The sequence below is a fragment of the Silene latifolia genome, chromosome 8 (assembly GCF_048544455.1).
Source record: "Silene latifolia isolate original U9 population chromosome 8, ASM4854445v1, whole genome shotgun sequence".
Lineage (NCBI taxonomy): Eukaryota > Viridiplantae > Streptophyta > Magnoliopsida > Caryophyllales > Caryophyllaceae > Silene > Silene latifolia.
In genome coordinates this window covers 15,994,055-16,045,863 of record NC_133533.1, presented here as the reverse complement: position 1 = coordinate 16,045,863, position 51,809 = coordinate 15,994,055, and the positions used below count along the sequence as shown (strand labels likewise).

At 39.9% G+C, this 51,809-nt stretch overlaps 3 protein-coding genes across 3 annotated transcripts; 2 read left to right on the top strand and 1 right to left on the bottom strand.

Moving 5' to 3' along the window:
* Positions 1-15,857: 15,857 nt before the first annotated feature.
* Positions 15,858-19,399, top strand: LOC141596479 (mannan endo-1,4-beta-mannosidase 4-like). Its single transcript, XM_074416656.1, has 5 exons — positions 15,858-16,313; positions 17,221-17,400; positions 17,614-17,736; positions 18,286-18,494; positions 18,814-19,399. The coding sequence occupies exons 1-5, from the start codon at positions 15,996-15,998 to the stop codon at positions 19,163-19,165; spliced, it is 1,182 nt and encodes a 393-aa protein (XP_074272757.1). The 5' UTR covers positions 15,858-15,995; the 3' UTR covers positions 19,166-19,399.
* A 4,723-nt stretch (positions 19,400-24,122) lies between these two features.
* LOC141596477 (mannan endo-1,4-beta-mannosidase 7-like) lies at positions 24,123-29,081 on the top strand. The gene is made up of 5 exons (XM_074416654.1): positions 24,123-24,717; positions 27,012-27,191; positions 27,532-27,654; positions 28,165-28,370; positions 28,539-29,081. The coding sequence occupies exons 1-5, from the start codon at positions 24,400-24,402 to the stop codon at positions 28,894-28,896; spliced, it is 1,185 nt and encodes a 394-aa protein (XP_074272755.1). The 5' UTR covers positions 24,123-24,399; the 3' UTR covers positions 28,897-29,081.
* Positions 28,894-38,228, bottom strand: LOC141596476 (glucose-1-phosphate adenylyltransferase large subunit, chloroplastic/amyloplastic). Its single transcript, XM_074416652.1, has 16 exons — positions 38,139-38,228; positions 37,277-37,480; positions 33,061-33,110; positions 32,705-32,827; positions 32,378-32,551; positions 31,790-31,882; positions 31,580-31,663; positions 31,436-31,491; positions 30,899-30,992; positions 30,584-30,769; positions 30,394-30,474; positions 30,090-30,176; positions 29,869-29,973; positions 29,679-29,785; positions 29,373-29,433; positions 28,894-29,256 (listed from the first exon to the last, which is right to left on the bottom strand). The coding sequence occupies exons 2-16, from the start codon at positions 37,452-37,454 to the stop codon at positions 29,155-29,157; spliced, it is 1,581 nt and encodes a 526-aa protein (XP_074272753.1). The 5' UTR covers positions 37,455-37,480; positions 38,139-38,228; the 3' UTR covers positions 28,894-29,154.
* Positions 38,229-51,809: the final 13,581 nt, after the last annotated feature.

The window sequence follows — 51,809 nt, the reverse complement described above, 5'->3', positions numbered from 1 at the left end:
TCTTTAAATGTAAACTAGCATCAAAAGGTGTTCTTGGAGGCTCGTTATCAAAATAACCAAATTTCTTTAAAATTTTCTCAATATAATGAGTCTGACTAAGACAATAACCTTTAATAGTTTTTATAACTCTTAAACCAAGAATAACATCGACTTCACCCATGTCTTTCATTTCAAGAGAATTTTTAAGCATGCTTTCAGTGGAATCAATAACATCCAATGAAGTGCCAAAGATAAGTAAATCAACATATACCGAAATACTATCAATTTTGTATATCTATAAAATTTATTTTGAGATATGTTAAAGTAAAATCGATGAATTGTATATCAAAGAAATCTTGATAAGTTAAACATTCCACATAAAAAGAAGCATTTGATTCACAAATCAAATTTAAATAGGCGAGAGATATTAAATTTTGATCAAAAGAATGACTCAAAAAAATCACTTGTAAGGCGATAAGTCACCTTAGAAGATACTAGTTTTAAACCCGTGCAAAATTGCACGGGTATGTATTTGGGCCGGTATTAATGTTTTTGGATGTATTTTTTTTTTTCTCATTTCTATTGTATTTATCTAGTTAGTCTAAATCAGCGATCTACATAATTAATGTTTAAACTTGTTACGAATACGTGTTCACATGCAAGGTTTTAGAGGAAATAACGTAATCTACTATTATAAATAAAATTTGCATACATAAAAAACTTTATATCTCGATAAACGAAATATAATTTAATAATAAATTTTAACATATGCAAATTATTCTAAAAATTGAAAATTTTCATACTCTGGATATGTGCCATTTTTGTGTGAGATAATCTCGTTGTTTGCACTCCTATTTATAAGCCAACATAACCTCTTATGTAGCCCTAACTTCCCCACTACTGTCATTAGGCCACAACTCCACTCCTTGCAAACTGCTGCCATCACATAATTAACTGCATATCTGCCATTATGTCAAAATAAACTGATTCTTTGATTTTTATGAAGTTTCTGATTTGAAGTTTGGACGGTCCAAGTGTATTTAACCTGACTATATTAATGTTGCCTATAAAACGTACTTGTCGAAATAGAAATTACTCGGTAGCCTATCATTGTCATCTTCCGAGTTCGGAGTGCGCGACTGATAGTAAAGTTGCCATAATTTTTGCTCCAAGTAAATAAATCCTCGGTGATGAACGACTTTCTTTACAGATCTGAGAGGATTTTTTTTATAAAAAAAACATATGTTAAAGTTTTACAATTGTTTAATTATCGTGTTATATTTTAAAAAAAATATTTATTAAAACAATTGTTAATCATTTGTGTTATAATTTTTAAAATTTTTAAAATTTAAATATTTCAATAAATGTCAACATTTATTTGTTTTTTTAGAGAAATAAAAAGATCAATTTTGCTTGAAACGCTTGTTGAAGAATAAATTTACTCGGTAGCCTATCATTGTCACCTGTCATTTTCGGTGTGTGCGGCTGGTAGTTAAGTTGCCGAGTTTTTTTATTGTAAGTAAATACTCCGTCATGATTTTTTTTAAATATATCGTACTATCTATTTTTAAAAAATTATGCATGTAATTTATTCGCATTATATGTAATTCAATCCTGTAATTAAATATAAATCCTTCTCGTAATTATGTAATTTTATTGTTATTTTTTTAAAAAAAATTATGTAAATTCTATAATTGTAATTCATACCGCTTATATGCCATTAATTTCATTTATTCAGAATGTATAAAATTATTTCATACTATTATTTCATAGTATTTGTTCTAAGACGAAATTTGTCGCATGTTTGTATTGACGGAATTCTGAAGAAATAAATATTTTGCACACTAATGGGTCCTACCATAACATGAATTTTCAAAAATAAAAAAATAAAAAAAGGTTGTATTAATGACATGGCACGTCCTGGATTAAGTATTGTCTTCTGAATTAATAAAGATAAGATTGTAAAATATTTTTAGTTATCAACCAAGAATATAAAATAGTTTTTTCAGTTTTCACTTCTATTCTTGATTAATTGGCATAATAACAAATTTTGTTATTTATGACGTTGGATAATGAACGATTTACTTTCAGCATAAGGCCTTGTTTGGTAGTCATCAGATTATTATAAAATAAAAGCAGATTGGTTAAGAAAATTATAAATGACATATTGGATTGACATGTTTGGCTAGTATATTTTAATTAGCAGATTTAGTAAAAGTGTTTGGTAATTAGCAGGTTTAAGTTAATAGATTATTGTATTTATAGGTAAATGATTGATATATTCATTTTTTCAATCTACTAAAGTGAATATGCTCGGGGAGCAGCATATTGGAAAACAGTAAATTCAAGTTAAATGTACTGTTTCAATATGACATTTACCAAACACATAAATTAGTAGATTGATGAGTCAAACATGCCAATAGCCTTGAATATGCTGAAATTTTACCAATCCACTGTTTACCAAACACCCCCTAAATGTATTATAATTAAATGACATACTTTATTTGAAAGTTTAACCTACATATTTTATTTAACAGAATTAGTTGAAGTCTTTGGTAAATAGTAGATTAAGATTAAAAGATTGTTATTTTCTTTGTAAAATAAAGTAATCTTTTTTTTAAGTATAGCAATCAAATATATGGCCCTGTTTGGTAAACCGTATATTGAATGAAATTTAGGAGTCGTTTGGTTCAACAAGTCGAAATGGAATGGAGTTTGATAGTATGGTGGTATGAGGTTCTAAATCCATAATTGCCTATTCTTGTTTGGTTCAACACAAGTTATAGAATGGGGGATTGAGTTTGAATCCAAGGGGAGATGGTAGGTATGGGATTTCAAGGGGTTGAGGTGTAGTTAGAATCCATTGGGTATCTAACTCCATTCCTAAATTACCCAACCAAACACTTGAATGGACTCAATTAATTCCATTTCATTCCAAAGTAGCCAACCAAGCACCCTTAAGTAGATTCCGGCCTAATCAGTAGATTGACCAAGCAATCTACTATTTTGATGTGTTTGGTAAACGACGTATTTTGACAATATATTGGCCGAAATCTATTGTTTTTTAATATGCTCCTAATAGTAGCATATTGTATTAGCATATTCAATTTATACATGAAACCATTTTAATTATCCTATAATCTGCTAATTACCAAACACCCTTTTCTAATCCTGCTAATTTAATTTGATAGTCAAACCTGCTACTAAAAATTTACTAACGTTGTCCGCTATCATGAATCTGCTTATGCTGTTTACCAAACAGGACCATACATATGTTAAGGTAAACAACATTTTGTAAAACAAGGTAATATGCTGTTTTAATATGTTATTATGTTGTTTACCAAATACCAAAGTTGACATAAGAGTGGCAAAAAAAACTTTGAATATGCTAAAAGTCTTCCAAAATGATTTTTATTACCAAACATCTTCTATGTCATTGTACAATTGTACCAAATGTCTAATTATCTTTTTAGCTTATTTATCCGATAATTTAAGTTGATTAGCTATTTACATGTTTTTGCTATCTTTTGAATTTCAGTTTCTTTGCCTTTTTCAGTTAACTTTTTAATTGATCTCACCAAACATATAAACATTGAGAAAGATAACCCTATATCTTTACATGAAATCATCTCACAAAAAACAATATTATGGAAAAATATCACTATCTCTACAAGTCCACAAGTTGCCCATTAACATTAGAGCTAACAATATTATGATCAGTGGCGGAGTCAGAATTTTAAGTCAGCGTGACGAAAATTTTCAGCGGAGGCGAAAGGGTAATATTATAAGGGGATCTCGAAAAAAAATCGTAAAGTTGAACTAAAAAATTCAAAATTTTCCAATGCCAGTAGGGGCGGCCACCCTTGCTAGCGCCCCGCTCCACCACTGATTATGATGCATTAGAATTAAAATTGCAAAGCAATCCCCTATTTACTAAAAGAATAGGTGATTTCTATCATTTTTCCGCCAAAATGCATATTCTCAAAAAAGGAAACTAATGATAATTATGTTCATTCATTAAATAAGGAAACTAATAATTACAATTTAAGTCTGATGGGGCATATTCTGCACCGCTGACCAAGTCAAACATACTGAGCAAGGTCAAAGATGTCCACAGCAAGTCAACGACTTAGACAACCTAGCCGATGCCGCCCATCGGCCTGTCAACCTGGGTCCCGGCGTGACAACCTGCCAGCCGGGACACATATCCGCGTACTCATATCCAAGACCCCTCGGCGGTGAGTCAACAGGGCCCGCCGGCCTGCCATAGGTCCCTCGGCCGAGGGGTAGATCAGTCTTTCCACCTGCTAGCCACTTGGCCACTTGGCCACTACGTGACAAAAGGTGAAGTCTATAAATACTCCTCAACCTTCATTGAGGAAAGGATCCAATCCAGAAATACACAACTTGACCTAAATACACTATTCATCTGGTATAATCTTCCTTATCTCTCTACAATATATTCCTAGCCAATTAGCATACAACTTATACATCTAAGTTTACTGACTTGGGCGTCGGAGTGGGTACGCTTGGCACAAAGCCAAGCCCTCAGTTCGTTCATTGTTGCAGGAGAGGCCGAGAGGAACGATTAAGACCAAGGGAGAATCCAACTCAAGACATCATTCAACAAGCCACGGGTGGTAACTATACTTGCTCGAATTACACCCGAACAATTGGCGCCGTCTCGTGGGAGAGACACTAGAAGCTAGTCACATTCATTCCCAAACAAAAAAAAAAAAACAAAAACCCACCCAAAAAGCTAAGAAGATGTCAAAAGAACAAGAGGTGTTCGAACGACGAGCCCCTCCACCCAGATGATACCTTCAACAATTCTGGAGTCATACAGCCCTCCGCCGGCGGAGTAATCCAACCGGAGTTCGGGATGCCAATAACACCAGACGCGACGCTGCCCGCCAACCAAGTCACCCTCATGGGACATGTGGTCGACGTGGCATTGCTAAAGCAAATCCTGGACCTCATCGGTAGGACGTCGGCTCACACCGTCACACCGACAAGAGCGGCGGGACCCGTCCGGAGACCGGGGCCCGAACGTGACTCCAAGAGACTTGAACGGAGCACTGGAAGAGGTTGGCCCTGTTGAAACACCGGAGGAGCCCAGAATGCTAGTGATGGACATAAGTCCCGACCGCACTCGCGGGGAAAGCGTCACCGCAGCGACCCACGAGGCCCACTCCGGAGGAATGAAAGAAGTCCGACCCATCGAGTCGGAGAAGAAGAAGCCCGACTCGCCGCAGTCGGGGAAGAAGTCCCTACCGCTACGAGGAGAGGAGTCGGGCTAGGAATGCGAGGAGCCGATCGCCACGTGTCGTCCGTGTGATCGACAGCCCCTCGCGCCTCGTCCTAGAAGTCCAGGTGCCAACTAAGCTCAAGTTGCCGCCCATATCATACAAAGGGGAGGGTGATCCAGCCGACCACGCTGAGGCTTTCGAGTCTCACATGTCAGTATGGGAGCAGCCCGATGAAGTATGGTGCCGAGTTTTCCCAACAACATTGCATGGGATGGCTCAAAGTTGGTACAAGGGGCTCCCCGACGGCTCGGTGTACTACTACGCCGACCTAAGGGACGCCTTTCTAGCCCAGTACTCTTGCAACAAGAGAAGGGCCGTGGAGACATCGGACCTCCTAACTATCAAACAGGAAGGGGGCGAGTCTCTACGAAGCTACATGAAGAGGTTCGACGGAAAGGTCCAACAGATTCGGGAGATTAATCCCGAACTGGCGGCCTTCGCGCTGATGAAAGGCCTCCCAAGGGGAGATTTGAAAAATGAGCTCATCAAGTGCGGAGGCCTGGGCTTGGAGGCCGCCAGAAGAAGGCGACCAAGCCATCAAGGTAGAAGACTATCACAAGACGTGGCTAGGCCCGAGCGAGGCCGAGCACTCGAAAAGAAGAGCGCCAGAGGACAACCCGCATGAAAGACGCCGTGACAACAACGGGTCACGGTCCGAAGAAAGACGCCGTGACAATAATAGGTCACGGCCGACAAATCTGCCAGAAAGGGACTCGGCGGGCGCCGGTGGAGTTCGGGAACGTACCACCGGGCGGTATAACGATAAAACCCCTCTCGTCGTATCGCCGCCGAAGTCTTCGCCCGAGCAAAAGCGAGGGCCGAGGAAGTGGGAGAGACCCCCAAAACCAAAAAGTGACGGTGACACGAGCGATCTTGTGAGTACCACGGCCACACCGCCATCTAACCAACGATCGCCGCATCGAAGAATGCCATTGAAGAGCTGATCCGGAAGGGGAGCCTCGGCAAGTACGTTGCCAAAAGCCAAAAGACCGACGCCGGCAGTTCGGAGAAGAAATCCGTCTTCGAACGGATAGGAGTGATCCACGTTGTCATCGGGGGCCACGAGAACGGAGGGTCCGCTCATGGGTACAAACGACACCCGAACGAGCTCTATCGGGCCATCAACTTTGTGCCCAACACACCACCCCTTTCCAACATCCCCGACATAACTATCGGAAAAAGGACTACGAAGGAGTCATCGCTCCTCACAACGACCCACTTGTAGTCAATTTGGACATATCCAACCACCTGGTCAAAAGGTGCCGATTGACACAGGCGCGCATACACGAATGTCATGTTCAGGGAGTGCTTCCTCGGCCTCGGCCGAAGGTCAAGGACTTAAGCCCCCGCACCAACCCGCTATACGATTTCTGCGGGGCCGGACCGGTACCACTGGATCAATCGGACTCCGTGCGTTCGGCGAGAGGAATGCGGCCAAGAATGTCCTAGCTGAGTTCGTGGTCATCGACGGCTCATCCGCCTACAACGTTCTCATAGGCCGCGTCACTCTGAGCGAGGCTGACGCAGTGATGTCCATCCGGGCCCTAACATTGATGTACGTCTCGGACCGGGGGGAAGCGCATAAGCTCGTCTCCAAAGACGAGAATGACGAGGTGGTGAACGCCCAGATAGGCCGCGGAGGATGCAACATGCAATCCCTTAAGGTGGCAAAGAAATCGGAGAAAGGGAAAGGTCTATCCTTACAACAGGAGAGCGACCTCATGGATGTAACTAGCGGCTAACTGGGGAGGTACGCCTTCAACGGGCCATTAGGACGCCGGAAATCTCGGGAATACTCCATGTAACGTCGGAGGTGTCCAAAACAGCTGTGGGCACCCCGACGCATGTTTTTACCTAAATGAAAAATCATCCAAGTCTTCCATCAGAATGTACGCTCTTCCCATAGTCACTAGGAAGGAGCAGACGCCGGCTCACATTGTCATACCGACAAGAGCGGCAGTCTCCATCAAAAAAAACGGACGCCGACTCACACTGTCATATCGACAAGAGCGGGAGTCTCCTTCAAGACATAGGCACCGTCGCAGCCTCCAAGTAGTAGACGCCACGGCGAGTCACCCCAAGAGGTGTGACGCCGTCGCAATCACTCCAAGTAGTAGACGCCACGGGAGTCTCCTTCAAGAAACAGTGCACCGTCGCGATCACTCCAGTAGTAGACGCCACGGCGTCACCCCAAGAGGTGTGACGCCGTCGCAGATCCTCCAAGTAGTAGACGCCACGGGAGTCTCCTTCAAGAAACAGCACCGTCGCAGATCACTCCAAGTAGTAGACGCCACGGCGATCACCCCAAGAGGTGTGACGCCGTCGCATCCTCCAAGTAGTAGACGCCACGGGAGTCTCCTTCAAGACATAGGCACCGTCGCAGTCACTCCAAGTAGTAGACGCCACGGGAGTCTCCTTCAAGACATAGGCACCGTCGCAGTCACTCCAAGTAGTAGACGCCACGGCAGTCACCCCAAGAGATGTGACGCCGTCGCAGTCACTCCAAGTAGTAGACGCCACGGGAGTCTCCTTCAAGAAACAGGCACCGTCGCAGTCACTCCAAGTAGTAGACGCCACGGCAGTCACCCCAAGAGGTGTGACGCCGTCGCAGTCACTCCAAGTAGTAGACGTCACGGCAGACGACGGCTCACCACCATCATACCGACAAGAGCGGCATGCACCCTAAGGAAGCGGACACACTGCGCGACGGTTATAACCAGCGTGGTTGATACTCGCTGAAACGATCAAGATGCCTTGGAAGCGTTAACACAATTGAGACACGCACTCTAGACTGCCTCGGCCAAGCCGAGGCGGGAACATAAGAGATACTCAATTAATAACGGAAAGAGACAACCCGGACAAAGACGGAGACGCTAAAAGGACAGTCGAAGCTCGAATACTAGCACAAGGAAAAGAAGTGAAGTAAAAACGAACTCTTATTAAATATGTTCAACGAATCACAAGAAATTACAAGGATAAGCCAAAAGACAAAAAGTTACAAATGCTATCCCCTATGTCCGTTGTTGCTCGCCATCGCCAGCGGCGCGGCATTTCCTCGATGGGTACCCCGAAGCTCCCTTAGCGGCCTCGGCTTGGCGGCCCTCGGTTTTAGCCTCGGCGGCCTCGGCCGCCTTTGCCCGCTTGGCTTCCTCTTGGGCCTCCTTGGCCTTCTCGGCCAGAGCCTTCTCGGCGGCCGCCTCCTTCTCCGCCTTCGCCCTCACCGCCTCTTTAGCCTTCTCCGCCACGGCTTGCTCCTTGGCTTCGAGCTTGTCATCAAGCGCTTGTCATATCTCGTCCCACGGAAAGGAACCATCAAGAGGGAAGAGCTCCTCAATCACTTCCCTAGCAGCTCCTTCGGCTAAATCCCGGAATTCAGCACACATGTTAGGGAGCATGACGGTTTGGAGCATCTCAATGTCCTTATCCTTTTGCCTAATGACGGCATATCCGATCCGAACCACCTCCGCCTTTGGGCCTTAAACAGTCCCCGGATTCATTCCTCTGCTTGAGGTAGAGGTCGGCGCGCCTCGAACAAGTGTACACTTCTCCAACTTAGCGATTCAAATGCCGCACCTCGGCCTTGGCTCTCTCGGCAAGGACCTCTTTCTCAACGTCCTGCCTAAGTTTTCTTTCAGCCAAGAGCGCCCTCTCGGCCTCTCCCCTAAGCCTCTGCTCATTGAGAAGATCCTGCTTGGCCTTCGCGGCCACCTTCTTGGTGGCATTTAGCTCCAAGGTGGATTGAGCCACGACCTTCTCCTGCTCTACGATACGAGCACCGGTAAGACTGTTCCACCTCGCCAGCTCCTTGATCAGCTCCGTGCCTTCATCTATGAGCTGGGAGAAGGAAACCTTCTGGGATGAAGGGACAGTGGCGACATTTTTATCACCGGCTTGCAGCTGGGGGAGGGAAACCTTCTGGGATGAAGAGTTCACGGTGACGTGTTGATCACCAGCCCGCACAGAGCTCCCCTCCACTTGCTGCCCAACAGGAGCGGCGGACGACCGGGGCCGATCTACAAAATTAAAAGCAAGCATAAGTATCGACATACGCAGACATGCCGAAGAGCCTGCCACAGGCAGCGCCTAAGGAACCGGCTAAATCTGAAGCCACAGAAAGAACAATACCGTGCTTGGCCTTCTTGGCCGAAACGCGCGTCTCCTCGTCAGCAGCAGAATCAACGGTCGCGGTATAGGCCGTCTGTTTTCTTTTACGGACAAGGGGCGAGCCCTCCTCCTCGTCGGAGTCATCCCCGTTGGAGATACAAATGACCTCCACCGTCTCCTTCTGAACAGGGGGGATGGAAGGCGGAGCCGGTGTCGACGCCACCACCGCCGAGGACTTCGTTTTGCGCGTGATGAATAGCATTTTGGTCACTTTTTACCCCGCATTTATATCTTATTACGACTCAATTTTGCGTGCTTAATTGTCTAATTAGCTCATTTATTTACTAATTTATAATAATTAGTCGTTTTAATTATATGTAATAATTAGTCGGATTTCAATAACATTAGTATTAATATTATTTTATTGTTTATAATTTGTAGGCGAGGCGATATAATAAAGTGGAGATTCGAGTAAGAATAAAAGGGAACGGAAATCGAGGAGTGAGACGGGTCATGGAGCAAAGCATGTGAATCAAATGAAAACAAAAGAAATGGTCAAAGCTGACCATTTGACAAAGTCAACCCCAACATTTTGCTTCATCATCAACAACACGCAACAACTGACCATTCACAATCACCATTTCTTTTGTCCAAACCCAGTACACCAACTTCATCATTTCACTACATACAAAACCCATCAACCCGACATCACCATACTCCAAACCCGTCTTCACCTTCACCATCATTCACCAATCATCATCGTCATTCATACTCCCAACTCCATCTCATGCGACATCTCAAAGAAAGAACGGCTTCAATCACCATGGCGCCACCAGTCCCGGCTCGACATCACCACCGCCATTTTCGAATATCACCATTGTTGTCCCATGCGTCCTTCACCTTCAAACCCGTCACCAACATCGCCATTTCAGCTCACCATCATTCCACCATTAACCATTCACATCACCATTAATAACCACCTTCAACCTCCATCCCTTGATCACCATTCATCTCCCACGACCAAACCCACCATCTCCAATGCATAATCAGATTCGAACTCGGAATCGAAACCGAGCTTTTATGAAGCTTTGTGCTCCATGCCGGTGCCCCGGCAAATCGACATCCCCTACCGGCAGAACACACCCATTTTCCTCTTTTTTGTGATGGCCTCGCTACCGGTATAGGGACCGGCAGCCGTCTAGCCGGCAAAACGCACCACAATCAACAATCTCGCATCAACTTTGTCTTCTCTACCGGTGCCCGGCGGTCGATCGACCGACCGCATAACGCGCACCCATCCTTTTTCTGCTCTTTCTTCAATGGCCTCGCTGCCGGTGTCAACCCCGGCCGCCGGTGGACCGGCAAGACACCCCCTTGCTGCGTTTTGAGTCCCGTTTTCCCCTTCCCCTTTTTCCTTTTTCTGGGATTTTCGATTGTTTTGTTTAGGGGTAATTTTGTGTCGATTAGTTTTGCTGCATTTAGTTAGTGCATTAGTTAGTGGATTATTACTATTAGACTAAGATTATTATTATTATTATTATTAGTAATTAGTAATTAGTGGTAGCATTAATTAATAAATTAGTATAAAAAGACCACCCCACATTAGACATGAGATTACCAATTACTACCTTGGAAATTAGACTAGTTCATCTTATTCTCTCTCAATATTGTAAAACCCTCATATTTCCTCTCTTATTTTTATTCAATAAAAAGTTGTTATCTTTCTTTAATTATTAGTTTAATTCTTCTTTTGTTCATTCAAGTTCTTCTCTTTTCATTAGTTTACAATTAGTAATTTTGGGTTGTATTTGGGGAATTGAAGAATCCTTCCATATTTCAATCCAAGTTCCTTTCTTTGCTATTGAGTTGGTATAATTTCTCTTCTTAATTTCATTTGTTTACATTTGTATTTCTTTCAAGTTTTATCTTAATTGTTTATGTTAGATTGTTGTTATTCTCTCTCTTGTTCATCTTTTCTCTATTCACCATTGTTGTTTACAAGATTGAATCTTTGAATTTCTCATGTTAAAGATTGAGTCTTTGAGTTTATTGAGTTAAAATTTGTGCCTTTAGTTTAATCTTCATTGTCTCTTGAATTAAATTGTCTTTCCTTATAATTTAAGTTGGATTATTGCATGATTAGTAGTAGAATTTATTCTTCCATTATGATTATGCATAAAGATTCCATCTTTATTGTCTCTATTGCCTTTAAAAACATGATTAGTGAGTAGTCTTCTACTAGGACTCGGTTTGACCCGACATGAGTAATTTCACTAATTGAATCTCATGAAGGCTAATTATTTGGGGAAATTGGTGAGGGTAGTTTAGAGGAATGACTTGACTTATGGACCGATTTTGGGTAATGTCGATTTGTGACCCTTGTCCACCAACGAGAGTTGGTTAGGTTGGGAATTGGGTACCCGGAATTTGGTCTTATCGCTAACCTTAGTTGAGACCGAAAGGGAGAACTAAGGGAGGGTGCCTCTAGACTAGCGTTTGAAATCGACCCTCGAGAAAGGGAGTGGGATGACCCGGAATACGATGGGGGCTTAATGACCTTGACCAAGTTCTTGACCTCCTCGGAATTGTGCATGATTTTGGGGTAGTTGAGTGTTGAGTTAGGGATTCCTACCTTCGAACCCGAGAGGGGGGTTGGTGGGTAGTACTAGTGTCCTACTTCGAACCCGAGAGGGGGGTCTTAGGCGAATTAGAGCCATCTCCTCCTTGCTTGTCTACCCGAGTGATTAGCCTAGGGAATTAGTATGTGGAATTACGAATTGTTGTGAGAGAACCGAGTTCTAGGCCTTTTCATTTGATTTACAACTTAATCTTTTCTTGCTCATTTTCACTTCTCTTGTTGAATTGCCATTTCTATTACTTGCTTTCTTACTTTAATTTTTTTTAGTAGTTATTAATTTAGTTAATTAGTTTAATATCAACCAATTTCTTGATTCACGTAGCTAACTTATAATGTAAGACAAAACTAGTATTCAAACTTGATCTCCCTGTGGTTCGACCTCGACTACCCTACTACATTAGTTGAGTTATTTGTTTGATTTGGGGAGTGCGACAAACCCATTATCAGCGCGTATGACGCGGCACGTTACTAACAACCTTCGCCTGGGTCTCCACCGCACTCAAGCTTTTCAGCCGCTGCTCTATGAGATCAGTCGGCGACCTCCTGCGGTCATTGGGGAGAGCTTTGGGATGTAAGTTAGCAACGGTTTTATCTTTGTTCAGTCCCATTCTCCGGAGGATATCCTCAGACAGGTCCGGTCCAAAATGGCCTGCGAAGGAAACGAAGCAAGAATTAAGTAGAAGAAATAAATCAAAGTTCAAAGACACAACGAGAACGGTGATGGGCCTCACACCGACCCCACTCACCCTGCGCTAGGGCCGGTATGAGGCCGACATGGCAAAGCGGCTCATCCTGAAGAATGATCTGCGTTGGAGGAATCCATCTTTTCGGCAGCCCACCCTTGTCTACCTCAAAAAGCCGCATTGCCAACCTCTCGTCCTCCGAGAGAAGAACCCCGCCAAAGATCCATTTTGAGTTTCTTCCGGAGACCCATCCGTCATGCTCCGCCTTAGTCTCACACCGCAAGTTAACTTGATGCTTTGAAAGGAGCGAGGAAGCGGATAGTCGTTCGGCACCTTAACGTACACCCACCGACCCCGCCACCCTTGCAAGAGGAAAGTTTGTCGGAGTGACATAACCCTTCTCCGTGTGCACGCTGAACCACCCGGCGCGCCGAGAGAATGACGGCTGGAGGTAGTGAAGTCGGCGAAATAAGTTCACCGTTGGGGCCTCCCCCTTGAAGAGACAAAGCGGACAAACCCGATTATGGTCCTCATGGCCAACGGGTGCAATTGGGCAACGGCAACGTTCATGGCCTTAAGGATGGCCACAACATACCCATTCAGCGGAAACCGGAGCCCAAACTCCAAATGTCGCATATATACGCCGGTGTGGCCCGGTGGAGGGCAACAGACACCCCCCCTCCTCCGGGATAACGATTTCGTAGCCCTCACCGAAGAAGAAATGTTTCTCGAAAAATATCTCACCGGAACAATGGGGCTAACTTATGGGTCCAAGTACAGTCAAGACGGACTTTACAAGCGAGGCCGTGATCCATAACGTACTTCCTCACGTTATTAGGACGAGCCTCCTCAAAGATCGTCACCAAAATCTTCTCGCATCATCATCGACATCGAATCATCCTCCCATTCCTCCGTAATTCGAGGATCGACTTCGGGAGAAGGGGACCTACGGCCCGGCTTACTAGGCCCGGCGTCGGCAGAAGACATGTTTACAATGAAATTACAAAATTAAAAATTGGAAAGTTTGTTTGTTTACCTTGAAGAAAACGCTCGCCGGAATAACAACTCTGGAAATTAGAAAAAGAAACCCTTGGAAGTTTAGAGAGAAGGAAATTTTGGAGAATGAAATTGGTGGCCAATTTTTCGGAGCAATTGCCCTATTTATAGGGAAAAGCCCATGAAGCAGACCAATCAAAGAAAACAGACCATGAAGCGTCAACCAATCGGCATGCGGACACGTGTCGGACATGCAACCACGGATGTCAATCGTTTGCAACGGTTGTGTCAATCAATGCAACAGTGACCAAACGTTTTCAACACGCCTATTCAAATCTCTCCGCCTATTCAACTTCCTCAAACAAATTCCCATGCACCTATTCTCCGCCGGCCACATGATCAACCAAGCTAGACACCGCCGGCCGGGGCAATCAAAAATAACCTGCAGCCTCAACCCCTTGCTCGGCCAAATGTCCCTTTCTTTTCCACATCGGATGCCCAATACACATCCATGTGGAGGGGGATATGGTACGGCCTAAGAAAGACTAGGCGAGAGCGTAAGAAGCCGCCGCAGGAGAAGCCGATGCAGAAAATTTTCTACAAACTACTTGCGCAGAATATACGCTCGGACGTACATCGAAGCCCATACCACGGCATAGACTACGCTGGGGGCAAATTGATGGGGCATATTCTCGCACCGTGACCAAGTCAAACATACTGAGCAAAGGTCAAAGATGTCCACAAAGAAGTCAACGACTTAGACAACCTAGCCGATGCCGCCCATCGGCCTGTCACTGGGTCCCGGCGTGACAACCCGCCACCGGACACATATCCGCGTACTCATATCCAAGACCCCTCGGCGGTGAGTCAACAGGGCCCGCCGGCCTGCCATAGGTCCCTCGGCCGAGGGGTAGATCGCCTTTCCACCGCTAGCCACTTGGCCACTTGGCCACTACGTGACAAAAGGTGAAGTCTATAAATACTCCTCAACCTTCATTGAGGAAAGGATCCAATCCAGAAATACACAACTTGACCTAAATACACTATTCATCTGGTATAATCTTCCTTATCTCTCTACAATATATTCCTAGCCAATTAGCATACAACTTATACATCTAAGTTTACTGACTTGGGCGTCGGAGTGGGTACGCTTGCACAAAGCCAAGCCCTCGCCTTCGTTCATTGTTGCGGGAGAGAGCCGAGAGGAACGATTAAGACCAAGGGAGAATCCAACTCAAGACATCATTCAACAAGCCACGGGTGGTAACTATACTTGCTCTGGAATTACACCCGGAACAAAGTCATCTATTATATTTTCATTAAAATTAATCTTTTCATCAAGTTAATTATTTACACTAAACTCTTAAAGTATAATATTTTTAAAAAATAAAATAGAATTGATATAAAATTATAAATTATTAAATCTTTTACTGATTCTATTATTAGATGATCAGTAGACTCACATTCCATATAAAAACAAAACTGTAAATCGTTGTTATTAGTTTCGTGACAAAAAAAAATTAAAAAAAAAATACATTAAACTCATTAGCTTTATGCTATAAAAATATTTTCGCTAAAATATATTTCAATTCATTACTCAATTTTCTTAACTAATTTTCAGTTCTGACTTTTATTTATCAAAGCAAAATACAATGATAAGAAATGTAAACAATTATAAGGTACCAATATTATATAAATTATTTTATAAAAATATTAAACTTTAACCACCGTGCATGTATTGCACGGGGTCTAAACTAATGTTACATTAATTCTACAAAATTTGCTACATGCATTAATTAATGGGCGGGCTAATTTCAACCAAAAGTAACAAAGTTAATCCCTTTTCTTGTAATTAATGGAGTAATAGTTTGGAGGTATTCATGCATCATGCATGCAATTGTAAGTGACATTTTCACCCTGCCTAAGCTCCTATGCAATTAAAATCAATATATTACTTGCTATAGAACAATCTTGGAAAAAAATTATAGCCTAGGAAAAATCTTTGAATTTGACTAACAATAATCTCCTTTATATGGATAATCTCACAAATTCATTTCCATTTCCATATCCTTGTATATATGGTTTAAAATCAGTAATTAATATTTTAACCTTTTTATCTAAAATCAATTCATATATAAATAGAGTTACATAAAATCCTAAGTACAAAAACTATTACAAAAACTTGATATGATTAATTAATTTCTTTTCAATTATTTTACCTCAAAAATATAAACCTAAATCACCCACAAAACTAATTAATTAAGAGGAAAATAATAACGAAAAAAAATGAAAAATTGGATTTTTATATTAATATTGTTTTTGTTAACATTTTTAGGAGAATTTGTGAAAGGAGAAGAAAATGGATATATTAAAAGAGAAGGAGTGCAATTTAAATTAAATGGGAAGGAATTTTATAGAAATGGTTTTAATGCATATTGGTTAATGTCTGAAGCTTCTTATCCATCTGAGAGACAAAAAGTTACAAATGCATTTCAAGAAGCTGCAAATTATAGCTTAACAATTGCAAGAACTTGGGCATTTAGTGATGGAGGTTCTAGACCTCTTCAATCTTCTCCTGGAATTTACAATGAAGAAATGTTCCAAGTAATATTTTTCCTAATTTCTCTCAATATTTTATGTTATCAATGACATGTATACTTTAATTTAAAATTTTAATTTTTTTTTTAAAAATGAGACATAATAATGTTGATGTAATAACGGGAAATGATTTGGAATTAGGACTATATGTTAATGGTACAATCGTACGAGTCAGAATCATTATTATGCGAGTGTGATTAGAGTTGACCTGACTTGAGAAACCTGATATCAGACCTTGTGAGGTCCAAATATACAGTGAAGTAAGACCAACACGATCTTAATTGTCTTTAGTCAGCCCGAACCCCAATTAACATGAGACGACAACTTGATATATAACACGACGATAACTCAACATGATTGATGATATGATTACAAATGAATTAAATTATGACTCAGTTAAAATGTATGAAATTTATTAAATTAATACTACTCCCCCCTCATTTCAAAATTGAGACTACATGTTGTGCCGATAAATAAACTAATTAAATAATAACAACCCCAACAAAACCGGACTGAGCTTATTCCATGTTGATAACTAAAGTCGAGCCTGACTCAACCAAAATATGATATAGACCCAACAAAAAGTTAACCTTGACCCGTCTTAATCCGACCTGTCTAAACCCTTCCACTGCTAGTAAGCATTAAACCCGATTAGGACCTTAATTTACCATTAGGGCATTAGGTCAATTGTCACTTAATCGTTTGAGATGGAATTGAAGTCCGAGCTAATTAGCAAAACGCTATACTCCCTTCATTTAAATCCAAATTTCCAAATATACCCTTTTATATATGATGGAGTTTCGAATTTGTAGCGTAATTAACATGTTTATGTTTATTTATTTTATTTTTATTTCATGCATTAATTAACAGAATTGTTAATAATGATTTTCTTTATATGGTGATTGAAATGAAGGGCCTTGATTTTGTGGTATCCGAAGCTAATAAGTATGGAATAAAGCTTATATTAAGCTTGGTGAATAATTATAATGATTATGGAGGAAGACAACAATATAATAAGTGGGCTAATTTGTCAAACGAAGATGACTTCTACACTAATCCTATTGTTAAGGGATTCTACAAAAATCATATTAAGGTAAATCATGTCTACATTCTTACGAATTATTATTTCTCAAGTTCGAATGCTCGATCATGTAATTAGTGTAATATATAGTTCTACTAATGACCGCATTTTTTGATAATGTAAATACGATAATCTCCATACATCATACATGTTGTTCTTCCATGAACTGTAATATTAGACGTTTATGATTGGCAAATTATAATCACAAGTGAAATGGTGCAACAGACAATACTAACAAGAGTGAACACTATAACTAAAGTGGCATATAAAGACGATCCAACAATTATGGCTTGGGAGCTGATGAATGAGCCGAGGTGTAGTTATGACTTATCTGGCAAAACTTTTCAGGTTCGTTCCACCTCTCTTTCTCAATAGTTTATTCGTCAAATTTTTAAATATATGAGGCTATACGCCTATACTTACCCCGTTTCGATTATTTGTTACCATTGACTAAAAATATTCTTAACAAAAATCATATAAAAAATGTAAGCAAATGAGTGACGAATCAAGTATGGTATAATCTACGTCTATACAATCTTTACAATTTTGCACCATTAATTAATTAATACATGCTTAATAATCTGAATTCTAAGGGAAATAATATTTGAAGAAGTCTAAATATGCTAATTCTGTTATTCGAATTTCTGAGTTGAATAAGTCATTCTTTTCATTTATTTCCGAGTGTCGTGCAAGTTTTGGTGTTTAACACGAACACACTAAATAGTAGAAGTGTCTGTACTACCTAGATTCCACACTTAATCAAATAACTTTATATAAGTCTTGCCTTCAAGTGAACAAATGTTGTTATGTAACATGCTTTAGGTTTAAAGTTATGGTGCATTAATATGTCTCATATGGCCTTATTATGGGTGTTAAGTTGTACTCTTGATATTTCAGGACTGGGTTAATGAAATGGCTACCTACTTGAAATCAATTGATCCAAATCACCTCCTGGAAATTGGGCTGGAAGGATTTTACGGCAGTTCGACACCGGATAAGATCAAAACAATCAACCCTAACCGTTATCAATTTGGCACCGATTTCATTGCAAACAACCAAGTCCCTGCTATCGATTTTGTTACCGTCCACTCCTACCCTGATCAATGGTAATTCTTCTCATTTACTCAAAAACTCGTAAATATCATGCACATCTCTAACTCTTAATATAGAGTTGTCTATGGGTTAGACCCATATAAATTTAAAAAATTGACAGGCCAATCAAGCCCGTTAAATTAAACCCGCTTGTTTGTGGAACAAAAAGTCCATGTTAAGCTTTGATCGCATACAACTATACAAGCACGTATTTCATCCAAGGCCGCATTTAAAAAAAAAAAAAAAAAAAAAAAAAAAAAAAAAAATCGTAACATTGTTTTTTGTGCTTTAAAAAAAAAAAATCCTTGACTCCTCAACCACAATTCCATACAGGCTCCAGAATGCATCAGGCAGTGCACAGCTGACATTCCTGCAGCAATGGGTGAATCAACACATAGAGGATTCTCAGAACATTCTTCAAAAACCGGTTATATTTGCAGAGTTCGGAAAATCATACAAAGTACAAGGTTATACGCAAGCTGACAGAGATCAGTTCTATCGCATCATCTACGATGATGTCTACTCGTCTGCCAGCAAGGGTGGGGCCGGCTCGAGCGGGTTGTTCTGGCAGCTCCTATCCGAGGGAATGGACAATTACAAGGATGGGTATGACATTGTATTGAAAGAAAGCGGGTCACTAGGTAAAATTATTTCTGATGAGTCGCTTAAATTGTCAAATCTCTAGGAAACGAGAAAAGAGCAGAAAACTATTCAGTATTGGCTAATCAAGCACGAGTGAGGGAGGATCACACAGAAAGTAATACTGTAACAGTTCAAAACTGCCTTTAGAGAAATATATAGCATCTTAAGTTACAGTTTATTTAATATTATGTACAAGAGGGAATAAACTTGTGGTTTCAAGTTGATGTTTGAATGTATACCGAGATTATTTTTAACATACTAACCCTCGGGTTTTCTACTATTTTCGCATTTCCACGATCTTAAATCACCATTTTTACTCCATACTACCTAGGGGGTTAATGAGACGAGACAGCTCGCAAGCTACTCGAGATCGGCTCGGTCAAAGCTCGGTCAAAGCTCGGCTCGTGCGAGCACGGCTCGGGCTCAGGTTCGGCTCGAGAGTTTAACGAGTCAAGTCGAGTAAAGGCTGACTCGACTCGAAAAGCTCGCGAGCAGCTCGAACTTGTGTGATTACATAAGATATTGCTCATATTTTATAAAATATTTTATCATGATTATAATTTTGTATCACACATATCAAATGTCTCGCTGATTTGCCAAATATTTTTACATATAACTTTCGAGCCTTGTTATTGAAAATATTGAAAGAAAAAAAAAATAAACTGTTTTATATAGGCTCGATTTGGGCTCGAGTTTGGCTCGAGCTCGCGTTAAAGCTCGCAAGCTTTATAACGAGCACATTTTTTTCAAGCTTGAGATCAGCTCAAACTCGAGTTTTGGTTCTTGAGCACAAGCCGAGCAAGGTCAAGCTCGGGTTCAGCTCGGCTCGTTAACACCCCTACTACCTTAGTTTTATCTACATAGTATAAAAGCCAAGTTTTTTTCTTGGCTGATGAGTTTTTAGATGTGGACCCTCTATGTTTTCTATTCTATTTAATTACTCTCTTTCCTCAACTCAATTCATATTCCTATCTCTTATTCCTTATTTTAATCTATAAATATTATTAAAAAGGTAAACCTTAAAATCCACGTAGACAATGTCACCTAGCATTATTAAATGCCACCTTGTATAACCAAAATTCTACGTCACCAATTATAGAAAGCTACGTCATTATCTATAAATATTTAAATAGAAAAAAAAAATTGAACCATTAAATGTAAATAGCATAACAAACATTAACTTTGGCTTTTTTAATTTTTAGATAAAATAAACAACCATTAAAAATAAATTCATACTAAATTTAAAAATTTTACATTTATTGTTAGAATATTTTAAGCAACGAATAAATATCACATAATTATACACCATTTATAAAATAATAAATAATTTGTAAATATTAAGAGCAAATAATAACATAGTTAACATTAAATATTAATATTTAAATTTTTAAAACTAGAATAGGTTAAACGAAAAATTAAAAATTTACATCACTCTAATTTTAAACTCTTTATATGTGCAACTCCCTCTTAAATCTTATTGAAATAAACTTGCTCAAGTTTGTTAAATAAATAAATCTATAAATAAAATTTAAAAATAAAGGCAAGGCAAAATATCCACCTCTTTTAGTTTCATAAGATAACTCCCTAAACAATTCTCATGTAATGTGAATTTTGTAAAAAAAGAAAAAAGAAAAAAAAAACCTTTTACACTTCTTTCTATTTACTCTATATTTATGTCTATAATAAATATGCTAATAATGAAAACGAATACTCAAAAGTCATGAAACCTTTCTACATATTTATGTATATATTAACTTTGATAATAATAAAAAAAAAAAATCTAATAGTCATAAAATGCATCCTCATTTGGCTATATAAATGTTTTATGGAAGACAACATTTGTGAGCCAAAATTCAAGCCAAAATTGTTTTTACTCCTATTGCCAAAAGAATTGTATATATGTGTCAATAATCTTTCTTATTATTGTATCAACATCAAGGTAAGTATATTAAGGTTTTTAAATTAATAATTTATTTACTTATTTTTAAGTTCGATTGGTTTGAAGTAATCTTCAATGTAATTTTGTTTTCATTTAGAGACTATTAAGATTTGTGGATTTGAACTATTCAAAGGTAAATATACTTATATCTTTATAATTCAATGCCTATTTCTTACCTTATTTAAGAGAAAAGTTAAACTAATAACGATAAGGTTAATATTACATAAATCAAATTCCGCCATTTTATTTGTTATTAATCACTCAGTTGATTTTTTTTTATGGATAGTTAATTGGAGAAAGAAGACTATATGAAGAAGAGAAATACTATAATTGCTTAAACAAATACTCCCCCCATTACACTCAATACTATGTTTTAAACTAACTACAAGATTGACAACATGAATGTGAATGAGTAATTGTTTTTAAGTTCATAATTTTTTTTATTATTTCAGAAACTTTCAACTATATGTTTTATTTGGGTATGTGTTATTTTTTTATTCATCATTTTTTCTTTGAAAAATAGCTCTCATAGAATGAAATTGGAGTTGCGAGGATATCAATCTTATTAACAAGTTGGACAAAAAAAATCTCTTTTGGTATTGATAATAGCTAAATGTAAATTATTGTCTAATACTTATGCGTACATGTCATATTATCTTGTGTGTATGTCTTATAACACAAATGAGATTGCAATGAGATTTGTAGTAGGCTACCATTTAACTCATTTTACCTTTTATGCAAAATTTTAAAATTTAGGATTTTTGATAAATTGATATAAACGATATATTTAAGATTATCATTTATTAAACTTCATAATTATGCTACTATTAGAAAATATAATTTATGAGAATTAAAAGATTGAGAAGATAAAAAGTCCTATAATTTTATATCTTCTTAACTCCTTACATTTCGAGATTTATTATTCTCAATAAAAAAGAAGATAAAAAAGGATCAATAATTAATATTATGGATTAATTTAATCTTTCGTCTTCACGTACTAACTTTATTGGCCTAAATGGCAAAGGGACATTCAAGCTTTCACATAGAAAATTTAGTACATAATCTATACAATATAATTAAAAGGTAATCTTAAGCATTTATCATGGATTACTGGACTTGTTAAAGGTAATTATTTTTTTTAAAACCACATGTTATTAGTATTTTAATCAAAATAAACAACTAAAGTACAATATATAGTTTTGAAAATAAAACAAAGTTGTCAAAAGAAATAAGACACTAACCGACTAACTTTTATGTATTCCAAGACTATATTTTTTAAATGGACTAATTGTTCAGACAAGTATAAATAAAAAGATAAAAATAACAAAATTAAAACAGATAAACCCGTGAATTTCACGGGTCACAAACCTAGTTACTTATGTTAAAACATAAGATAAAATGTCATAATTTACTTGAAATGTTTCAATTTACATACACATTCAATGGGTCTAACATGTCAAATACCTTTAATATAATTTTAATAAAATACGGTTGCATATTATCTGATATTCAAATCTAATATTTATATTTATCAAATATTCGAATCTCCAAATATAGACTATTTATATTGTCACGGTATTGAACAGGCTCAATTATATATTCATGTATCTAATGATAGCGTTTGCTATTACGACCCGTGCATTTTCTGCACGGGTATCAAACTAGTTAGTTTGTATTACTGATGTTGTTTTTGTTGTAAATAATGAATGTATTATGGGTTCAGAGAGTCTGAACATTATGTAATACATCTTTTTACCATTGTCAAAAAAACAAAAATCACCATCTCGTCTTTTACGATTGCATTTTTTAATATGACCGGAATGCCTGGCCAAATATAGAACCGATACACAAGCTCCGCCATACCACGCTAGGTAGCACCAAAACGGACACGGGTACGGACACGGACACGTGATACGACATCTCATGAAATTTATGACACGGGACACGTTATTTAAATTTAATAAAAATATATATTTTATAGTTATAAATATCGTATGATTTAATTTTTTTTAATGTATTTGATATTAAATTTAAACAAGTGGTGGTAAAATTTGACCTTAACTATAATTAATTCTCATTTTCCACCCAAACTCATCTTCTAATCAATATCTTTCGACATCTCATTCCTCGTCTAAAGTATAACACGTTTAGGCGTGTGTCCGGCAAGTAAACGTGTCTGACACGGCCTATAACTCTTCGAAATAATATACCTATGTCCCTACATGAACCTATCTTGCACAAATCCTTTTCCCAATTATGGAAAAATTTCACAATCTCCACTAGGGGTGTAAACGAGCCGATTTAAACTCGAACTCGAGTGGGCTTCAGAATCGACTCAGAATTTTCCAAGCTTATAAAGTTAAAGCTCGGAATCAGCTTGGATTAGACTCGAGCACGGTTAAATAATTATTGTTTAATTTATTTTAAATCATGCTAAAAATAAATACATTTTGTGAAAAATGCAAATATAAAATATTTCTCAAATATAATAAAAAAATATAATCATAAATGATAAAATAACATTTTTTTACGAATAATAACAATTGAAAAATGGCAAAAGTAAGTAATAATAAAGAATAAAACGAGACTAAACGAGCTTCTGATTCGACCTCTACTAAGCTTGGAATCGGCTCGTATTTGATCAACCCAGCTCGAAATCAGTTTTGACCAATTTCAAGCCGAGCTTTGACTGAGCTGATTTCAAGGACTCTACGAATCAGCTCAAATCATTTACAGCCCTAATCTCCCCAAGCCCACAAGTCACCCATTAATATTATGGCTAACAATATTATGAATTTATGAGGCATTAAGAATTAAAATTGCAAAGAAATGTTACATTAGAGAATTATTCTACATAAGTACATGTATTAATAAGTGAAAACTGACATGACCAAATAACCTTGAAAATGGCTAATTTTAACAAAAAGCAACAAAATTTATTCCTTTTTTTTTTTTGAAGTAATTAATGGAGCAATTTGAAGGGTGTTCATGCATCATGCATGAATTGCCTGATAACAACAATTTTGGAAGAATATTATTGCCTAGGAAAAATCTTTTCATTTGGCAAACAATAATCTATTTAATATGAATAATCACACAAATTCATTTACATTCTCATATATGTACATATGGTTTAAAATCAGTAGTTAATATTTTAACTTTTTTTATCGAAAATCAAAGCATATATAAAATCAGTTTCATAAAATCCTAAGTACAAAAAAAATTGCAAAAAAATTATATGACTTGAATAATCTCTTTTTCACTATTTTACCTCAAAAATATAAACCTAAATCACTCACAAACTAATTCATTAAGAGGAAAAACAAAGGAAAAAAGAAATGAAAAATCGGGTTTTTATATTGATATTGTTTTTATTAACATTTTTAGGAGAATTTGTGAAGGGAGAAAATGGATTATTTGTTAGAAGAGAAGGAGTGCAATTTAAATTAAATGGGAAAGAGTTTTATAGAAATGGTTTTAATGCATATTGGTTAATGTATGAGGCTTCTTTTCCTTCTGAGAGACAAAAAGTGACAAATGTATTTCAAGAAGCTGCAAGTTATAGCCTTACAATTGCAAGAACTTGGGCTTTTAGTGATGGTGGTTCTAGACCTCTTCAATCCTCTCCTGGAGTTTACAATGAACAAATGTTTCAAGTAATATTCTTCTTAATTTCTCTCAATATTTTTATGTTATCAATGACATGATAATTTGACATAATGACATGGATAATTTAATTTTAAGTTTATGTTTATATTTTGTTAAAATGAGACACAATAATGTGGATACAATATAAGGGAAGAGGATTTAATATTACGACCTACGAGTGTGTGGTAAGGTTATTAAGTCATACTCGTAATTCATAATCATTATAGCTGATGGTAAGAGTTGACATGACTCGAGAAACCTAATATCAGACCTTGTAAGATCCAACTATTATGTGAAATAAGACCAGCAAGATCTTAATTGTCTATAGCCAGACTGAACCTCAACTGACTTGAGATGACAACTTGATATATAACACGATAACAACTCAGCTTGATTGACGATATGATTACAGAGTAACTAAATTTTGGATAAGATGGGATATATTTCATATTTAAATTTATTAATACCATTAGTTTAAACAAAATAAATAACTTGAACAAAAAATAATCATTTTAACATTGGATATATATGTTGTGCCGATAAATAGACTAAACAATAACGACCCCAGATGATGACTAAAATCGAGTCTGACTCATCCTAAATATGATACAGACTCAACAAGTTAAGCAGATTAACTCGACTCGTCTTTAACACGACCTATCTAGACCGTGCAAGTAAACTCGATTAGGACCTTAATCAACCATTAGGTCAAGATATTATCACAAGACCTTCATGTAGGACGATGCTGATTTCACCTTAGTCGTCTGAGGTAGAGCTGGCCAAATGAACAGGTCAGCCCGGTCCGAACCGCCCATCGGGTCTCTCAAGACCCAGCCCATAGCCCACCTAACCCACCCCTTACCCCTGGCTGGTCCCATATTCCCATATCAAACCCGGCCCACCCTTGGCTCTTCATTTTAGGCAAACAAATAGTAACCAGGCCCATCAGCCGGCCTGCCTTAGACGGTTAGACCCACCAAGGACCGGGCCCGGATAACACTCTCTACAGCCCAGCCCGACCCGCCCTCTGTCACCTTATCCCGGCCTATGGTTAGCTCTAGTCTGAGGTGGAACTAAAGTTGGATCTAAGGCCCTGTTCTTTTGGACTGAAACAGATCTGATCTGAACTGAACTGAACTTATAGGATCTGAACTGAACTGAACTGAACTTATTGGATTTGAACCGAACTTATAGGATCTAAATTGAACCGAACTTATAGGATCTGAACTGAACTGAACTTATAGGATCTGAACTGAACTGAACTTACACGACCCGAATTTAAATTAACTTAAATATTGTTGTTGTTGTTGTTGTTGTTGTTGTTGTTGTTGCTGTTGTTGTTGTTGTTGTTGTTGTTGTTGTTGTTGTTGCTGTTGTTGTTGTTATTATTATTATTATAAAAACGCAAACTTTTATTGAGATTAAACAAAAAAATATACAAGAAATTAGTGGGCAGCCAAGAGAGAACATTAATAAGAAAATATAGTCTAAAACACAAGGTAAGATAATAACATTTTTCCGCTTTATATACATTGGTTTGTTCATACATTATACTACGGTTACATTACGATAAAAATAATGAGAAGTGTGATAATTTTGTTTTAAAAATAATAATGTATATATGTATTAAATAATTAATAATGTCAAATGTTTTTGCGTCGGTTTTAAAAATAATATTTTGTATATAACTTTTCTAAACTGAATTTATGGATTTGAACTTATATGATCTAAACTGCACTTATAAGATCCGAACTGAACTTATAGAATCTGAATTGAACTGAACTTATAGGATCTGAACTTATAAACTGAACTTATAGGATCTGAATTGAATTTATATAATCTGATCTGAACTGAATTGAACTTATAGGATCTGAAGTGAACTTAAATTAAGTGACTTTAAGTCCAAAAAAACAGGGTCTAAGTAGCAAAATGTTCTAATCCCTCCATTTAAATCTGAATTTCCAAATATCACCTTTTATATGAGCAATAGGTCTTGGTATAGATGGGTGGGGCGTATAAACGGGTAAAGACCTCTAATAAAATGGGTAGGGGAGACAAGGTGGGGCACCCCTATGTGCTTTCCACTTTATGGCAAATGGGTATTTTGTGAGGGAAAATGGCATCCGTCTATACGTATAGACGGATAGTGTTCGTCTATAATGAGAATTTGTGTTATATGAGAGGGATTTCGAATTTGTAACGTAATTGTATTGTTTCTCAATTTTATTTTATTTTTTTGTTTCGTACATTAATTGATTGAGTTGTTAGTAATGGTTTTCCTTACATGGTGATTAAAATGAAGGGCCTTGATTTTGTGATATCCGAAGCTAAGAAGCATGGAATAAAGCTGATATTGAGCTTGGTGAATAATTATAATGATTATGGAGGAAGGCAACAATATATTAAGTGGGCTAATTTGTCAAAAGAAGATGACTTCTACACTAATCCCATTGTTAAGGGATTCTACAAAAATCACATTAAGGTAATTATGTTTACATTTTAATTATTTCTCCGGCTCGAATTCTCGATCATGTAGTTTGTGTAATGGTTTTACTATAAACCGCGTTTTTTATTGTGCAAATACAATATTAATCCGTGCATATTGCTTTTCCACTAATTATTAAAATTACTAGTTTTAAAACCCGTAATAAGTAATAACCTTAATTATTTAAAAACAAAGTTATTAATTTGTTACAAACGACATTTTTTTTTACTAATTTGACGAGAACTCTCCGTTTTTTTACCAATTTGGTAAATGGTTACTGTAATAGTAATTTGTTTTTGAATGCCATATTATAATTAGAAGTGAAATTGCGAAACAGAATGTACTAACAAGAGTAAACACTATAACTAAAGTGGCATACAAAGACGAGCCCACAATCATGGCTTGGGAGCTGATCAATGAACCCAGGTGTAGTTCTGACTTATCTGGTAGAACCTTCCAGGTTCGTTAATTTTACCTCTCTTTTTCTATACTTGCTCATCAAATTTCTAAATATATTACATCTCTTATACATGGATTATGAGACTAATACTTACTCCATTTCAATTATTTATTACCTTTGATTAAAAATGCTCCTAACAAAATCATAACAAAGATAAGCAAATGAATGCGACAGATCAAGTATTGTAATCTTCATCTTTACATTTTATACTCTCTTGCACCATTAATTAACATCTGCTTAGTAATCTGAATTCTGAGGAAAATAATATTTGAAGAAGTCTAAATATGCTAATCCTATTATAGAATTTATGAGTTATAATAAGTCATTACTTTCATGTATTTCCGAGTGTTGTGCAAGTGTTGGTGTCTCGCACAAAAACTCGCTAAATGGTAGAAGTGTTCGTACTTCCTAGATTCCCCAAAAAAACAAAAAAAAAAAAAAATTGTAAGTCTTCAAGTCAACAAATGTTGTTATGTAACATGCTTTAAAGTTCTACTCCTAATATTTCAGGGCTGGGTTAATGAAATGGCTTCCTACTTGAAATCAATTGATGGAAACCACCTTTTGGAAATTGGGTTGGAAGGATTTTACGGCAGTTCGACACCGGATAAGATCAAAATCAACCCTAACAGTTATCAATTTGGTACCGATTTCATTGCAAACAACCAGATCCCTGCTATCGATTTTGTTACAGTCCACTCCTATCCAGATCAATGGTAATTCTTTACATTACTCAAACATGTCAATATGATGCATATTCAAAAATTGACGTAGGCCGACCAAACCAGCTAGCCCGCTTGTTTGTGGGCCAAAAAATCAATGTGGACATTTTTTTGTGTTTTGGAAGAAGTTAGCTTACATCTCTTAACCACAATTCCATACAGGCTCAAGAATGCACCAGGCAGCGCCCAGCTGGCATTCCTGAAGCAATGGGTGGATCAACACATAGCGGATTCTCAAAACATCCTTAGAAAACCAGTTATATTTGCAGAGTTTGGAAAATCATACAAAGTAGCAGGTTACACCCAAGCTGACAGAGATCGGTTCTATCGCCTCATCTACGATGATATCTATTCCTCTGCCAGCAAGGGTGGGGCCGGTTCGGGCGGGTTGTTCTGGCAGCTCCTATCAGAGGGAATGGACAATTACAGGGATGGGTATGAGATTGTGCTGAAACAAAGCGGGTTCCTAGGTAAACTTATTTACGCTGAGTCGCGTAAATTGTCAATTCTCGGTAGATGAGAAAAGAGCAGAAGACTACTCACTAATCACTATCGGTTAATCAGGCATGATTAGAGTATACACAGAAAATAATACTGCAACAGTTTTAAACTGCCTTCAGAGAACAACATAGCATCTTAAGTTACAGTTTATTTATTTATTATATTATTTACAAGAGGGAATAAACTCGTGGTTTTAAGTTGAAATTCTAAAGCATGCCGAGATTATTTTAAACATACTAACCCTCGGTTATTCTGCTACTTCCGCATTTTCACGATCTTAAATCACCATCCCGTCTTTTATGGTTGCGTTCTTTAATATCACCGGGATGCCTGACCTGATGTAGAATCCGTCATTTGGTCTATCTGCTTCGTCTACCCCCTGGAGGATGTTAAGTTATAATGTTAGTACAAGATTAAAGTGTAATAATCACAACAGGTTAATGAAGGTTAATGAACTTAAACAACAGGGCCTAATACAGAACTCATCGAACTTACATCCTTGTTTGTAATAATCACGTCTCTTCCGATTTTTGCATTCTTATCAATAATGCAATTCCTACACAGCATACAAGAGTAAGCAAATATTAAGTGTATTAGTCCACAATAGAAAACGTTTAACTGTACAGGTTTTCTTTACATTCTGGTAAATTAGCATGTGGTATATTTGCTTAGAACAGCCATACACAAGCATTTGTGTTACACGTTATGTTCTCGACTAATCTCGTGAAACCGCAACAGTGAATGTATATCAAGTATAATTGTCTTTAATTTTTACAGAAAAAAAAAAGGTTAGAGATTAACCTAATTTTGGTGTTTTGTCCAACACCAACGGGAACCTTTCCCTCAGCAAGCAGAGATGCAATTTCTGATTCAGTTTGATAGTAATCGGCACCCATCATCATAGTATCCTGGTTACCAAAAGGCAGCATATAAGTTTATGCGCACTTAAGCTCCGTACTATGACTCTTGGAAACAAGAGTATATAACAAACCTGAAACTCTACGCCCGACTCTAATCGAGATCGAATTCCCACTATTGAGTGTTCAATGCTGCACTCGTGTATAAAACAACCATGGGATATTATCGAATCCACAATCTGTGAGAAAAGACAGTTCGAATAGTTAAACAATCAACAGAACAATAAGGTAAGGTAGAAAGTTTTTTGTTGGTTGGGAAAGAAGCCGGAGGCGATTTTGATGCTCACGAACATACCTTGCATTTATCTACCTTAGTAGGAGGCAGAAATCTGGCCGATGTGTAGAAGGGCGTCTTTGGGTCATAAAATTGAAATTTGGGAGGCTGCATAAATGAAAAACATTAGTAACTTTCCATGTATCAGATTACTACAAAACTGACAATGAAGGAAATAATGAGTCATGAACCATATTGTTAAGAAGCTTAAAGATATTCACGGAGAACATTTCAATGCAGAAAACTATCATTTTCAAGAACTATTTTATTGCGCTTGACCAAGCCTCTTCTGTAACATGTATATATAAAATGAGAGAAGATGGACCTGTTCTGTGAGGGCTAAATTTGCATCGAAGAAAGACTTGATGGTTCCAATATCCTCCCAGTAATCATTGAACAAATAAGCCTGTAATCATCCATTCATCCGATGTTTGAAAGGAGTATATGACAAAGACGACATATAATATAAAAACAATAATAGGATATGGAAATAGTAGAGGTAAAACTCAGTTCACCTGGACATTGTGCTCTCCAACAGCCGAAGGAATAATCTCAGAGCCGAAATCATTGCTTGAGGGGTACTTTCCATCTAGAAGCTCCCTGAGGACATCAGTTCGGAAAACATACACACCCATTGATGCTATGTACGGGTTTGCCATGGCTTCTTTCTCTGATAGCCCGAGAAGGGTGGTATCAACTTGCTGCATAAAAAAATTATTGAACCATATTAGTAAGAAAACAAAGGGGGCTGACTGCTGAGGGATCAGTAAATGTAAAACAGGGAATTCATAACGCATGGGTCCGCTAGAAAATCATGGTAATTAGAGTACCATAGCATGCAGATCAGACCCCTTGGGCTTCTCTGCGAAGTGGACAATCCGTCCAGTCTGGTCAATCTTCATCAACCCATAATCTGATGCACGGCTGCAAATGAAAGCAAATTTCACATCGATTCAAACTATTTCACATATGTCAAGTATCTAACCCCCCTGAAAATGACATGCAATCATCTGTCGAGTACTCCAATTAAGGAGTAGTTCAGAATTCTAAATGTTTTGGAAATCCTACAAATTGTCAGTTAGGTCAGCTGGTGAAATCACTTCACGGCGGTATAATGGGAGTCATTGCATGCGTTTGAATCACTAAACTGCCTTGTAGCACCCTTTACACCAAAAATAAATAAAAGATCCTTGACCTCCTTTACACCACTAATACTATTATCAAGCCTAATGGTGGATTAAGTTGCGAACTCCTCGGTCTCAACATACATGAGTAATTAACCTTGACCCCGTGTTGAAGATGAAAATTAGAAAATGGCATAAAAGAAGCTACATTGTCCTTCGACGCATGAAAACAAGAATGTTTACCTGTCATCCATGGGAACACATGAAACTGTAATATCAGCATTGCTGTCAATGTGTTTCTGTTACAGAGGACGACATATAAGTTAGAATGAATCATATAAAAAAGTGGCAAATATGTTTTTTCATCAGACTGAAAGTGAGCACTACCTGCACAAAGTCCATGTAATCCATTCGGTAAAGATGATCACCAGATAAAATAATTATATGCTCCACTTCCTTGTACTTTGAGTCCTACAGAAATCATTAAAAAAATACGATCTTTCTTAGTGATCAACCCTTAACTCCTTAAGCTCAAGCTGCGCAACATTATCAAGCTTCTTTGGAAAAACAGAATTTTAAAGGACACTAAGCATATACCTCAAATACCCAGAAAAACTGTCTCACTGCATCAGCAGTACCCTGGAACCACCTCTTTCCCGCCTCTCCAGGCGTTTGAGTTGCAGCCAAAACCTATGTAAAATCACTCAAAATCATTTCTTGCTGGTTCATCCATGCATAGATTTATAGAGTATTAATTTTCTAAGGGATTTGCACCATTCGGTTTGGTCCGGTTCGAGTTGTGTAGGATCACAAGGGCGGAAAAGTTCTCTTGCTTGTGAGGGTCACAAGCTTGGGACGTCTCACAACCCTCTCCCACTTGCCTTCCCACTTACCCCTCCCACTTGTCCCTTTGTCTCACTTCACAAGCTTGTGACGGATTTTGTCCGTCACAAATGAGAATTTGTGCTGGAAAAATTAATTATAATAGGCCGGTCTACTTAATTGTGCTCCAGAGAAAATTAAACCGAACCAATCAATTAATTGCAACTTGCTAGATTTGCAACATGCATAAGTCGGCTCCACAGTCCACCCACCCATGACACAAACTCCACACCTAAAGCGAAGTAGACATAGACATGCATTATTACAGGAAAAAGTCTCCAAATGTTAGTCTCGGCTAGTTACCTCCACAAACCCGTCACCATGATTCACACCATCTCCAAAATTATAAGTTCGAGCAAGATGACGATTGAGTGAAAACGAATTAAACTGAGTAAGAATGAACATCTTTCTTATTCCACTATTGATACAGTTGCTCATAGGAACATCAATGAGCCTATAACATCCTCCTATCGGAACCTGCAAACCATATGAACATAATTATCAGTCAAAACTTGTAATGAAAGTAGCATCAAGAATTGCACACAGCAACTAAAATAACAGTCAGTTTAATGAGTCGTTTTGCTTTATTTATTCATTGAACATAAAATCATAGATCGAAATGTATCATACCGCCGGCTTAGCCCTCCTGCTAGTAAGAGGAAACAAACGAGTTCCAGCACCTCCCCCCAATATAATTGCAGCAACATTTTTGGGGTCTGCCTTTGCAGATTCAAAGAATGTAGGCTCAAACTTCTGCAATTCAATAAACCATCAAAAACACATGTACCTTTACACCAAAGTACTTACAAAAAACAAACAACAAAATCACTTAGCACAAACAAAACACACATGCATAATTTAAATATCGGCCGCCATGATATAAGGCCAGATTATAAAGGTTTTGGAGTTTACTACGACCACATTTTACGGCCTTACCGCGACAGAAACCGAGATTTAATACTATGCACACATGTATTAAAACTTACCATAGAATCTTTAACATTTTGATTAAAATCTGAGGTGAGAACAGAGAAAGTATTGGGAAATATCCCATCCTATTAGGAAATATTGTTAGTCATATAATATTTGTTATTCATCCCGATATTCTTGCCTTAGATTGCGAGATTACGATTCCATTTGTACTCCTATTTAAGCCGTATTAGGCACAGTAATACAATCAACCTTTCCCTCTACTCTCTCCTAACATGGTATCAGGGATTACGATCCTTCAAACCCTAACCTAAAAAAAAAAAAAAAAAAAAAAAAAAAAAAAACAACCAAACAAAAACGACAAAACGAAAATCCTCAAATTTTCTCCAATGACTGGAAACGACATTCCAACGCAAGAATTTCCCAAAATTGATCCTTCAAGTCCCTATTTTCTTGGATCACACGATGGTCCAGGAGCCAAGATCTCAAACATTACCCTTCGTCGTGACAATTACGATGATTGGAAACAATCGATGAAGATGTCTTTGAAATCCCGTCGCAAATTCGGGTTTGTGGATGGCACAATCAAGAAACCCACCGCAAAATTCGATTTGGAGAATTGGGAGGTTGTTCATTGTACACTTGTACAATGGATCCGTAACACGATTGATACGTCCTTGCTTGAAGCCGTTTCATACGTCGATGATGCCTCTGTTCTTTGGGCCGAATTGGAGTCTCAATTCGCTGTCGTCGACGGCACCAAAATCCATGGTTTGAAAACGCAGTTGCATAACTGTAAACAAACGAAAGGTATGTCCGTTACCTCTTATTACGGCAAATTAAAATCTTTATGGGATGCTTTAGTTGTACATGAGCCGCCGTTCTCGTGTAAATGCAATAAGTGCGAATGCGATATCAACAAAGATGCTATCAGGCGTCTAGATAATGAGAGGCTTCACCAATTCTTTATGGGCCTCGATTCAACCTTATACGGTAATATCCGCTCTCAACAATTTCAGCTTGACCCCCTACCCACTTTGAATCGTGCGTATAATCTGGTCCTACAAGAGGAACGTCTTCGTTCCGAGGTTGTTCCTGATGTGTCGGATGTTAGTGCTTTCGCACTCTCCTCTGCCAATTCGTCTGTGGATTGGCGTGTCCTGCGTGATAAAGAACGAGCTAATCGTCCCCCATTATTTTGCTCTCACTGTGAAACACGAGGACATGAGATTGTCACCTGTTTTTTTAAGACCAATAGGTTTCCGGACTGGTGGGGCGACAGACCCCGTACTCTTGCCGACTACCGCCGTTATCGAATGACGCACTCAGGGAGCTCCCGTGGCAGTACTGTAGCGGGTTCAGGTTCGTCGAATACCGGGGCAAGTGCTGCAAAGGATAGCGGTGTCCCAGTTCGTGCCAATGCCTTGCTCAATCCCACGGCTCATTCTCTTCTTGCTTCCGATCGTCTAAGCGGTATGTGCAATTGGATTCTTGACACCGGTGCTTCCAACCATGTGACGGGAAATCTGTCTTGTTTGGAAGACCAAAAACTTATCAGTGGCAGGCCGGTTTGTCTACCAAACGGACAACAAGTCATCGCCACGATGATTGGATCCGTAGCGACAATGGGACGGAATTTAATTGTGTTGCAGCTTATTTCTTTTCTCAAGGCATTAAATTTGAAACATCCTGTGTCGGCACGCCTCAACAAAATGGGCGTGTCGAACGTAAGCATCAGCATATTCTTAATGTCGCTCGGGCTCTCCGCTTTCAAGGCAACCTTCCCACATCTTTTTGGGGAGAATGTGTCCTATCGGCTGCCTATTTAATTAATCGCACTCCATCCTCGTTACTAAATGGCAAGACTCCCTTTGAATATTTATTTGGCGAGGCCCCATCATACACGAACCTCCGTGTATTCGGTTGTTTGTGCTTCGCCCATAATCAACATACTAAAGGAGACAAATTCGCTAAACGGGGACGTAAGTGTATTTTTGTGGGTTATCCATCTAACAAAAAGGGGTGGAAACTCTATGATCTCGAAGCCCAATCTTTTTTCGTCTCTCGCGACGTTGTCTTTCATGAAAATCATTTTCCATTCTCAACTGATGATGGGCCGGCCACTATAATCCAGCCTCCTGACGATGCTCCATCCGTACCCGACGACCCATTTAACGGGTCTTTTACTCCTGACCCGGCTTCCACCCCTTCAACTGATGTGTCGGGTACTTTGTCCAATACCGAATCTGACACCACCAGTACTCATACTGCTGAAACTACTGCCAACGATACACCTGCAGGCCCACAGCTCTCGGCCAACCCAGACGTGGGGACTGAAACAGAGGTCATGGGCAGGGGTCATCGAATTCGGTTCCCAAATTCACGGCTCAGTGGCTACGTCCTCGACACAACGCACAGTCCATCTCCGTCCCCTACTCCACCTGGCTCTCCTACATCGTCCTCAGGTACGCAATATCACTTAGCAAATTATCTTAATTGTAATTTATTTTCGGATAAGCACCGTAACTTCCTGGCAGCCGTGACCATGGGCATTGAACCACCCTCCTTCAAAGATGCTATCCGTGATCCTGGATGGTGCGACGCTATGCAACTCGAAATTGATGCACTTGAAAGAAATGAGACATGGGAGCTAGCTGATCTTCCGTCTGATAAAAAGGCACTTGGTTGTCGCTGGATTTATAAAATCAAATATAAGTCTGATGGGTCCGTTGAACGACTGAAAGCTCGCCTTGTTGTCTTTGGAAACCATCAAAAAGAAGGGTTAGATTACGGTGAAACCTTCGCTCCTGTGGTTAAGATGGTCACCGTTCGCACTTTCTTAGCCGTTGCAGCTATCAATAGATGGGAACTCCATCAAATGGATGTGCATAATGCTTTCTTGCACGGTGACTTAGCAGAGGAAGTTTACATGAAAATTCCTCCGGGTTTCAGCCGTGGCAAAGAAGGAAAAGTTTGTCGCTTGAAGAAGTCGTTATATGGCCTTCGACAAGCTCCTCGTTGTTGGTTTGCCAAGCTCACAACGGCTCTCAAAGCATATGGATTTCAACAATCTCATTCCGATTATTCACTTTTCTCTTACTCGCAAGACCAGGTTCGGCTCTTTATTCTTATTTATGTTGATGATCTGGTCATTGCGGGGAACAATTCTTCCGCTGTCGCAAAATTTAAATCATATTTAAGCCAATGCTTTCATATGAAGGATTTGGGACCCCTCAAATATTTTTTGGGTCTCGAAATCTCACGGAGTTCGGAGGGAATTTATGTTACTCAACGGAAATACGCACTTGACATCATTTCCGAAGTTGGTTTGTTAGGCTGCAAGCCAGTCACTACTCCTATCGAGCAACATCACAAGCTCGGTGAAGCCACTGGCCGGTTCCTCGAGAATAATGAGTCCTATCGACGTCTTGTTGGACGTCTTGTTTACCTCTCAGTCACGCGCCCGGATTTGTCCTATGCGGTCCATATTCTCTCTCGCTTCCTTCATCAACCACGCGAGGAGCATATGTCGGCAGCATTACGGGTAGTCAAGTACCTTAAAGGGAGTCCGGGTCAAGGTATTTTGCTTCGCGCGAATAGCGAATTGACCATTAATGGTTGGTGTGATTCGGATTATGGTGGATGTCCCACTACGAGGCGCTCTGTGTCCGGCTGGTTCATCTTCTTAGGCGAGTCCCCAGTATCGTGGAAAACAAAAAAACAAACCACGGTCTCGCTATCCTCAGCTGAAGCGGAGTATCGTTCCATGGCCAATCTCGTTTGTGAATTGAAGTGGCTAAAGGGTCTGCTTCTAAATTTCGACATCAACATTTGCAATCCCATGAAGGTTTTCTCCGATAGCAAGTCCGCCATTGATCTTGCTCACAACCCTGTCTTTCACGAGCGCACTAAGCATATTGAAATTGATTGTCATTTCATTCGGGATGCTATTATTGAAGGTTTGATCACTACAGCTCATGTGTCTACTACGACCCAATTAGCTGACATTTTCACCAAAGCCTTGGGTGCCCCACAGTTTCTCACTCTTCTTCGCAAGCTCGGCGTTCTCGACCTTCACGCTCCAGCTTGAGGGGGGGTATTGGGAAATATCCCATCCTATTAGGAAATATTGTTAGTCATATAATATTTGTTATTCATCCCGATATTCTTGCCTTAGATTGCGAGATTACGATTCCATTTGTACTCCTATTTAAGCCGTATTAGGCACAGTAATACAATCAACCTTTCCCTCTACTCTCTCCTAACAGAAAGCAACACCAGGTTTATTGATCTTTCTTCCATTATTATCAGAAAACCTCAAATTCTTGGAAAATAAGGCTTTTAGATCTTTACTTTTCAAACTTTGGCTAATTTTTTCCCCTAAAAAACTCTTCTTTCCTGCTTCTCTTATACCAGCACTAGTGTTTAAAGCTGCAGCACTTGATTCCATTGTTTAATCTTTTACAATATCACTTCCTAAAGAAATCAATAAACAATGTCAGAAAGCTAAAGATCTCAACTTTACCATGTAAACAAATTATAAAATAAGACCGTCTCACGCAATAATTATGGTACCGAGTATATAAAGCAAAAATGAACCAACTTTAATGTAAAAGTGTGAATTTTTCTGACCCAATATATAATTCAACCACTAAAGTGCAAAATAAGAACAACCCAGATCATAAAATGGCTAATAATTTATACCCATCAATGAAAATAAGCTCAAAATTATGAAAATTAAGTGTTCATACACTCGGGATATTTCAGACCCATATCAAAATTTGACCATTTTACTGGAAAATAACAAAAACCCAGATCATAGAAACATTAATAATATATACCCAGAAATAAAATCAAGCTATTTATGATGACAATGAAATTTAATTTTGGTTTTGTATCATAAAATTTGATGAAAAATACACTTTTGTAAGCTACTAAATAAATAAATAAATATTCTATGATATTTTATGGTTTTGTCGGTTTTGAATTGCGAAAGTACACTAAAATGAGTGGAATGTAACAAAGAATATACGATTGTTGCAAGTTGATAGTGTTTAAAAAGAGAGTTTAAGAGAGAATTAGATAATAATCCGAGATTCAAGGAGATTATTAGATTGTAGAGAGAGGAAATTACAGGGAAAATTGTTTAATGGCACAAGATTGCTCACAAGATACACTGCAAAGTGCAAGTACTTAGAATAGTAAGAGTGGAAGACTAGTAGAGGTAGTAGGGTGTAACTGACTTTTGTATTAGTGTTGCTAATACTCCCTTTAAGCCTTTAAACTTGATTTTAAAATAAGAGAAAATTGTTGATTACAGCCTTTTAAAAATCACTTTTTGAAAATTACAGCCTTATAAATTTTTTTTTGAAAATTACATCCAAAATATTACTTTTCTTCTAAAATTGCACCAACTTGAGGTTTCCGGTGAATTTTGATGATGTTTTTATGATGTTTGGGGTGATTAATTGGTTTGTGTTAAGGAGAGGTAAGAAATCTGGGTAAGTAGGCTCTCAAATAATAAAGGGTACATCATAAAAACATCATCAAAATTCACCAAAAACCTCAAGTTGGTGCAATTTTAGAAGAAAAGTAATATTTTGGATGTAATTTTCAAAAAAAAATTTATAAGGCTGTAATTTTCAAAAAGTGATTTTTAAAAGGCTGTAATCAACAATTTTCTCTTAAAATAACTTATGATCTTCCCTTTGTATGATGGCGATTGGTGGTATCATCACTTGTTCAATTGTAAACTTGATTTAGAATTGAATATTTTTCAAATAATGTTACTTAATTTGTTGTAAATAAGTTAAATAATTATATGTTCCTTGGCCCAGTGCGATCCCTCACGAAAAAAATATAAAAAAAGGGTGGCTTAGTCTGGTTTGGCCAGGCCTGCTACTTAGTGAGCTGCATTCGGGCCGGAAGAAGCTAACACGGCACTAGCCAGGGCAATCTGGTCTTATGATCGTACATTGCCTCGTCATGACCCACTAAACAACCATAGTGTGAGTGTTATACACCATTCACGTTTAACTAATATCGCCAACTTCTTGACGTAAAGTTTCCCCCTCTACATTCTCCAAATTCCTTTGCGAAAACATAATACATTTCATAATTTTCATCATTTATTTTAAGTATTTCAAAATATGAGAATGACATATAAAAATATAGTAAGGGTATTTAATATCGGCCGCTAGACATGTACTCGGGCCGGGCCGGGCCGGGCTGGTCAGGGGACGGACCGAGCTCTCCTGGTTAGACCCGAGCCAGACTAAAGGGAGGGACGGGCTGGAATTTTAGGAGCCGGGCCAAGGATGGGTCAAGCCGGGCCAAAATGCCTAAAATAACGGGGCCGGATCAGCCCCTGCTGATGGCTAGCTCTACCGGCCGCCATACAAGACAGGTAGAGTAAAGAACTTCAAGTGGATCATACTTCAGAGAAAAAACATACTAACGAGATTACGTGCCTGAAATTAGCGAATAATTAGAAATTATAAAGATGATTCAATGAAAGAAACATTAATTTGTTGGCTTATTTTCCACCACATTACCACACATATTGATTCACACTCATCTTTAGCATTCGGATCGCACAATGGTCTATGAGAGTATGAGACTATGACTAAGTACACACTCCTACATGTAAACAACTTTATCATGTAGTTAGTCATATTGTCACTTGATCATTAATTCATTAGTCTATGTTAATTTTGACCATAGTATACTATTTTGAGTAATACAAATTCCGGTTTTAAGACGGTAATATTGTTTTAAAATCAAAACGGATCAAATATGATAAATGCGAAAAAATCATGTTGCTCAAAAAGTAAGCATTAATAAAAGATTAGTCCTATACATATAAGCGGGAGTATACTTAACTCGGTTTAATCTCAAAACGGATACTATACCCATTTGTGTTTTGGCATTAAGGCTCTGTTTGACAAAATTAGCTGAAAATGTAATTTGAAACTCGATAAGGTAAATTTGAAACCCGAGAAGGTATCTCAAACTCCGAAAAGGTAGTTTGAAAATTAAGAGCTGATAAGGTAGCTGATTTTTGTTAAAACTGTTTGGAAAGTAGCTGAAATGGTAGCTGATATTTGACAAAATGACGTAAAAGGACATGGTTGATTATTGCTATCTTTATATTTTTACTACTATCCTTGTGTTATTGTCGTTGGCGTTGTTAGTAATAAAGTCATAATGGAGTTTTTTCAATATATTTGCATAAGTCTTTAACATGTTTCAAAGCGAATGAAAACAATAATTAATATATCACGATTAGGTAAAAAAAAATATTCAAATAATATATCATCGAAAATGAATTCTATGGATATAAAATTAGTTCTCTATTAAACTCATACACACAAAATAATAATTAAGTTTTACCCCAAATTAACTAGATAACCCAACTATAATTTCCATTGGGGTTTCTATTCATAATTAGATAATTAATGGAGCCAATTCAATCAATTCAAGCTAAATTAATGAAAAAGAAACAAACGAAGATACCTCTATCCGTAGAAGAAAGTTGAAGCGTTTACGGTGAGTCGGTGACGGAGCAATCAGACGCTCGACTTTTGCGTTTGAAGAACTTGGTGAACGGCTGTGTGTTTATTTTTGAGAAAGTCTAATGAGGTTTTTTTAATTGAGGTCATTAAAATTCGGGGGCAAAATAGGTAGATAAAAATGAATCAGATACCTGATTTCTTCATTTCAGGTACCTTTTTTAGTCAAATAAGGTAATTGGCAAACACACTAAAAAAATAAGGTACCTGATTTTTTTTTGCAAAAAAGCTACTTCAGGCAAATCAGGTATCTGAAGTGCGTTGCCAAACAGAGCCTAAGTAACGTAGTGATGCGTACGAGTCGGGAGATGATCGATGAAGGAAGAGAGTCTGCGTGTTTTAATAGGGGCGAACCTAAAAATGAAATTTTAAGTAGCAAATTTTCTTTATATTATTTTATACTTATGTAAGGTCTACATTTAAGGAATTTTGAGTAACAAAAATCGATAATTTTAATTATTTTTTTGAAAAATTGGGGTAACGAGTGCCACTCTTTGCTACTAGTGAAATTCAGCGTATATTGCAGTGTTGCAGACAGTCACATAGGATCGCACGTTGTTGCTGCCAACCTAATCTCCATTTGCCGCATTCCAAGATGGCTACCTCTCTCTTTATTCACTAATTTCATGACTCATCAATCGTGACTCATGATTTGTGTTCACCAATATCCTCAACTATACGACGTGAGAATTATATTAAATTGGATTATTTTGTGTAATTAAAAAATAACTTTATATGGAGCCACATTTAAATCACAAATTTGTATATCAAGTTTGTTATTATCATTAAATAAGATACAAATACTCCTAATTTTCTGTAGTTATTATGTCTCAGTCATTTATATTATCTCTTATTCTTTAGAAAACGTATTTTAGTCACACAATATTTACAAAAGTATTAGAAATCGGAGAGGGAGAATTCATAAAGATAGATCGTTGTATTATTGATAATAGTTCGTGGTTCGAATGATTACAATGGTACCATATTTATATAGTACCCAGAGTATCTAAATAATATCAACTAATATCACAATATAATATAACTTATTCTAATACCGATATTATTCCAATTACGGTATATTACGATATATACCGTAATATCTTCTATTATCCCCCCTCAAACCCATGGTAATTTGTCTAAATTTCCATGGGTTTGCAAGGTAAACAAAGAGAAACGGCTCTATTTTCGAATCGGTTTCGTCGGGCGGGAACGTCGTCGCTTTTCAAACCCACCAAATCGTTGAAATTTCGTTGTCAAGAACGTCGTATTTTTTCGAACTTGACAAATATTGGTGCGTAACTCGCCAGTCGATGCGTATAGGACTCGCCAGACCGAATTTCGTGTAAATCGCCAATAATTAAGAAGATACCACACTTTATTCACCTCCTTTGAACATGCGGGATTCAAAAGGGGAATTTCGTGGAGAACGCATATATACGATCTCCAATAAATCAATAGAACTTGAAAAGTTCATGTTCTTCGAAAGTGAAAAAGAAAAGTCTTGTATGGTTTCGTTAATACAAGTAGTTGCATTGCACTAAACCATCAAACATTAAGCTATTTACTGCGTATACAAGTAAAGGCCTCGAAAATCGACGATAATTTTTTTTTTTTTTTTTTACACTAGAAAAAAAATAGATCATCATGATAAAATCCCGCCGGAGGGTACCGTAATTCATTAGCCCCTCCGGCAGGGCAGCGGAAGTTCGTTGTTAGGCCTCAAGAGCGTGAGGCTCTGATACCATATTAGAAATCGGAGAGGGAGAATTCATAAAGATAGATCGTTGTATTATTGATAATAGTTCGTGGTTCGAATGATTACAATGGTACCATATTTATATAGTACCCAGAGTATCTAAATAATATCAACTAATATCACAATATAATATAACTTATTCTAATACCGATATTATTCCAATTACGGTATATTACGATATATACCGTAATATCTTCTATTATGATAGAGAAGATTACGGTATATTGTAATATATCGTACGTAATCAGAATAATATCAAATGATTGAATAAATGATCATATTACCGATATTAGGAAGATATTATTATTGTGTTTAGATATTCTCAGTGCTATAAATGCGGATAGTTGTAATCCTTAGAGAGACGAACATCAATAAAATACAATAAGATTTATGCTTTCTCTTCCCTCTAAATTTCTACATGGTATCAGAGCCTCACGCTCTTGAGGCCTAAATACACGATGTTCTGCCGCCTGCCGGTGGGCCAATGATATACGATGCCCACCGGCGGGATTGCATTACAGATTATTCAATTTACTAGCAATATTATTTTCATCTCACAAAAAAAAAAAAAAAAAAAAAAATCGATTCTTTTTACAACGATTTCAATTCCATGGATGAATAAGAAACCCAGAATCATGGGACGTGATCATGGGACGTGATTTATGACATTCCTTAATGACATGGGTTTGTGTGCAAGATTTCGAGTAATTTCGACCGATTTTCCCCTTCGACGAATCTATCAGGTTCAAAAAATTGCGACGTTCCTGATCTCGAAATTTCAACGAGTTCGAAAAGATTGACGTTCTCGTTTCGTTTGAATTTCGACGGGTTCGAAAAGCTACGACGTTCCCGTATACCGAATATCGAAGATTGGAGATTAAAGGTTGAAGAATTGAATTTTGCTTCTTTCCTTATTTGGCAAACCCATGGAAATTTTACAAATTACCATGGGTTTGAGGGGGGATGATAGAGAAGATTACGGTATATTGTAATATATCGTACGTAATCAGAATAATATCAAATGATTGAATAAATGATCATATTACCGATATTAGGAAGTTATTATTATTGTGTTTAGATATTCTCAGTGCTATAAATGCAGATAGTTGTAATCCTTAGAGACACGAACATCAATAAAATACAATAAGATTTATGCTTTCTCTTCCCTCTAAATTTCTACATACAAAAGTAATACTTCATATCATATGGAGCAACATTTATTATACATATGTCGGATAACAGCAATACATGAGAATTGACTCATACATCAAGGAAAAGGAAGCTTTCGAGTTTCAACCGGTCCACGATAAAAGCAGATCATCAATCTAAATATCTCTATAAATATATATCTCTATAAATCGTTGTCAAAAAAAAAAAATCTCTATAAATTGTGCATATCACACAATTCAAACACATGTTTAGAGGTTAAGCATAACCCAATGTAAAAAAAAGGTAATGTGTTCCATGCATTCAATTAGGATTACTACGTTGATGACCTAGTACTCTAGTAGGTGTCTTCTTTTTATTATTTTGGGTTTGGTGAAATATAGAAAGTCTAAAATGATTGAGAAAGTTAGAATTGAAAAAGTGAAAAACAATTAGAATTTGTGTAAATGAAAAGACTCTAATAACAGTTGAGTTAATATGTTGTTAACTGAAAGAATACATATTCCGTTTATATATTCTATTATATTCTCGCGTAGTCGCGTATATATTATACGATATTATTTTGTATATCTTTTGTTCCCTAATTTTGTATGATAGTTTCCTTGCTAGGTTATGCTTGTACGATTGTATATATTGATACTAGCTTTTGAACTCGTGCCCACACGTGCGATCTTCAAAACTGCATTATAAATAGTATTTAAATTACAATAGGTCTTGGTATAGACGGGTGGGGCGAACAAACGGGTAAAGACCTCTAATAAAATGGGTAGGGGGACAAGGTGGAGCATCCCCCATGTGCTTCCCACTTTATGGCAAATGGATATTTTGTGAGGAGAAATGATATCCGTCTATACGTATAGACGGATAGTGTCCGTTTATAATGAGAATTTGTGTTTAAATTATAATTGTTGATGGGGCATATTCTGCACCGCTGACCAAGTCAACATATTGAGCAAGGTCAAGGGTATCCACAGCAAAGTCAACGACTTAGATACTTCTTGATGGAGCCCATCGGCTGTCACTGGTCTCGGCCGACAACTAGCCAGCCGGGACACAAATCCGCGTACTCATATCCAAGACCCTCGGCGAGCCTGCCACAGGTCCATCGGCCGAGGGTACAACGGTCTTTTCACCTGATAGCCACTTGGCCACTTGGCCACTACGTGACAAAAGGTGAATGCCTATAAATACTCCTCAACCTTCATTGAGGAAAGGATGCACAAATTAACCTAATAACCACTATTCATCTGGTAATATCTTCCTTATCTCTCTACAATATACTCTTAGCCAAGTTACAACAACTTCTCTCTAAGTTCACTGACTTGAGCGTCGGAGTGAGTACGCTCGGCCAAAGCCGAGCCCTCAGTCTGTTCATCGTTTCAGGAGACCGCAAGGAGGATTCTAGCAAGGACATCACTCTACTAGCTACGAGTGGTAACGAACATCTGCTCTGGAATTACGCCCGGAACAATTGGCGCCGTCTGTGGGGATAGACACTAGAAGCTAGTCACATTCATTTCCAAACAACAAAAACAAAAAAAACAAAAAAAAAAAAAAAAAAAAAAAAAAAACCCACCCAAAAAGCTAAGATGTCAAAACAACAAGTAGTCGTGACCGACGAAACCGAGCTACACCAAGATGATACATTTCACCATTCTGGAGTAGTGCAACCCTCCACCGGCGGAGTAGTCCAACCGGAATTCGGAATGCCGATAATACCGGACACGCCGCCTCCCGCCAACCAGGTCACCATCATGGGACAGGTGGTTGACGTAGCAAAACTGAAGACACTCCTGGACCTAATTGGGAGTACACCAGCTCACATAGGCACGCCGACACGAGCGGCGGAAGCCATCCAGGAGACCAGGGTCCAGAACGTGACTCCAAGAAACTTGAATGGAGCACTGAGAGAAGCAGACCCTACCAAGACGCCGGAGGAGCCCAAAGTGGTCGTGGTAAACGTAAGTCCTTCTCGCACTCGGGAGAGGACATCGCCGCCGCACCACCGACGAGACACACCCCGGGAGAACCAGGCGGCCCGACTCGGAGAGTCGGAGAAGAAGCCCGAGCCGGAGAAGAAGTCCTTCCCGCTACGAGGAGAGAAGCCGGACTAGGAATGCGAGGAGTCGGTCGCCGCGTGTCATCCGACACGTGGTCAAACAGCCCCTCAGTGATTATGTCCTAGACACCGCCGTGCCAACCAAGTCCGAAGTTGCCGGCGTTCACATACAAAGGAGACAAACGACCCAACCGACCACGCCGAGGCTTTCGAGTCTTACATGTCGGTATGGGAGCAGCTGACGAGGTCCGGTGCCGAGTTTTCCCAACGACTCGCATGGGATGGCTCAAAACCGGTACAAGGGGCTTCCCGACGGTTCGGTATCTTGTTTTGCCGACCTAAAGGACGCCTTCTTAGCCCAAGACTCTTGTAACAAAAGGACGGTCGTGGAGACATCGGACCTCCTAACTATCAAGCGGGAGGAGGGCGAGTCTCTACGAAGCTATATGAAGAGGTTCGACGGCAAGGTCCAAAGAGATCGGGAAATCAACCCCGAACCGGCGGCTTTCGACCGATGAAGGGCCTCCCAAAGGGAAACTTAAAAGACGAGCTCATCAAGCACGGAGGTTTGGGCCTCGGACGCCGCCAGAAGATGACCGATCGGCCATCAAAGTAGAAGACTACCACAAGACTGGGTAGGCCCCAGCGAGACGAGCCCTCGAAAAGAAGAGCGCCGGAGGACAGCCGGATGAAAGGCGCCGTGGCGACAATAGGTCACGGTCCGATAAGTCCGCCAGAAATGTAACTCGGCGGGCGCCGGGGAGTTCGGCACCTTACTACCGAAAGCGATGACGATGATCACACCCCCCTGGTTGTATCCGCCGCAAGTCTTCGCCCGAGCAAAAGCGAAGGTCGAAGGGGAGAGAGGCCCCTAAGCCGAATGGCGACGGTGACACAAGCCAATACTGCGAGTACCACGGCTACACCGGCCACTTAACAAACGATTGCCGACATCTGAAAAATGCCATTGAGGAACTGATCCGGAAGGGGAGCCTGGGCAAATATATTGCCGGAGACCGAAGAACAGATGCCGACGGATCAAATAAGAAACCCGTCTTAGAACGGAAAGGAGTAATCAATGTCGTCATCGACGGCAATGAGAACGGCGAGTCCGCTCGTGGGTACAAACGGCACCTGAATGAACTATATCAGGCCATCAACTTTGTGCCCAACTTAGCAACCCCCGCTTCCGACATCCCCGATATGACCATCGGGAAGAAGGACTACGAAGGAGTCGTCGCTCCTCACAAATGATCCACTTACAAATCCACCCGGACATAGCCAACCATTTGGTGAAGAGGTGCCTAATTGACACAGGCGCTTACACAAATATTATGTACGGAGAATGCTTCCTTAGCCTCGGTGCGAAGGTTGAAGACTTGACCCCCGCACCAGCCCGTTGTACGGTTTCTGGGGGCCGTCATGGTACCCCCGGGGTCAATCAGCCGCGCAATGTTCGGAGAGCGAGGTGCAGCCAAGAATGTTATGTCGGAATTCGTGGTCATTGACGGTTCATCCGCCTACAACGTCCTCATAGGCCGAGACACCCTGAGTGAGGCTGACGCGGTGATGTCCATCCGGGCTCTGACATTGATGTATGTCTCGGACCGGGGGGAAGCGCATAAACTCGTCTCGAAGAACGAGAGCGATGAGGTGGTGAATATCCAAGTATCCGCCGAGGGTGCAACCCGCAATCCTTCAAAGCGGCGAAGAAATCGAGAAAGGGGAAGAGCCCATCCTTACGACAGGATGGCAAACACACGGATACCACCGTCGGCATGGTAGAAGGAGCGGAGACCGAGGAGGTAGAGATTGACCCAGGCCGCACCGTGACTATCGGTGTCGACTTGGAACCAAAGTTCAGAGCCGCTCTCCTAGATCTGCTGAGGGAAAACAAAGACGTCTTCGCCTACTCAGCGGCCGAGATGCCAGGCGTGAGCCAGGAGGTAATCATTCACAAGCTAAACGTACTCCCCACCGCTCGCCCGTCAAGCAAAGATGAGAAACTCCTCGGCCGAGAAAGATGACGCCATCAAAGCCGAGGTAGATAAATTACTAGCAGCAGGCTTTATTATGCCTTGTACTTATCCCGAGTGGTTAGCCAACGTCGTAATGGTGAAGAAATCATCGGGGGCATGGAGAATGTGCGTAGATTTTACCAACCTTAATAAAGCATGCCCCAAGGATTGTTACCCTTTGCCTCGGATAGATAGCTTAATCGACGCCACGGCAGGCTACACCATGCTGAGCCTGCTAGACGCCTTCTCGGGATATCACCAGGTATTCATGGATGAGGAGGACATGCCTAAATGCGCATTCATCACCGCGAACGGCACATACATGTACAAAATGATGCCGTTTGGTTTGAAAAACGCCGGTCAACGTACACCAGATCGGTGGACAAAGTATTCCAAAGTCAAAAAGGGCGAAACATTGAGGCTTACGTCGACGACGCTATCGTGAAAAGCAAGTCCGACAACAGCACCGGCCGATTTACGGAAACGTTTTGTTCGCTAAGGAAATACAAGATGAAGCTCAACCCAATGAAGTGCAACTTCGGTGTCCGGCAGTAAATTCCTCGGTGTACTCGTCGGTGCCGGAGGCATTGATGCTAATCCGATCAAAGTCCAAGCAATCCTAAATCTGCGGAACCAAGGAATCGAAAAGAGGTTATGATGCGACCGGAGAATGGCGGCTCTCGCCCGTTTCATCTCTCGGTCAGCCGACAAAAGTACCCCATTCTTCAAAGTGTTGAAAGGGAATAAAGACTTCAGCTGGGGGGAGGAACAAAGCACGGCTTTCAAGCAGCTAAAAGCTCATCTTCAGACTCTCCCAACTCTGTCCGTGCCGATCTTTGGGGAGACGCTATACCTTTACATAGCGATTACCTCGGCCACGGTCAGTGCCGTGATCATCAGGGAAGAAGACAAACAGCAACACCCAATCTACTTTGTCAGCCATACACTGCTGCCCGCCGAGAGAAATTACCCGCTAATTGAGAAAGCAGCTTTCGCCGTCGTCATTGCCGCAAGGAAGTTAAAACCCTACTTCGACGCTCATCCCGTGACGGTCCTAACCGACCAGCCTTTGGAAAAAGCTTTGGAGAAATTCGAACAATCCGGTAGGCTTATCAAATGGGCGGTAGAACTCTCGGCTTCGGCATTCAAGACAAACCAAGGCCTTCGATAAAGGGGCAAGCACTTGCGATTTCCCCGCCGAATGCACATATCAAGAAGAGCCAAACCCAGGCGTATGGGAAGTTTACACCGACGGCTCCTCCACGACGAACAGCTCGGGAGCCGTCCTCATTATCACCCAAACGGAGACGAGTTTGAGTACGCCTTGAAATTTACCTTCTCGGCCTCGAACAACGAGTCCGAATACGAAGCGGTGATAACCGGAGTCGAGATGGCCGAGCCGCGGAGCGGAACACATTGTGTTGAAGACAGACTCACTTTTGGTTACTAACCAAATCAGAGGAGAGTTTGAGGCTCGGGATGACGGGATGGTAAGATACCTGGAAAGGGTAAAAGCTGACATAGCAAAATTGAAATCTTTCCAAATCCAATGTGTCCCCAGGTCCGAAAACAACCGAGCCGACGCTCTCTCAAAACTTGCCAGCTCAACCGTCAAGAACGTCAGCCGAACCGTGCTGGTAGACATCAGGAATGCGAAGAGCATCACTGAGACCATCGGCATGGTGGGGGACGTGGAAACCGAGACGACGTGGATGACTCCGATAATGAAATACAAACTCACAAGCGAGTTGCCGGATAACCGCAATCTCTCGGCTAAACTCAAAAGGATCGCCGCCAGGTACTTGGTATTCGAAGGGGAACTATACAGAAGGTCCGTAATAAGACCACTCTTGAAATGTGTCGGTCCGACCGACGCAGAACTAATACTGACAGAGATTCACGAGGGCGTATGCGGACACCACATGGGGGCAAGAACACTAGCCCACAAAGCTCTCCGAGCCGGCTACTTCTGGCCCACCATGCTTCAAGACTCCAGAACGAAGACCAAGAGGTGCACGAACTGTCAGATGCATGCCCCGGTGATACATGCTCCTTCCCGAGACCTACAACCGGTGCTTAGCCCCCTTCCTTTCGCACAGTGGGGGATGGACATGCTAGGACCGTTTCCAACGGCCTCCGGAGGAAGGAAGTTTTTGATCGTCGCCGTTGATTACTTCACCAAATGGGTTGAAGCTGTAGCAGTACCGGCAAAGACCACAGCGGCCGTCCGAAAGGTAATCTGGGAGAATGTTATAACCCGTTTTGGATTGCCCCAAGTCATGGTATTTGACCACGGCCGAGAATTTTGGAGTGACCTGATAATGAACTGGTTGGAAGAGCTTGGCATCAAGTATGCGTACTCCTCCGTCTGCCACCCACGAGCAACGGACAAAGGAGGCGACCAATAAAACAATCCTCAACGGTTTGAAGAAGACGGTGGAAGACCTTAAAGGAAGATGGGCCGATGAACTACCCGGCGTCCTGTGGTCCCTACGGACCACCGAGAAAGAAGCAACGGGGTACACTCCCTTCCATTTAGTCTACGGATCCGAAGCAGTCCTACCAATTGAAGCAACGGTGCCGACATTCAGAACGGCTACCTTTAATCCAGTCGAAAATGAGGAAGGCCTTAAAGCCTCCCTGGATCTAGTCGAAGAAAGCCGAGATACAGCACGCCTCAACTTGGCAGTATACCAAAACCGGATGAGAAGAGCCTACAACCGAAGAGTCCACAAGAGGGACTTAAAAGTAGGAGATCTAGTCCTAAGAAAGTCGGCCGCCACCAACAAAGGAAATATTCATGGTAAACTAACGGCCAACTGGGAGGGTCCCTATAAGGTGGTTGAAGAAATGAGGTCGGGTACATACCGGCTGACAGACATGGAGGGTGTGCCTTTGATGAGCCATTGGAACACCGACAACTTAAGAAAGTACTTTGTATAGCGGCGGAGGTGTCCAAACACAATGTGGACACCCCAACGCGTGATCTTAAATGAAGAAACAACCAAGTTTTCCATCCAAGTGCCTGTCCTCCATAATCGCCACCCAAAGAGAAGAATTGCTATCGAGCCATAACCCCGTTACCTTGGCAATTGGCCGAGAGCGACGGGGACACAATGACCGATACGCTAGAAGAATTGCTATCGAGCCATAACCCCGTTACCTTGGCAATTGGTCGAGAGCGACGGGGACACAATGACCGATACGCTAGAAGAATTGCTATCGAGCCATAACCCCGTTACCTTGGCAATTGGTCGAGAGCGACGGGGACACAATGACCGATACGCTAGAAGAATTGCTATCGAGCCATAACCCCGTTACCTTGGCAATTGGCCGAGAGCGACGGGGACACAATGAACGATACGCTAGAAGAATTGCTATCGAGCCATAACCCCGTTACCTTGGCAATTGGCCGAGAGCGACGGGGACACAATGACCGATACGCTAGAAGAATTGCTATCGAGCCATAACCCCGTTACCTTGGCAATTGGCCGAGAGCGACGGGGACACAATGACCGATACGCTAGAAGAATTGCTATCGAGCCATAACCCCGTTACCTTGGCAATTGGCCGAGAGCGACGGGGACACAATGACCGGTACGCTAGAAGAATTGCTATCGAGCCTTAACCCCGATTACCTCGGCAACTTGCCGAGAGCAACGGGGACGTACCGGTCAATACATCAAAGACGTTACGCAGTTGAGATATGCATTCAAACCGCCTCGGCCATACCAAAGGTAAAAACGAAGGCACTCAATTAATAACGCAAAAGGACAAACAAAGGTGGTTGATCAATGCCTCGGCCAAGCCAAAGGCCAATAGGACAAACTTTGTTAAAAGAATTAAAAGAGGAATACAGACGACGGCCGTCCCCATAGGGGTAAGCCTAAACACAACCTACCAAGAAAGTTTTTTTTTTACAAACAGGGAAAAGAAAAGCAAAAGATTACAAGCATATCAATTGAAGCGCCAAAAGATGGCAGGGAGGAAAGGCTCAATAGTTGGCCCCCGAACAGCTAAGGCTATCCGAGATGCCGGGTGAGTCTGGAGACGACCGCCCGTCTCCCTATGCCTGTTGCTTCCCTCCATCAGAGGCAGCAGCATCTACGGTGGCCGGCTCAAGAGAGGGCTCGACATTTTCAGGCACCTTTAGCCTCTCAGCCTCCTTTTCGGCCTCCTTTGCATCATAGGCCGCCTTGGCCAACGCTATCTGAGCTGCTTTCGCCGCCTCCGC

Bases quoted from the DNA above. Each gene is read 5' to 3' on its own strand.
- LOC141596476 (XM_074416652.1), bottom strand. From the start codon at position 37,454: ATGGAATCAAGTGCTGCAGCTTTAAACACTAGTGCTGGTATAAGAGAA. The intron at 31,883-32,377 runs GTAACTAGCCGA...GATTTTACATAG, and splicing joins ATGGTGACGGGTTTGTGGAG to GTTTTGGCTGCAACTCAAAC. The intron at 29,786-29,868 runs GTTTGTTATATA...TTTGGTAACCAG, and splicing joins AGTCGGGCGTAGAGTTTCAG to GATACTATGATGATGGGTGC.
- LOC141596477 (XM_074416654.1), top strand. From the start codon at position 24,400: ATGAAAAATCGGGTTTTTATATTGATATTGTTTTTATTAACATTTTTA. The intron at 27,192-27,531 runs GTAATTATGTTT...ATTGCGAAACAG, and splicing joins TCTACAAAAATCACATTAAG to AATGTACTAACAAGAGTAAA. The intron at 28,371-28,538 runs GTAATTCTTTAC...AATTCCATACAG, and splicing joins CACTCCTATCCAGATCAATG to GCTCAAGAATGCACCAGGCA.
- LOC141596479 (XM_074416656.1), top strand. From the start codon at position 15,996: ATGAAAAATTGGATTTTTATATTAATATTGTTTTTGTTAACATTTTTA. The intron at 16,314-17,220 runs GTAATATTTTTC...ATTGAAATGAAG, and splicing joins ACAATGAAGAAATGTTCCAA to GGCCTTGATTTTGTGGTATC. The intron at 18,495-18,813 runs GTAATTCTTCTC...AATTCCATACAG, and splicing joins CACTCCTACCCTGATCAATG to GCTCCAGAATGCATCAGGCA.